Source organism: Sarcophilus harrisii, chromosome 2 (assembly GCF_902635505.1).
Source record: "Sarcophilus harrisii chromosome 2, mSarHar1.11, whole genome shotgun sequence".
Taxonomy (NCBI): Eukaryota; Metazoa; Chordata; class Mammalia; order Dasyuromorphia; family Dasyuridae; genus Sarcophilus; species Sarcophilus harrisii.
This window is the reverse complement of record NC_045427.1, coordinates 45,615,841-45,687,929: the sequence shown is the minus strand read 5'-3', so window position 1 is coordinate 45,687,929 and position 72,089 is coordinate 45,615,841. Positions and strand designations below refer to the sequence as shown.

At 41.2% G+C, this 72,089-nt stretch overlaps 1 protein-coding gene across 1 annotated transcript; it reads left to right on the top strand.

Moving 5' to 3' along the window:
- The first annotated feature begins 29,116 nt into the window (after nucleotides 1-29,116).
- Nucleotides 29,117-66,558, top strand: CPNE7 (copine 7). Its single transcript, XM_031950118.1, has 15 exons — nucleotides 29,117-30,364; nucleotides 40,700-40,882; nucleotides 41,862-41,936; nucleotides 44,407-44,481; nucleotides 44,789-44,872; nucleotides 48,478-48,567; nucleotides 49,057-49,155; nucleotides 50,740-50,826; nucleotides 52,399-52,458; nucleotides 54,329-54,462; nucleotides 54,709-54,763; nucleotides 55,847-55,898; nucleotides 56,415-56,548; nucleotides 64,434-64,670; nucleotides 65,451-66,558. Exons 1-15 carry the CDS (start codon nucleotides 30,191-30,193, stop codon nucleotides 65,586-65,588), a joined length of 1,677 nt encoding a protein of 558 aa, XP_031805978.1. The 5' UTR covers nucleotides 29,117-30,190; the 3' UTR covers nucleotides 65,589-66,558.
- The last annotated feature ends 5,531 nt before the right edge of the window (nucleotides 66,559-72,089 follow it).

Sequence of the window (72,089 nt, the reverse complement as noted above, 5' to 3'; positions counted from 1 at the left end):
AATTGAGACCATCAGAGATCAATGGGGTCAAGATTCCTCCCTCTTTCTTTTGTGTCCTAGATGATTGCTTTGGCAGTCTAATGAACCTCTTCTCAGAATTACATTTTTAAGTGCAGAAAGTAAAATATATAGGGTTATAAAGGAAATAACATGATATTGAAATTATTAAGACATTAAAAATATCGAGATCTTAAACATTACTAATACATGAAAGATACTAAAATCATGATGATATTAAACATTACAAGATACTAAAATCATTGAGATATTAAAGATTATAAGATATTAAAATATTAAAGATACTAAAATCATGATGATTTTAAAGATTACAAGATACTAAAATCATTGAGATATTAAAGATATCAGATATTAATGATTATAAAATATTAAAGATACTAAAATCATGATGATTTTAAAGATTACAAGATACTAAAATCATTGAGATATTAAAGATATCAGATATTAAAGATTATAAGATATTAAAATATTAAAGATACTAAAATCATGATGATTTTAAAGATTACAAGATACTAAAATCATTGAGATATTAAAGATATCAGATATTAAAGATGATAAAATATTAAAATTAAGATATTTTTTAAAAATCCAAAAAACAGTTTACAAGTTAAGAACCACGATTTGAAGATGAGAATGTTGAGGACCAGAAAGGGAAGACCTGCCCAAGACTGCAGATGTAGGAAGACTGCACAGCTGGAATTTGAAGGAAGGTCTTGGAGATTTGAGATCTAGTTTTTAAAATTAGCTTTTATTAAGAATCTGCTATTTGCAAAGATGGTCACTAGGTGGAGCCATAGTGCACAGAGCTCCAAGCCTGGAATCGGGACTTACTGATTCTTTTTCTTCTTTTACTGACTGTGATCTTGAGCAAGTCACTTCACCCTGTCTGCCTCAGTTTTCTCATCTGTAAAATGGACTGGAGAAGGAAATAATGGCAAACCACTGCAGTATCTTTGTAAAAATAATCTCAAATAGGGCCATAAAGGGTTAGATGTGACTGAAAAAGACTGGATGAGAACAATAATTTGTAAGGTCCTCCCAGGACCCCGGCTTAAGAGGTAAGGGAAAGATCCTTCAGGCAAAAAAGAGACAGAGGTCTTCTGGGAGAAGAGTCTGGGTCTGGGTCTGGTTCAGATTTAAAAGTGAGGCCGATGATTTGGTTTAAAGTCTTGTGAATGATGGAGTGGGAATATTTGGAGTCAAGAAGACTCTAATCTGGGCCCTGTCATTAACATCAAAGAAAAAATATTAATACTCTTGTCTGCAGCTTCTGGCTCATGTCTGACAGATGCAGTTTTGTTCGATTTCATAGGAATCTAATAATAGCTAACCCTTCTATAGCACTACACTATGTGCCAGGCACTGTGCTGCACGCTTCACAATTATTATTAACTCTCTAGTCCTTACAACAACCATGGGAGGTGGATGCTGTTATTGTCCCCATTTTACAGATGGGGAAACTAAGGCAGACGGGTCAATGACTCAAGATCGCACGGTTAGTGTCTAATTTTGAACTCAGATTTTCCTGACTCCAGACCTGGTGCTCTATCCACTGTGCCAACAATACCCACACATTTCTAGCACGGTCTCCCGTGACCTCTGACGTGGTTCTCTACCCTAAGATGAATTGAGCAGCCAAGTAGCCTGGATTGCTCCAAGGAGTAAACAAGTGGACCTTCTCCCTTTATCAGTATCTTAATTTTTTTTCTCGGTGGAAAGGGGGACCAATAAGTCAGTCACTTCCTAGGTGGGGAAGGCAATGATGTAAATGATACAGGACTGCTCTCTGTTAAGAGCTTAGGTGTCAACCTTAAGTGCCCTGCTCCATGGGATAATGAAGAGAGTGCCAGGTTTGTAGTCAAGAAGACCTGAGCTCAAATTCAACCTCAGATATGTAATATCTGTATGACCCTGGGCCAGTCACTTTACCCTGATTTTCTGGTTCTTCATTTGTAAACGGCAAACTACTCCAGTATCTTTATAAAGGGAACCTCAAATGGGGCCACAAAGAGTAGGATGTGCCTGAAGAGCAACCACCCTAACCTAAGAAAAATCTTTCTGTCTGTGATCTATCATCACTATTCTAAGAGGCTTTCACAGGGATTTGGGGAAGGGTCTTTAGCCTAGAAAAAAATCTGGAGGTGGACATGGAACCAGAGCATGTGGGTGAGCAGATGCAAGGATGTGCCTTTATGTTGTGAGTCGTTCTCATTGACTTTTCTGATGAGGGCAGAACTCTTCTGAACTCTCCTTGTGCCCATGGAAGGTGGGCTGGCCCAGGGAGAGCTTGCAACATGTTCCAAATCCTGCCAGCAGTATTTCTCCTCTTCTTTCTTCCGTGGCCCACAGACCGTGATGCCCAAAGCCCCTTGCTACATCCCCAAGTGCATCCACACATGTTCATCCCTGCCCAGTGTGAGAAAGTTGATAGCCTGCTAGTTCTGCCTCCAATCAATGCCCTACAAGGGTGTATGTGTGTTTGTGTGTGTAGCAATCCATCCCTTCCATTTGTTTCTACTACCTTGAAAATGTCCGGTTAAGTCATGTGGACTTCCTTTCTGGGCTTTCCTGCAAACATGCTAAATAAAAGGGCCTTCTGCGTTCACATGATCCTAGGTTTACATTTGGAAAGGCCCTTTAAAGGTGCTGAGTGTAATCCTTTTACTTTACTTTCACCCAGAATAGTAAAATGATTTGCCCAGACTTATGGGGAAAATAAGTGTCTGAGATGGAGCTGGAGCCGGGCCCCTCCAGGCCACAGATACCTAACTCATTGGTTTATCTAATTATCCTGAGAAGTCCCTCCAGTGCCAGCGAGAATGTTGACAGTAATCTCAGTGAAGTTCTCTCTGGCCCAGAGTTTTCTCTTTAGTAACATGACTCTAGCTGCTCAGTCCCCAAGAGTTTTAACTCTCATCTTTATGCAGATGATTCCCACACCCAGCCCTAGTTTCTCCCCTGAGCTGCAGCCCTTCCTCCGCCATTGCCTGTTGGACATCTCACATTCCACATGTACAAAACCTTTCCCCTCTTACGAGTTTCCCTGTTACTGTTCAGGACGCGCCCATTCTCTCGGACACCCAGGCTCATCATTGTCATATTTGACTCCTCGCTCACATCCTATCGGTTGCTACATTTTTTCATTTCTCTTCCTTTATTACAATTCTCACGTTTGGCAGCTAGATGACATGATGGACAGAGCGCAAAATTTAGTGGAAGAAAGAGCTCAGTTCAGATCCTATCTTACACACTTACTAGCTATTTGATCCTAGCTAAGTCACTTGGTCTAATTTTCCTCCTCTGTAAAATGGAGATAATAATAGCACCTGCCTCACAGAGTCGTTATGAGGACCCCATAACATCCTAATATATGTAAAATATTTTGCAAAATTCATGCTAGCTATTTTTAGTTATCATTATTATCATTAATTATTATCATTATATTATCATTATTCCACCCCCTCTTTCCATGTCCATGACCAACCACCCCAGTTGAAACCCTCATCCTCTCTTATCTTAAGATAGCTTTCTATTTAGTCTCTCTGTCTCAATCTTCCCCCACTCTGGTCAAAATCCCCCCAGGTACTGAAGTAATCAAAGTCTGAACACCGTGACCTAATAATCAATAAACTCCAGAGGCTTACTATTTCTTCCGGAATAAAATAGCAACTGCTCTTTGGGGCATTTAAAGCTCTTTTTTAAACCGATCTCTTCTTATTTTTTCAGTCTTCTTGTATTTTAATCTCTTGTAGGCCTGTTAAATGGCACAGTGGCTAGAGTGCCTAGCCTGGAATCAGGAAGTCCCAAGTTCAAAATCTGACCTGAGACATTTACTAGCTCTATGTCCTTGGTAAAATCAATTAATTCTTGTTGTTTGCTTACATTTTGTTTTTTTTTCTCATTTTTTTCCTTTTTGATCTGATTTTTCTTCTGCAGCAGGATAATTGTATAAATATGTACACATATATTGGATTTTACATCTATTTTAACATGTTTAACATATATTGGATTACTTGCCATTTAAGGGAGGGGGGTGGATGGAAGGAGGGGAAAATTTGGAACACAAGGTCTTGCAAGGGTCAATGTTGAAAAATTATCCATGCATAGGTTTTGAAAATAAAAAGCTTTAATAAAAAAAAAAAAAAACCAATTAACTGTGTTTACCTCAGTTTCCTCATCTGTCAAATGAACTGGAGAAGGAAATGGACAGTTACTCCAGGATCTTCCTCCAGAAAACCCTCAATGGAGTCACAAGGAATCAACTAATTGACTAATAAACAATAACACACATTGCATGATCCAGCTTCACTGTCCAACTTGCTTTTCTTGAAAAGGGCGTCCATCTCCCCATCTAGATTTTTCCTGACTGTTCCCCATGCCCGGAATGCTTCACCTTTGCCTCCTGTTTTCTCTAGCTTCTTTCAGCCTAAATCCTTCCTTCTACTGGGGGTCTTTCCCTCTCTTCCCCTGCCTCCAGCTCCTAGTATCTGAAAGAATTTGCTCTCTACTCTGTATATTTCTTGTATATATACCCTTTGTTTCCATGTTAAATTCTTCTTGAGAATATGGGCTCTTTGAGGGCAAAGACTGTGCTTTTGCCTTTCTTTGTACCTCCTGAGCTTAGCACAGGGCCTGGCATATAGTATGTGCTTAATAAATGGGGATTTGTTGATTGATCTAGGCCACTTTCAGCTCTAGACCCTGAGTCTATGATTCATCGCACAAAGCTGCCTCCCAGCCCTTTACACGCTATGGGGGACTCCGAGGTCTCAGAAGCCGTACCTTACCCTTTGAGCTTTCCTTCTAGTCAGGTAGACAATCTGGACACCCATAACATCATTAGAGAACAGTAAGAGACAACATATGATTCAGCTTTTGATGGTTCTACTAAGATAATAAATACTGTAGGAGTTCTGAGAAGAGGATGAGAGGGAAAGTGGGTTGAGGGGGAGGAATCTGTGTGGGCTGGAGTTATCCTGAAAGACTCCAAGTAGCAGACAAGGCTGCTGGCTGAGAAATGGGAGCCTGAGATGGCTTGGTTTTTGTCTGTAGTTAGAAAGGCAGAGCATTTCATGCCCCTCAAGCTCCATCATTCTTCTGAAAAATGGCTTTGGAGAAGATGAAGGGTGGGGTTTCAGGAGAGAAAGGGAAAAGGCTGAGGTATTGATCCATGTGGCCAAACAGTGTAGGAAAATATCAACATTGCTTGTACCATCAATCACTAAAAAAATATCTGCACGGGCCCCATACTTTCCAAATAACATAACTAGGATGGGTTAATCAAGTAAGACATGGCAGCCGGGGCCCGGAGCCCAGATGCCCATTACAACTTATTTATCTGCCTGAAATGACTCACTCACCGTTCTTAACCTGTTTTTCCATCTGTTTCTGATGCTGATACTAATTCACCCCCTTCTGCACCCCCAAGATGTCCCCAATTCCCACCAACTCCAGGATGTTAAGATTCTCAGAGAATAGACTTGGATTGGATTTTTTTTTTCAGTGCCCTAAATTTAAGCAGCTAGAATTTTCTTTTAAGTAGGATAGCATCCTATTCAACCTTTTGAATTGAAGGATTTGCCCTTTAATGAAAAATGTGCATTTTGTCACAAGTAAGGAACAGAATATCCTCTACTTGGATGGCCTCCAGAAAAGCAAGGTTCCTTTTTGGTACTTTGTGCTTAGCATGAAGCTAAGGCAGAAACTGCAACATATAACAGATGGATGTGACCAGCTGGAGGCACCAAGAGACGGTCTTCAGCCTGTTGGGTAGATTTAAGGGAAAACATGGAGGACAAGAATGTGCACTAGTGTTTTAGCACAGCTATCGGCACATAGGAGGTACTTAATAAATGCCTGTTGACTGGACTCCATCAGTGGTGCAAATAGGGGATGAGGGGAAAGGGAATAAGCATTTATTAAGCACCTACTATGTTCTAGGCACTTTGTAAGGGCTTCACAAATATCACTTGATTTGACCCTTACAGTAATCCTATAAAGTGGGTGCCGTTATGATCCCCATTTTACAGTTGAAAAAATTGAGGCAGACTTAGCTTATTATGTCTAAGAAGTAGCTGAAGTCAGATTTGAGTCTTTCCATTTATCTCTAAGTTGCCTTAGTTGCCTCAAGGATAAAATCAAAGGCTCCTGTGACAGGTTAAACCATATAGTAGGAGAACCAGAGGAATCTGAATGTTGGAAACTGTGCTCCTCCCTTTAATGAAATTTTAGTTTCTAGTTACTAAAAGTTTGAACAAAAAAGGCCAGAAAGCAGATAATTCCCGAGTTATTGTAAGGTGTTTAATAAAACTTATTCTGTGATGGAATACTATTGTGCTAGAAGAAATAATGAGCTGGTTGGTTTTAGAAAAACATGGAAAGATTTGCATGAAGCAGTGAAAAGTGAAATGAACAGAACCAACAGAGTATCGTATTCAGCAATATTGTTGGAAGAACAACTGTGAAGGACCAAGTTATTCTGAGTATTATAAATACTCAACAAGACTACAAAGGACCTTCAGAGAAAGAACTGATGAATAGAAGTACTCATGTATGGTTTTACATATATATACATATACTTGTATATGTATATGTATATATATACACATACAAGTATTTGTATATATATATATATTTGTGTCAAATGTTGCCTTCTTTGGGAGGAGTGGGAAGGGAGGAAGGGAGACAGTTTGAACTTTAAATGTAGCCAAAAAATAAATTTAATTTGATTTTAAAATAGGAACAGATGGAAGGAAAATAATAATAATTTTTTAACACAGAAGGCATGTTCTCTAGTACTTAGTAATCGATTGATTCTGTGGGGAAAAGAAAGCAAAAGCTGAAAATGTATATTTAATGAATAACCATGTACCATTAAAAATGCTTATTTCCTTCCTCCCCTTCTCCTACCTGCACCACTGATCAAGTAACATCAAGAGGCATTTATTAACTGCCTCCTAAGTTGCACTATATCTCTTTCCTTTTGGAAAAAAGGTGGGGGACTAGTACAGTAAAAAGTTGTATATTTTGTCTGATGGGATCCATGGATCAGATTTTTTTCCCTAAAGTTTGTCTTTTAGTTGAGAAGTGGTATAATTAACTTCTTCACAGTCAGAAGTCCATCACAATAACCCCTTCATGGCTCACAAAGTGTTTTTTATACACATTTCTGTTGGACTTTCACAACAATCCTCTGAGAAAGGCAGTATGTTAATATAATTATCCCTATTTTACATATAAAGAAAGTGACTCAAAGAGCATTGTGAAATGACCAGATTACTAATGGCAGTCATCTAATTCCAAATCCAGTGTTCCTCTTCCTTTTCCTTTGAGAAATTCACCAGAGGTAACACAGAAACGGGTAGCTAGGTGGTGCGTTGGAGAGAGAGAGGGCTGATCCTGGAGTCACACATTTTTGAGTTCAAATCTGGCCTCAGATACTTTCTACTTCCTCAGACAAAAACCCTGTTTACCTCTGCTCTGAGTTGGAGAAGGAAATGACAAACCCCTCCATTGTCTCTGCCAAGAAAACCCAAATGGGATCACAAAGAGTTGGACACAACTGAGCCAAAGAGCAAAGAATTGGAAACAAAGTGGACACCTATTGATTGGCGAATGAAGGAAGAGACTGGCATGTGAATTGAATAGAATATTGCTGTACAATACAAAGGTTTGAATACGAGGAATCTAGAGAAACCTGGAAGATTTGTCTGAACTGATGCAGAGGGAAAGAAGCAGAACCAGTACAATACACACAAAGACTGCAACAATGTTAATGAAAAGATGACAGATTCTTTCTTATTTCTTTTGCATTGTTTCTCCTCCACCTTCTGCTGCTCTCCTCCTTGCCTAAACTCTACCACAAAAGTGATTTGCTTTCCACCCCCCCCCCCCCCAGTCTAATTCACTGTGATTTACTAGCACTACTCAAAACAATAAATACTCCTGGGGTGGGGGAAGTGGGGAAGATAATGAAATATTCTCCTCTTGGTAGACAGGTGGGGGACTAAGAGAAGATTGTAAACATTGTTTCCCATGAATTGTAATTCCCAGGAGAGATTCAATTGTAGTAGCTAGTGGAAGAGAAAGGATTGTTCTTTTTTTTTTTTTATTTTAAATTATAGCTTTTTATTTACAAGTTATATGCATGGATAATTTTATAGCATTGACAATTACAAGACCTTTTGTTCCAACTTTTTCCCTCCTTCCCTCCATCCCTTCCCCCAGATGGCAGGTTGACCAATATATGTTAAATATGTTAAAGTATTTATAAGTTAAATACAATATATCTATACATGTCCAAACAGTTATTTTGCTGTACAAAAAGAATCAGACTTTGAAATAGTGTACAATTAACCTGTGAAGGAAATAAAAAATGCAGGCTGACAAAAATAGAGAGATTGGGAATTCTATGTAGTGGTTCATGTCATCTCCCAGAGTTCTTTTGCTGAGTGTAGCTGGTTCAATTCATTACTGCTCTATTGGAGCTGATTTGGTTCATCTTATTGCTGGAGATGGCCACGTCCATTAGAATTGATCATCATATAGTATTGTTGTTGAAGTATATAATGATCTCCTGGTCCTGCTTGTTTCATTCAGCATCAGTTCATATAAGTCTCTCCAGGTCTTTCTGAAATCATCCTGCTGGTCATTTCTTACAGAACAATAATATTGAAAGGATTGTCCTAATGATGATATTAAGGTAGTAAACAAATGATATATATCTTTTTTAAAAATAAAAATTTAGAAGGTAATATGGGTTTAGGTCTTGAGGAGGAAGCAAGTCATCAAAGAATTTTAAAAAGATAATTTTGACTAAAGGCAGGGTGTTATTGAGAATTCTTCCTTATGCTAGAAAAGTTAAAGTATATCTCTGTTCATTCAATGAAAATGTGTTGGAAACCACCCGGGAAATGGGAGAAGGTGAGGTCCTTATTGTCAAAGAAAATATTCCAGTTGAGGAGACGCATGAGGGTGATTTTAGGTACAAAGAACATAAAATAATCAATGTGCATAAATGTTTTGCCATTAACTAATATTTCTGTGACTTTAGGGAAGTTATTTAACTTTTCTTGACCTCAGCTTTCCCCTCTTCAAAACCAGTATATTGAGTTAAATGAACTCTTAAGACTTTTCCAGATTTAATAACCGGTCAGATTCTGGAATAATCAGTAGCTTGAGGATCATTAGACATTGAGAAAACAAGGTGGGTCTTGGAGTCAGACATCTACTGGCTGTAGGGGATGTTTAGGAAAGACTAGCATCTCTTGTGTAGGAGCTTGCCAAGCCCTTTTTGGGGCTGCTCATCCACCTTTGGTGTCTACCTTTACACAGCTCTCACCTGTGGCTCTTAGAAATGGTAGTATTTGCAGAAACTCCACTCTGGCACACTGTCATGGTAGATGAGCTAAACCAGGTTAAGGGAAACCCATTGGTGAGTTAGGCAGGGTGCCAATCCCAGACACGTGAAGACTTCCTCCAGTAAAATGGGCAGATGGGATTTATTCCCACAGTCATGAAGGCATCTGAAACAGTTGCTGTAAAGTGCTTAAAGCTTGGTTAGACATTGAAGATGCCAGAGTCATCCCTGAATCCCAGTCTAAAGGACTTTTGTCCTGCCACTGGACTATGATGACCTTGGAAGAGAGAATAAGACTGATGATTTTGTTGAACTCTATCCCAAATCCAATTCCTCACATCTGTGATGTCACTGGTCCTCTTGGAAGATGAGGACTGAACAGTGGCTGTGTGAACCTAGGCAAATCACTTAATATTTTTTTTCAGGTACTTTCACCATAAATGGGGATAATAATAGCACCCACCACACAAGGTTATGAGGATCAAATGAGATAATATGCCAGAAAAAAAAGATTCTTAGCACTTTGCCTTATATATGGTAGAAAGTTTGTTGAGTAGGAGCCATTGTGAAATTCACAGGATAGGGATATGTGGATGATAAGGGGAATTTTAGGTGATGGAACAGAGCAAACCCAAGCTATTCTTGGGTTTCCTAAGTCACACGCAGAGGATAGCCAGGAGAGAGATCCACAATGTGGGACACAAGATGGATCAATGGTGGAAAGCAATGAGAGAGGAGGCTGGAAAAGCATGGGCCAGGGAGCTGTTGGTGCTATAGTAGAGACACCGAAGCCACACAGAGAAGAGTGTGCTGGGTGCCTTGATTCCCAAGCTATTGGTGGATCTTTGTTATTGACAGTATCTTCCCATAGTTTAATGAAGATGCCATTTAGGGATGGTGACAAAGCGAGCACATTTCCAATTCAGATTGATACGACTCAAGACATTGGCATAAATGGTGTTTGTTTAATAATACTGTGATTTATCACAGAGTCTGGGAGAGTTTGCTTGATTTCTAGAGTAAACTGAACATCAAGAACTAGAGAGAGAAAAAAAAAATGTTCCAGACAGGTTGCAGATGTTCTCAGATAAAATATTTCTTTGGGGGTAAGAAAAAAAAAAGTGTAAGTTTGCATCCAGGGTAAAAAAAAACAAAGAAGTGTCTAGCCAGATTTATTTGTGGTGCTATTCCCATTTTAAAAGTTCTGTTTATAATCTTCTCTTTACAACTTAGCATTTTTTAATATGATGGCTCTTTTATTATCACAACCCTCCTGGGAGGCAGGTGTGGGCAGGGATGATTATCTCTATTTTACAGATGAGGAAACTGAGTCTCAGAAAGTTAAATAGTTTGCCCGAGGGCAAGGGTAGAGAAGAAAAGGGGATATATATTTATTATGTATATATATTTATTATATCTTACTATGTGCCAGACACTGTACTAAGTTCTTTATAAATATTATACCATTCAAAGCAGCTAGGTGATATGGTAGATAGAGCACCAGCCCTGAAGTCAGGAGGACCTGGGTTCAAATGTGACCTCAGACATTTATCTCCTAGCTGTGTGACCCTGGGCAAGTCACTTAATCCCAATTGCTCAATTGAAAAAAACTATACCATTTGATCATCAGAAAAACCCTGAGAGTTAGGTCCTGGATTATTCCCCACTTTATAGCTGAGGTAACTGAGGCAAATGGAAGTTAAGTGACTTGCCCAGAATCACACAGCTTATAAGAGTCTGAGGCTGATTTGAACTCAAGTCATCCTTATTCCAGGCCTGATGCTCTTAGCTGGTCACTTAGTGGCTTTAAGGTTGCAATTTAGTTAGAGATCAATCTGGGACCTGAACTAAGGTCTTCTGACTTTGAATGGATCAATTGAAAAAAGTCTTTTTATGTCTTTTTTGAAATCATCCATTTCTTCATTTCTTACAGCATAATAATGTCCCCTCACATTCATATGCTCTGACATCCAATTGTTGGAAATCTTTTTAGTTTCCAGTTTTTAACCACCACAAAAAAGAACAGCTATAAATATTTTTGCACATAAAGGATCTTTTCCTCTTTCTTTGATTGCTTTTGGGAAGAGGAATAGCAGTGGTTTAGGTGGGTCAAGAGTACAAACTGTTTGTTATTTTTTTGTGTGTATAATTACAAATTTCTTTCCAGGATGGTTATATTGATTTACATGTCCACCAAGAATGGATATCATTTAAATCTTTCTTTTACCTAATTTAAAAAAGTAAATAAAAATCTACTCTCTCTCCCTTCCATCTTTTCCATCCCCCTTGAAAAAGAAAACAAAACCAATCTTCTTAATGAAGACATGTTCAAGCAAAGTAAATCATACATTCCCATTTAAAAAAATTTGTACCTTAAAGTTCATCATAATGGGACTCCATTCCTCCCCCCCCCAATAATATTCTTCATTTTTTCAATTATATGTAAAGATAATTTTCAAAATTCATTTTTGTAAGATTTTGAGTTCCAATTTTTTCCTCCCTCCTTTAACTCCTTTCCCCAAGAGAGCAAGCAACCTGATGTAGATTATATATCTATAATCGTTTTAATCACATTTCTATATTTGTCACGTTGAGAAAGCAAAAGAAAAAAAAAAAAAAGTGAAAATAGTACGGTTCAATCCACATTCAGTCTCCATAGTTTTCCCTCTGGTAGTGAATGGAATTTTCCATATGGAACTCCATTTTTAAAAGACAATGTGGAATAATAGAGTGATGAATTAGGAACAAAGTTTATCCAGGGCAGAAGACTGTTTTTGATTTTCTTTGTATCTCCCTAGGATCCCTGATGCCTGGCAGATAGTAAACACTTAAGTACTTCTGGACTAACTGACTGATTGACTCATTAATTTGGACTATAGTTGCCTCCATCATGGATTCACTTTTCAGGTTTATTCTCTAATAATTAGAATTTTAGAAATGGGATAAATTAAAATAATAAATTAACTTATGATAAATTAAAACAATTCAAGATTGCTTTTGACTTTCATCAAATGACAAAGATAGTAAAAGACAATAAAGTTCAATGTTAGTGTGACTGGTAAGATAGACCCCATATTAAGAACATGTGACATAGTGAAGAAAATACTAGCTCAAGAGCCAGGGGATCTGGGTTCAAAACATATCTCAAACACATTACTCATGTGACCTTAGGATAAGTCAGTCATCTTCCCTAGGTTTCGTTTATTCATCTGGAAAAGGAGATGGTTAACCTAGATGGTCCCTTCCAACACTAGAACTATGATTATGTGATCAAATTCGGGCTCTGCTACTGAATTCAGATAAGTCACTTTTAACCTCCCTGGGTCTCAGTTTTCCCATCTGTAAAAAGATATTAGTCTCCCATCTGTAAAAAGATGGTTTCTGAGATGCTTTCCAGTAGTAGGACTATAAATATGTGATCCAAGGAGCAGGTTGGAAGAATATGCAGGGGCTCATTAGCAATAGAACGACTCCTTGCCCATGAATTCTGGTCCTGACAAACCTTATCAGTAATGGGGCCAATGACAGGACTGGGGGCAGAGTTTACTAGGGGTCACTCGGCTTTGAGTCTGTCTATAAATATCAGCTATTGATACTCAAAAAGTGAGTTCTCTCTCCAGAGACTAATGAGCAGACACATACCATTGGAGGAACCATCTGATACCAATGTGGACATTTCTCATAAATGAAACCAAGAGAACATAAAGTTATGGTCTAATGGAAAGATGATTTGTTGAATCTGTTTTTTAAAATATGTGGATAACTGAATTTCACTATAATTAGTTTCCTTTGTAATCACACATATTTTATTTTATGAATTAAAAATATGATTCTGAGAAGTGGGAAGAGAATAAGCATTTTTTAAAGAACCTAATATATACTAGGTGGGGAAAGTAGGTGGTACAGTAGATAGGAGGTTGGGTTGAGTGTCAGGAAGATTGATCTTCCTGAGTTCAAACCTGTGATCCTGGGCAAAAAACTTAACCTTATTTGCCTCGGTTTCCTCATCTGTAAAAGAAGGAAATGACAAATCATTTTAGTATTTTTGCCAAGAAAATCCCAAGGAGGGTCATAAAGAACTGATCATGACTGAAAAAAAAAAAAGAATGAACAACAATATACCAAGCACTGTACTGAGTACTTTAAAAAAAAAATCACCTCATTTGGTAGGAAAGTTCTACAGACTACTCCAGAAGTCCATGATACTAAAAATGCTAAGAACCCCTAGCTTACAAGTTCTCCTTAGAGAAGCAAATATTATGCATTCAATTCCAATGGGAAACATCATTTCACAAGATATTAGGCCATCTTGTATTGCAATATTTGTAATAACCTTCTGTAAAAACACCACTGGGAAGATAATTGTAGCTTAGTTACCAACTTCCATTACAGAGAAGAAGGTAAGGGAATTCTATAATCATCTACAGTCTTCAAATTAAATCATTGCATATTTTAAATCTCACTGTAAAGTTAAACATAGAGAAAAATGGTGAGGTTGGAAAACATAGTTTATGAGTAAAAGACAAAGGAAATCAAAGATGTATAGGCTGTACAGAAGCCTCAAGCTCACCTATCAGGATTGAGATAATACTTGTAAAAACTTCTGCAAACCTTAAAGTGCTATAGTTATTAGTATTTTTTTGTTAAAGCTTTTTATTTTTCAAAACATTCGCATGGACAATTCTTCAACATTAGCCCTTGCAAAACCCTGTATTCCAATTTCCCCTTCCTTCCCCCATGCCCTGCCTAAAAATATATATTAAATCCAATATATGTATACATATTTATACCATTATTGTGCTGCAAATGGAAAAAAGAGAAGCAAAGTAAAATGCAAACAAACAACAACAAAAAGAGTGAAAATGCTATGTTGTGAACCACACTGAGTTTCCACAGTCCTTTCCATGGGTGTAAATGGCTCTCTTCATCATTGAACAGTGGGAACTGGTTTGAATCATCTCACTGTTGAAGAGGGCCACTTCCATCAGAATTGATCATCATAAAGTATTATTGTTGAAGTATATAATGATCTCCTGGTTCTGCTCATTTCACTCAGCATCAGTTCATGTAAGTCTCTCCAGGTCTTTCTGAAATCATCCTGTTGGTCGTTTCTTACCAAACAATAATATTCCATAACATTCATATATCACAATTTATTCAGCCATTCTCCAGCTGATGGGCACTCACTCAGTTTCCAGTTTCTGGTCACTACAAAGAGGGCTGCCACAAACATACAGGACCCTTTCCCTTCTTTAAGATCTCTTTGGGATATAAGCCCAGTAATAATACTGCTGGGTCAAAGGGTATGCACAGTTTGATAACTTTTTGAGTATAGTTCCAAATCGCTCTCCAGAATAGATGGATCCATTCACATTCCACCAACAATGAATCAATGTCCCAGTTTTCCCACATCCCCTCCAACATTTGTCATTACCTTTTCCTGTCATCTTGGCTAATCGGAGAGGTGTGTAGTGGTACCTCAGAGTTGTCTTAATTTGCATTTCTCTGATCAATAGTGATTTAGAGAAGTGCTACAGTTATTAAACTGAATTCTCTACCAGTGGTGGTGGAGTCACCATTTTTTAATCCTAACATCACTGTTATCTCCAATGTGCTACATGGGGAAATGGAAATGGCATCAGAAAATAACAGTGTTGGTAAGAGCAGCCCAAGGAAGCTCCTACGTTCATGAAATCACAGATCCAAGGAAGAATTCATTCAAATATCAAATTTGTAGAAAGGAACCATAAGTTAGGGAGTGGTTGGTTAGGGAGGGACATCTAAGAACTTGTTACAATCTAAGATTCAACTTGCCCTTCTTGTGCTGTTTTCTTATCGGTCATTTGGAATGCTTTATATCTCCCATCTTATCTTTTGAGTGATAATGAGTATCAAATGAGATTTTAGAAAACAAAAACACTCCAGGGATTGTTATTTGAAAGAGAATAATTTCCAAGAACTTTCATACAGTAAAGACGTCGAAGGAACCAGAGGTTCCAATCTTGACTGTCAAATCCTGGATTTGTTCACTATTACCTGTGTCATCTTCATTAAATCACTTTGGGCCTTAGTTTCCTTATTTGTAAAATAAAATGCAAATGGTCTCTAAGGTCTCTTTCAGCTCTAAAACTACAGTCTTTTCCAGATTGAATATCTTCTCTTTTGGGGGTTTTGAATGAAGTTGTTTAGAGTCCAAGCTTCAGTGACGTCTCTTTTCTGTAACTGAGAGGCCCTTGGGCAGACTGGCTTTCTCAGAGAAACTCATCAGTGCCCACATGTGGCTTCCTTTTCTGCCCCTTTCCCATACAACTACTGGTCTCCAACATACCAAAATACAGTTTCTAGGTGAGCAGAATTGTTTTTGTCTTGGTGCCAAATGGGAGAATTGAGGCCACGGGATTAAGTAGTTCAAGGGGAGGGGAAGGGTTCTTAGAAGTTGCTTTGAGTGCAAAAATACTCCCTTCTTATCTGGGCTAGTACAGAAATGGTAGGAGATCATGTGCTATAATCAAGGGTTTGAATTCTGGGTAGAGAAAACCCTTTTGGCCATTTCTGCCCCCTCTCAATCCTCCATTGTCACTGCATCCTTGATCACTATTCTTCTTCAAGGGGAGCTCTCTCCACCTCCAAACAGCTATTTTTACTGACTTTAGGTGATTTTCTTTACTAAGTGGAGGAGAAAAAAAGAGGGACAGAGGATATATTTTTTTAAAATAACTTTTTATTGACAGAACATATGCCTGGGTGATTTTTTACAACATTGTCCCTTACACTCACTTCTGTTCCAACTTTCCCCTTCCCTCCTTCCACCCCCTCCCCTAGATGGCAGGCAATCTTATACATGTTAGATATGTTATAGTATATCCTAGATACAATATATGTGTGCAAAACCTAACAGTTCTCTTGTTACACAGGAAGAAATGGATTCAGAAGGTAAAAATAACCTGGGAAGAAAAACAAAAATGCAAACAGTTCACACTCATTTCCCAGTGTTCCTTCTCTGGGTGCAGCTGATTCTGTCAGAGGACATATTTTTAAATCATCAAATGGAAGAAAACTCAGAGAGAATGTAATCTGATCCTTTTGTTTTATGAAGGAAGGAGGAGATAAAGGAAGAGAGAAAGAAAGGAAGGAAGAAAATAAATTAAGGAAAAGAGGACTGAAAGAAGGAAAGGAGGGAGGGAGGATAAAAGAAGAAAGAAAAGAAAGGAAGGAAGGGAAAGAAGGAAAGAGGAAAAAGGGGAAGGAAGGAGCAAAAAGGGGAAGAAAGGGAGAAGGGAAAGAAGGGAAGAAGGGATCTTATAAAACAGTAAGATATTATTGTTTAATGATCATTAATAGCCACCCCTTAAATAATTGGCCACTTTGTTCTTTTCAAAGTACTTTTTGGTGTATATGTATATGTATGTATGAATGTATGCATGTGTGTATATATATATATATGGAAAGAGAGAAAGACAGCTGGACTTGGAGACAGGAAAACTTGAGTTCAAATATAGGCTCCAGCACTGGCCATCTGTGTGAACATGGCCAAGTTTCTTCACTATTGTCTACCTCATAAAATGGAGATGACAGCACTCATCTCCCAGAGTTATTGTGAGAATCAAGGGATACAGTATTTGTAAAGCATCTTGTAAACCTTAAGGAATCATAAAATGCTAGTTCTTGCTAACATTATAATTTTTATATCCTTACCAAGGGAGAATATTATATATTTTGTGCTTCAATCCTGGGCAATTCAATTAAATTCACCAACTATTAAACGCTTGTTCTGTGTTAGGACTTGGCGCCAGACACTAGAGATACAGAACAAAAAATGAAACAATTCTTCTCTTCAACAACATTGTATTCTCATAAGAGGAAACAACAGTCTGTTGATGAGGAAATACAAAATGTGGGCAAGATAATTTTTTAGGTGGAGACTGGGGGAAAATTAAACCCGGGGGGGGGGGGGAATCAAGGGAAACCTCTTGACAGGGTTTCACAAGACAGATGAGAGGGCGTACCAGAGACTGGTCTAGGTAAGGGTACAGAGACAGATTATCTCCATCTTATTTTCACCAGGAAACAGAAAGTTAGGGAGTGGCCAAATCCATTTGGTCATTTAGCTTTTCTGCCTATCTGACTGTCCAGCTGTTTCTGACCCTCCCAAGCCACTTCACTAAATCAAATTTCTTCTTTTGTCAGATGGGAAACGATACCTGCCCATGTCTGTTTCTCAGGCAGAGGATCATGTGAGATAATGAATATATATATAATGTGTGTATACATACATACACACATACACCAAAAGAATAAGGTGCTGGGATTATTTAAGGGGTGGCTATTAATGATCATTAAACAATAATATCTTACTGTTTTGTAAAGTTGAGGATAATAAGTTGTATTTAGACCTTATGTGTGTTCTTTGCTCTGGATGGAAAGATGGCAGAGGGTGACTTGACTTGGACGACAGCAGCTGACTGGGGGATGGGAGGAAGAGTATACTTGTTCTCGTAGACCTCAGAGGAGGCCATGGAGATGATTGCACAGATCTGAATGCCATTCCATCCTTATGTCCATGGGAAGAAGTACTTACTTATTCTCCTAGTTGGGGGCTTCCTAAGTAACCCTCCAGAACATACCCTATAATAAGTCAATTACTGCTCTTTCTGTCCTTTAAGTTGGCCCTGATGATCCATTATCACCATATACCTACCAGGCAATGCATGAATGAAACTACCATTCATTATACCTTTTTAGGGACATCTGGTTAGACAGAGTGTTAAGTCTGGAGACAGGAAGACCTGAATTCAAATCTTACCCCAGATGGCCACTACCTGTGTGATTCTGGGCAAGTCATATCCTCTGCCTCAATTTTCTCAACTGAATTTATTCATAACATTAATTTTGTTTAAATTTTGAGTTTCTGATGCTAATTGAAATGAATAGAACCAAGGAAACGTTGTAGACAACAACATTATGTGATGATCACCTGTGATGGACACAGTTCTTTTCAACAATGAAGTGATTCAGGCCAGTTCTAATAGTCTTGTGATGGAGAGAGAGAGAGCCATCTGAATCTAGAAAGAGGAGAGAGGAACAGAGTGTGGATCACAACATAGGATTTTTTTTTCCTTTGGCTGAAGCAATTGGAATTAAGTGACTTGTCCAAAGTCACATAGCTAGGGACTATTAAGTGTCTGAGGCCAGATTTGAACTGACTTCAGGGCTGGAACAACATAGTACTTTCACGTTTTTTGTTATCTGCTTGCTTCCCCCCCCCCTTATTTCCTCCCCTTTTTGATCTGATTTTTTTTGCACAGCATGATAAATGTGAAAATATGGATAGAAAAACTGTACATGTTTAACATATATTGGATTACTTGCTATTCAGGGGAGGGGATAGGAGAAGAGAGGGAGAAATTTTAACACAAAGTTTTGCACAGGTGAATGCTGAAAACTATCTTTGTGCATATATATATATATATATCTGTATTATATATACATATAATATTTGGCTAGTACTTCTATTTTTTATTAAAGCTTTTTATTTTCAAAACATATGCAAGGATAATTTTTCAACATTGACCCATGAAAAATCTTGTTTTCCAATTTCCCCCCTCTTCCCTCCACCCCCTCTCCTAGGTGGCAATTAATCTAATATATGTTAAATATGGTAAAATATATGTTAAATTCAATATATGATACATATTTACACAATTATCTTGCTGCACAAGAAAAATCAGATCAAAAAGGAAAATAAAATGCAAGCAAACAACAAAAAAAGTGAAATACTATGTTGGGTCTACATTCATTTCCCACAGTCCTCTCTCTGGGTAGCTCTCTTCATCACACATCATCACAGGATCACTGGAAGTGGCCTGAATCATCTCATTGTTGAGAAGATCCACGTCCATTAGAATTGGTCATCTTATAATCTTGCTATTGCCATATACAATGATCTCCTGGTCCTGCTCATTTCACTCAGCATCAATTTATCTAAATCTCTCCAGGGCTCTCTGAAATCCTCCTGCTGGTCATTTCTTACAGAACAATAATATTCCATAACATTCATATACTACAACTTATTCAACCATTCTCCAATTGATGGGCATCCACTCAGTTTCCAGTTTCTTGCCACTACAAAAAGGGCTGCCACAAACATTTTTGTGCATGTGAGTCCCTTTCCCTCCTTTAAGATCTCTTTGCGAGATAAGTCCAGTAGAAACACTGCTGGGTCAAAGGGTATTTTGTATATATTTTGAAAATAAAAAACTATTATTTAAAAAGATTGGATTCCAAATCTTTCTCTTCTTCCATTCCCTTCCTTACCCATTGAGAAGGCAAGCAATAATATCCATTATATATGTGAAGTTATGCAAAGACATATTTCCATGTAAAATAGAGATAATAATAGCAGTTACCTCCCAGGATTATTGAGAAGACTAGACTTCCTCTTCTTCAGAGATGTTGTAATTACCTATCTATTTCTTATTTGTCCATAGCTGCTTGCATGCTGTCTTCCTTATTATTTTGTGAATTGCCTTCTTTTTATCTTTTTATTGGCACATTCTCTGCCCATCCTATGCCTCCATGCCAGCATCACTATTCAACAGCTGTTCTGCTATTAAGGAATTGATCCCTACCAAATCTAAATCTACAATTTTGTGATCTCGGTGGAAGATTTCACATCTTTCCCAATACTTTTCTTAGTCCTCAATAGCTTATCATTTCAGAATCTTTTCTTTATAGGAAGGAGAGAGAAGAGCAATGTGACACATTGAAAAGAGTGCTGAATTTGGAGTCAGAAGGCTTGGACTTAAATCTCACCTTTGCTCTTTCCCACCAGAAGGATCATGAGTAAGTCACGTCAAGTCAAGTCAAGTCAACTTGTCTTGTTATCTGCTTGTTTTTCCCCCCTCTCATTTCCTCCCCTTTTTGATCTGATTTTTCTTGTACAGCATGATAAATGTGAAGTCAAGAAGAACTTATTAAGAGCCCTGGAAGTGAGAAGCTGTGAGCTAACACTGGGTATTCAAGGAGAGGCAATCCCCATCTTCTCAAACAATCTTTGCTCTTGTCAAGGAATTCACAATCTAATGGAGGAGACAACAGACAGACAAACATGTATGTACAAACAAGATGGAGACAGGATAAACTGGAGAGAATCCCAGAATGAAGGCACTAATATGGAAGAGGATCAGAAAAGGCTTCTTGCAGAAGGTGGGATTTTGATTGAGATTTGCAGCAAACCAGAGAAGCTGGGAGGGATGAGATGATGAACAAGAGAGTTCCAGACATGAGGAACAGCCAGGAAAAATGCCCAATCAATCAGTCAACATATATTTATTAAGTCCCTTACATGGACTAGGCATTGGAAATACAAATACAAAGAATGAAAGAAAATCTCTAATCATGAACAACTTAACTTCTGTGCCTCAATTTCCCCACTTACAAAAATGAGAGGGTTAAAGGATCCTCAAATCTTTTTCATTCCTGAATTTATGATCTTATTCTATTGAGCTTGGAGTATAGATTGAAACCTATTTTTTCCTCTTTAAAAATTTTTTTTTGTTTGCAACATGGCTAATATGGACATATATTTTGCATGACCTCACATGTATAATTGATATTATGTTACTTGTCTTCTCAGTGGGTTGGAGAGGGAATGGTGGAAAAGAGAGAAATTGGACTATAAAAATCTAAAAAATGAATGTAAAAAGATATAAGCTCATTTTGAATCTTACTCAAGTTCTCTGGATTGCAGTTTTAATTCTATCCTCAGGAGGATGGACGACTATCAATTACTACCTTCCAATCTGATCAAAAACTTGGGTCTTATAAGCCTTTCAACCCCAGTTACTTACATCAGTGCTCCAGCCCTTAGAGTCCTGTCTTGAATCTCCCCCAAAGAGTGAGTGCTAGGATTCCAAACTGGCTTAGAAAAAGGGATCATGGTTCCACCCCCAGCAAGCTGTCCATCTCATGGTGCCAGAGAGCATCGCTGGACCTCCTCCCCAAAGCCTTTAGTGGCCACCTCAGCTCTGAAAGCCTGGAGAACTATCAGGTACCCCCTCCCCTTCTGGGGACATGTACCACAGGCTTCTTGTAATTCTGGTGGACCTCCTCGTGGGGTCCTTGAGGGTGGTGTCCACAGCTCTTTCTTTATTGTGTGCTCCCTAAATACCCTTGTATAATATTAGGGTTCAGGAAATGTTTGATTGATTATTAGCAGTATCTACTTCTAAAACAGGAACTGAGGAAGAAAAGGTAGCCACTTTTATTCTAAGGTTTTCTTCCCAAGGGAAGGGAATAATCTCTTTCCCCTAATTCCCAATAGAAACAGGATAGGTTTTTGTAGTCACTGTTATAAGAGTGGTAAAAATTCTGCAGACTTCAGATGCTACCTCCTGATGCTACAATGCTGTAGAGAAGGGTGGGCCCCCACGTGCTCTCTCATAAGAGCATGAGATGGATGAAAAATGCCATCCACCTCCAGAGAAAGAACCGAGGAAGTCTGAATGATGATCAAAGCGTACAATTTTTCACTTTCTGTATTTTTTTCATGCGTGTGTGCTTTTTTCCCTTTGGATCTGAATCTTCTTTCACAACATGACTAATAAGGTAATATGTTTTGCATGATTGAACATTGTGACATATCAAGTTACTTACTGTCTCAGGGAAGAGACAGAAGAGGGAGAATTTGGAACTCAAAATTTAAAAAAATGAATGTTAAAAATTGTCTTTACATGTAATTGGGGAAAATAAAATATTATTTTAACAAATAGAAGCATGAGATTAGAGGTAGAGAATTGGAATGGAATAGAGAGATGTATTGTCAGGATCAGGGATTTGTAAAAAAAATAATTTTGATAATTGTAATTTTCTTAATAATCTTACATATTTACTTGATACCGATAAAAATATAATTCTGAGAAGGAGTTCCTGGGCTTCCCTGTACCGTCTAAAGGATACAAAAAGTGTTGTGATATTGGTGTAGTCCGATCTCTTCATTTGTACAGGTAAGGAAACTGAAATATGCAGAAGTTAAATGAGTAGCCCAAGATCACACAATTAGTTCCTGGCTAGTCCAGGACTTGAACCAAAGCCATTTGCCTAGTGTTTTCTCCAATATTCCATTCTGCCTATCAATTATTAAAAAACAAAAACGTAACCCTCCAAACTTGGAATGGGTTGAGGGTACAAGAGGATCTGTGTTGAACTCATTTTCATTGTGCTTAGAATGTAGTAAGAGTAACAACAGCAAGCATTTAAGTAACATTTTATGGTTTGCAAAGTGCTTTATTTATTTTTATTTTATATTTTCTTTTTGCAAGGCAATTGGGGTTAAGTGACTTGCTCAGGATCATACAGCTAGCATTAAGTGCCTGAGCTCAGATTTGAGCTCAGGTTCTCCTGGTTTAGAGGCCCTGCTCTATCCATTCTGCCATCTAGCTGCCCCCCCCATGCCATCTAGCTGTGCCATGCAAAGTGCTTTATGATTTGATTCTCACAATTCTGGGAGGTAAATATTATTATTCCCATTTTACAGATAAGGAAACTGAGGCAGACTTATACACAGTCTCATAGCTAATAAGTGTATGAGACCAGATTTGAATTTGGGGCATCCTGAGTCCAGGAATCTATCCACCACAGCACCCAGCCATCAGTCTCTTTTATGCTAGTGATCAGAGAAGTAAAATACTATGCTCAGACAGGAAACAGGAATTTAGTGAATGACCTGATTCAATTCTACAGGTATGTTTGAAGGGTCTGTGGTGCTACATACAAGGGACTAAAGAAATGAAGACAAATAAAAAAGTTCCTGCCTTCCCAGAGTCTCTGTTCCACTGGGAGGATACAGTGTGTACCCAAGTAAGGAGATAAAAAGTACTGCAAATACAAATTTACACAGTCATTGCAAGATGGAGAAAGTGATATTAGCTAGGGAGCTCAGGAGAAAGCTTGTGTAAGATGTGGCATCTGAATTACACTTTGGAGGAAGCTGGGGATTCTATGAGGCACAGGCAAGAAGGGAGTAGATACTAGGGTGTGTGTGTGTAAAGATTAGGAAAAAGGGAAATTCAAAAGTGCCTATTATGTGCCAGGCACTGCCCTAAGCACTTTAAAATATTATTTCTTTTGATTCTTAAAACATTTCTGGGAGATAGCTACTGTAGTTATCTTATTTTGACAGCTGAGGAAACTGAGGCAAATAGGTAAAAGTGTCTTGCTTAAAAATCACAGAGCTAGTAAGTATCTGAAATTAGACTTTAATTCAGGTTTTCCTGACCCCAAGCCCAACACTTTATCCACAATTCTGCTCTCCTTTGAGTGACAGCTAGTAACTGAATGGAGAATGCATGATGGGGGAATAATAGGAAATGAGATTGGAAAGGTAGGTGAGGACTGATAGCAGGGGTTTTTTAATAAAGGCCAGACTAAGAAATTCATATTTTTCTCCAAGAGACAACAGGGAACCAGTGAAGACTTTTGAGTAGGAGGATAACATAATATGGGCATTAGGAAGATCAATTTGATAGCCATATGCTTGTTGTTTGTCATTTGTTCTTGAAAGAGGACTGGTGAAATAAAGAGGGGTTGCCATGACATGAAAGTGAACTGGATTTAAGTGAGGGAGGGCTGGGCAAAGGCGCCACTCTCACTTTCTCTTCCAGAGCCATCTGGGTCCAGTGGCCAGATATAGGTCAGAATGACTGGAAATGTTCTGGCTGCAATGAGAAATCGTGGCCTTTCTTATGGAGGATGGATTAGAAAGAAGAAAGACTATGATAGAAAGACCAACTAGGAAGCAATTGCAATAATTCATGCGATGAAAAATGAGAATAGAAGTTGTGTGAGTGGAGAGGACATTTTCAAAGGAAGTTGTGGACACAGGCTAAACAAGACTTGGCAACTGATGGGTTTGAGGTGGTGTGAGGGAAAAAGAGTCAAGGATGTCTGAGATTATGCATTTGGGTGATTACAATGAGGAAGTCAAAAAGAGAGATGAGAAAGTCTGGAAGATGTCTAGATGGTTTGGAGAAAGAATTAAAAGAACTCCATTTTTAAAATGTTGAGTTTGAGATGTCTATGACATATGCAGACAGAGCTGTCCAGCAAGAGGACTGAAGTCCAGAAAGTGGTAAATGTCATCATCTGTAGAGAAATAATAATTGAACCCATGGGAGCTGCTGGGGTCACCAAGTCAGAGGGTGTAGAAAGATGGAACCTTGGAGGATGCCCATATTTTGTGAACAGAAGAAGGAGGATGATCCAGCAAAAAAAAAAAAAAAAAGAAGTGGTTTTTTTTCTGGTTTTGACTATAGAAAGGAGTTGGTCTTTTGTGGTTTTATAGTGTATTTGTCATGTTGTGCAAGAAAAATTGGTCCAAAATGGGGAAAAGCCTTGAGAAAGAAAAAGCAAACAAAGGTGAAAATCTATGCTTCGATTACATTCAGTTTCCATAGTTCTTTCATTTAAATGTAGGTACTGTGCTAAGTTATGGAAACACAAAAAAAGCAAAAAAATCCCTGCTCCCAAGTCCAATGGCAAAGACAACATATAACCAACCGTGTGCCCTGCCCAAAATTATATTTGAATCGGATAAATTGGAGATCCTGGACCCCTTTGACAGTTTGCTGAAATCTAAAGATCCCTTCTCAGAATATGCATAAATCATAAAAAAACCAGTTATATTTAAATATAGTTACCAAAATATCAATATATTTATATCTTTGCATTTATACATATGAATATATGTACACACATGTACACTTGTATACATGTACAATCACACACACATATATACAAACACATACATAGATAGATATAAATATAGACCCTCTCTTTACTGTGCCCTTATAACAGAATTTAAAAGATCTGGGATTTCTCTTAAAAGTGGAAGCAGTCAAATAGAATAAAGCTCACATTTCTATAGTGTTTTTAAGTTTAAAAAAGGTTATCTTCAGAGTAGCTTAATGAACTAAACTGAATGGGGCCAGGGTGACTGAGACTGGGCCTTTAAGGGGCCTGGAGCTATTAAAGCCTCTAGGAGAGATTTTTTTTTTCAGGGAGTCTAGGAGGTCAAAACTATTTTCACAATAATGTTAAGATGTTATTTACCTATTAAAATATTTCTCGTTTTTTCAACTAAGTACCTGTGTCAGACTGGAATTTCTTCCTATATTTCAGCTAAAACAATATATTGCAACAGAGTGAGCAGAAAGGAGAATCTGGATTTCTACTTTTAAACTGAAATTTTTTTTTAATTGAAGTTTTTATTTTCAAAACATATGCAAGGATAATTTTTTTCAACAGTGACCCTTGAAAAACCTTGTGTTCCAATTTTCCTCCCCTTTCTCCCAACTCCTCCCCCAATGGCATGTAATCCAATATATGTTAAACATGATAAAAATATGTTAAATCCAAAATAGGTACACATATTTATACAATTACCTTGCTGCACAAGAAAAATCAGATCAAAATGTAAAAAAAAAAGGAGAAAGTAAATAAAATTCAAGCAAACCACAACAAAAATAATGAAATGCTATGTTGTAACCTACTCTCAGTTCCCACAGTCCTCTCTCTGGCTGTAGATGGCTCTCAGCATCACAAGATCATTGGAACTGACCTGAATCATCTTATTGAAGAGAGTCATGTCCATCAGAATTGATCATCATATAGTCTTGTTGCTATGTATAATGATCTCCTGGTTCTGTACATTTCCATCAGTTCATGTAAGTCTCTCCAGGCCTTTCTGAAATCATCTTGCTGGTCATTTCTTACACAACAATAATATTCCTATACCACAGTTTATTCAGTTATTCTCCAATTGATGGGCATCCACTCAGTTTCCAGTTCCTTGCCACTACAAAAAGGATTGCCACAAACATTTTTGCCCACGTGAGTCCCTTTCTCTCCTTTAAGATCTCTTTGGGATATAAGCCCAGTAGAGACACTGCTGGATCAAAGGGTATGCACAGTTTGATAACCCTTTGGGCATAGTGCAAATTGCTCTCCAGAATGGTTGGATCAGTTCACAATTTCACCAATAAGGTATTAGTATCCCAGTTTTCCCACTTCCCCTCCAATATTTGTTATCTTTTTCTGTCATCTTAGCCAATCTGAGAGGTGTGTAGTAATTCAGATTTAATTTGCATTTCTCTGATCAATAGTGATTTAGAGCACCTTTTCAGATGATTAGAAATGGTTTGTTTCTTCATCTGAAAATTATCTATTTATATCCTTTGACCATTTATGAATTGGAGAATGGCTTGAATTCATATAAATTTGAGTCAGTTCTCTATATATTTTAGAAATGAGGCCTTTATCAGAACCTTTGAATGTAAAAATGTTTTCCCAGTTTATTGTATTAAGCTGAACATTGAAAAGATTTGTAAAAACATATAAAACAGTGCTCTTCTTGCCACCATTTTTTTGTTTCAGGAAAATATGGTTATTTTTAATTAAAATATGTTATTTGTTAGAAATACCCTAGTATCTTTCCCCCCACCAAATCAAACATGGGCATTTATTTGGCGCATTTACTTGGGATAAAGGACGATGCACTCTCTTTGAGAGAGAGGGGCAACGTAGCAGAGTGAGGCAAGAAATGCCAAATGAATTAATATTTTTAAAATGTGCTTCAACTTCTAATAAGATAAATATGAATAATACAACTCATAAATAGAAACTCTTTGGAGTCTTCAATAATTTTAAATAGTATAATAATGTAAAAGGACAACACAAAGTTTGAGAACCATTGGTCTAGAGCCTAGAGGAAGGCAGCTTTGTGACCCTCAGGGGTCCATGAACCAGAGCAGGATTCCAAGATGACTATAAAGTCTGGGCCCAGAGCGGCAGGTATTCAGAATAGGAAGTTAAGGATCGCACCAGCCTTGGAAATAATTCTTCCTGAAGCTAAAATATACCTGCTCCATACTGGAATAGGACATGGAAATACAGAAGGCAAAAACATGAGATCAACTTTGGCTGTCGGTCATTTCCACTTCTCACTTATTTAGCATCTAGGTTTCAAGGTCCAAGTTTCTTTGCTTTTCCTCCCACCTCCAAATTCAGTTCAAAAAATGTGGTTGCATTTTAAGTGTCAAGCCTCTGCGATGAAAGCATGTGACCACTTGAGGGCTCTTGCCTTTCCTTATTTCCTGCAATTTAGAACTAGCATCCTTTGGGTCAGGTTTGGGGAATATCAAAAATTGGATGGAATAATTAAGAGTTCTCTGTAGGAGGCATATCTGTTCTCAAGAGACAAGGACACTAGATATGACAGCCTTGCAAACTTTTGTCTATGATTTCCTTTACTTTGCTACATTGTTACAGGGGTAGGAATCATCTTAGTCTCCCAAGTCCACTTTGGCCACAGACTCTTCTTCCAGGGGCCCAATAAACAACTGCTGAGTCACTAAGATGTCCCTGACTTTCCCCCTTTCTTTCTTTCCTTCTCTCCTGTCTCAACCCACAAACGCACCCCAGTTTGCCCTTGGCTCCTGCTTCAGGTTTTCCCTTATTTTCCTCCCTTCCTGGGGTGACATGGCTCCTGCCCAGGTCTATGTTCTATTTTTAGTTAAAATAATCAAGGAAAAATGAACCGGGAGGTGATTTCCCGCCTCCTCCTCCTTGCTCCTTTTGATGCCTCTGTTGGGATGGTGTGAAACTACTCTGTGCTCAGAGAATTACCTTCCCCAGGGAAAGATGGCCACCTCTCCCGTGGCAACAAAATCAGATTCCGCTTCTTCCAGGCTGCAGGGGAGGGGATATGGAGGACATTAAAGGCTCTGGCTGGGAAGTAGATCTTAGGCAGACTCCTGTGGTCTTCCGACTCAAATGCTTCAGGAGTTCCCGAGTTCTCAGCCTGTGCTTCTTTCTTTTGAGAATGAGCCGGAGCCAAGCTGAATGCATCCAGAATACAGGGGGAAACAGGAGGCTGAGCCAGAGGAAGGAGGCTCAGCCTCTTCACACACATACCTCCACACCTTCAGCCTTTAAGAACTTCAGAAACATGACTTCTCTCTCTAGGATGGATCTAAGCACCTAGGGGGTGTAGGGAAGGACAAGGCCGCTCTTTCTTCATATTAAAAGTCATCCCAAAGCACTTGATTTTGAGGTTCTCGTTAGACACAGACTGTTTTGCTTTCCTCCTGGATCAGAGGCAGGTAGTGAGAGAAAGGAGTCCTGGTACCTCCCAGTCCCTCTCTATGCCTTTGCAGACCGGGACAGGGCGCTGCCGCCAGTTTACTTGGGTAGCTGTCCCTGCTGAAGAACTGGTGCCTCAGAGGGAGGGATATGGGCCTTCCCCGGGCTGGCACTAGCTCCCGGTGGACCTACTTCAGACAGGCCCCGCTACAGGGAAGCCGTGGAGACAATAGGCGCTCTCTCCGAGGACATCTGGAAAGGAGGCTGCCTTTTCCTCCATCCTTGACACCCCCTCCCACCCTTTGCGGGGTTCCTAGGACTAAGCCGGTCCGGGAGGCACCAAGATTGGCACACAAGCTACCTGTGGGAATGTCAGTCTTGTTACGACCCAGCAGAACGATGTCTGCGCCCTGGGCCAAAAGAGTCCTTGCCATCTAAACTGGGCGCGGGGGAGGTGGGGTGGGGCTGTTTTTCTGGTCCTCGGAGTCGGGGGCGCGGGTCGTTCCCTGAGCGGAACGAGGCTGACCAACCAGGCGGAGGCTGCAGCGACCTCTTTCCCGCAATCCCGGCGGCAGCGGCGGTACCGGCGGAGGGGGAGGGAGAAGAGGAAGAGACAGGGAGAGACGAGAGAGGGAAAGAGGGAGAGGAGGGGCCCTGCCCGCCAGCCAATGCGCCGGGCGCTGCTGCCCGTCGAGCCACGTGTGCCCGCCGCCCCGGGTGGGTATGAATGGGAAGCCGGGGCCGCGCCTAGGGACTGGCCACCATTTCCCCTGGCGCAGAGGCAGAGAGAAGGGGGAGCAGCTCCGAGTCCCTCATCCCTCCCTCAGTTCCTCCGGAGAATTGTTCTCCCAATCCTCCACCGTCCTACTCCCACCCCTTCGCCCTGCCTTCCGCCAGCCCCGGCCGCTTCGAGCCCCCTCGGTCCAGCTGCGCCCCGCCGGCTGGGAGCAGGCGCCTCCCTCGGTGGCGCGTCCGGGGAGCTGCGGGGCCAGCGGCAGCGGGCTGGCTAGCGGCTTGCCCTCCATCCCACCTGCCCGGAGCTAGCCCGGGCACTGCGTGGTGCTGCTCCCGCTGCCAACTTCGCGCCCGATCGGGGCCCCAAACCGGCGAGGAGGTTCGGATTCTCCGGCAGCTTTCTCTCCCACTTTGAAGATCCGCTCTCTGGGGCGGGGGTGTCTTCTTTTAGCCCCTACTCCGAGCCCCTAGCAGCTGGGGCGCCGGCTCCGCGCCTCTAGGGAGGGGACAGAGAGGACTCAAAGCAGAGCCAACCAGAGAAGCCGACTCTGGACTACCCAGGGCACTGCTTCATTTCCCAATGAATCATCTTCCCTAGACCCTCTCTTTTTCCCAGGGGAAATTTAGTACCTACCATCCCACCCCCTGCCTGGGGCTTCAGAGAACGGCCCTGTCCCAGCCCCCAGCCGCGGAGTTGGAAGGGTCCTGGGGGGCGGGATATACGGAAAGGACAAAGAGGTGGCAAGCTTTTTTTAGGGAGAGCGATACCCAGCCTGAACCTGCAGGACCCAGGGAAGCCGTCGAAATCTCCAATTTCTCCAAACGCTCCTTGCTTGAGCCTCCCTCCCACCCCCCCCCACCCCCATTCCGTGCCCCCTCATTTCCTTTAAGCCAATCTACTTGCGAACTCCCAGGGAGAGCCAGGTGCCGGCCAGAGCGAAGATGAACCCAGGCTCCGAGCAGGGAGCCCCGGCCGCCCTGGGGGTGGTCACCGCCACCTGCGTCTCCAAGGTGGAGCTCCGACTCAGCTGCCGGCATCTGCTGGACCGCGACCCGCTCAACAAGTCAGACCCCAGCGTGGTGTTGCTAATGCAGTCCCAGGGCCAGTGGGTGGAGGTAGGAGGCGGCGGTGGCGGCGGCTGCGGGGAGAGAGACAGATTGGGAGGAGGAGAGGGAGCGGTGCGCTAGGCGGAGGACTCGGGGTGGGCTCGGGCTGGGAGTGGGAAACGTGGCCCAGCTCAGGACGAACCTGGGAGTGGGCAGCGGCGGGCACGGGGAGTTAAGGGGCGCTCAGCGGTCCCCTCGAATGCAGAGGTCAAGGCTCTTATAGGGGGACGACTGAAGAGCCCTTCCCCGGAGGGGTCAGGTCCACTCCATTCGCCGCGAGGAGGCCAGCGGAGGAATCCCTGCACACTCCCCCCTTCTGTGCCCCTTGGCTCGGGAACAGTAACAGGTTGCTTGCTAGGGGACTGTTTGGTTCCCTCTAGGTACCCTAGTGGAAACGCTGCGCCCCTCCTCCCCATCCTGCCAATGATGCTGCACCCAGCTTAGAAGCTAGAGGAGGGACTAAAATCCGAGTGTTTTGTTTGTTTGTTTGTTTGTTTGTTTTTGGGGGGTGAAGAAGAATGAAGGGACACACCTCCATTCTTGTTTACGGCGCCGGGAGGTGGCAGAGTACCGCCTGGGGCCCTGGGCCCGCTCTATTGGAGAATTAATTATTGATGTGGGGGTGGAGAGAAAAGGTGCCTAGGAGTCGGTGCGCCTTAGGCAGGCTGGTCTGGTGGTCTGGGGATGAGGGTGTGTGTGTGTGTGGGGGGGGGGCGGGGAGTCTGCCCGGGATGGAGGAGGGTGGTCAGCTTTTCCTGCTTAGAGAGAAGGGCTTAGAGCCACCTTCCTCCTTTCACTCCCAGTCTTCTCAGAGCTCTGGTGACTTTTTCAGTTTCCCAGTTGCTCGATTTTCCACCAGCTCGGGGCTGCTGGTTAGGAGCGGATGAGCACAGCCACGAGCCCTTTCCAGCCCTTGCACCCATCCAGGGTGTGGCCAATCTTCAAGTCCTCCTCCTGCTGGACATTGTGTCCGCACTGCCCAAGGAGGCTCCTGGTTCGGGTTCCAAGCAGTGTAGCCACGGCCGTGGCGCCAGTAATTGGTTTTGTGGCCAATGAAATGACCCCAGGACTGTTCAGATCGTTGGGACAGAACTGATCCTTGGCAGATGACAGCAATCGGGGTCCCTGTGCCCCACTGATCTCAGGACAATATTTTCTTGACCTTCCTGAGGCTAGGGGCACCACACTGAAACTAGACTGGTGGCTTTAGACCCTTGAAAATCCCTTTCCTGGAGGGTCAGGATGAAGGTTTATTTAATGAAATTTCGATTCTGATGCTTTAGAAATCCGGGCTCTGGGGAATATATATATATATATTTAAAGGATGGAATCAAACCTGCCTGAGACAAAGAGAGATGTGTTTGGGGCAGCCTGGCTTTGGGTATGAGAAATTCTTGGTGTGGTGGTCAAAAGTCTGTGTGGAAATCGCCATTCTCCGGGTCTCCTTGCTCTACCCTCCCTTTAGGCCACCAGGACGAAGAATCTCATTTCTTCTCAATGGAGGGGATGAGGGAAAAGGAGGGTGGCCAGCTTGGCTTTTTCACTGGGTGTTGAATGCAGTGAAAGAAGAGGAAGCAAGAGAAGTAAAGGCAGAGTTTAAATTGGGGTCTAGGAAAGAGGGCAAAGATCTTTTAGAATCAGCTCTGTTTAGGGCATGTGATGTTTCCTAAACTACCTGAATTAGCTATGACTTGACTGCCCCAACCACGGGAGAATTAACCTGCAGCCCTACAGTTATTTTCTGTTCCTGGCTGAGGGGGAAACAGGAGGCTGTGAGGTTGTAAGGTAAAGTGATCCTGTGGAAAGACCACCCCATGGTGGATTCCAAACTCAATTTGTCTATGTGTAATCTTGAGGAAATCTAAAGTTGCTTTTCCTCTTTAAGACTTTGGTTGCCTTGTAAATAAAAGGAGGGAATTCAATCTGATGACCTCTAACTTCCAGCTCTAACATTCTAAGTTTAGTTAATTACCCAGACTCCTCTGGGTTGGGCTAATCAGCACTGGCTCTGTTCAACTGCACTGTTTAGGAGACCCAAATTGTGCTGCTCTAGCTAGTGGGAACTAGTGTTGCAGTTGGGGTGGGGAGGAATGATGAAAGGACAGATGGGGGGAGAGACAGGCAGAACCAGGGAGAGCATGATGGAAGGCACCTACTGGGCCCTTCTTCCCTCTCCAGAGCCTGAATTCCCTGATTTGTTCTGGAAAGCCCAGATGTGCAAGTGCCTGAGGCACTCGATTTCCTTGACCTTCTCACTGTCCAGAAGTAAACGAGTGCCTTTGGGGCATCTGGCTCTTTCTCCTGAGCCCCTCCTTGGGCTGTGGGCTTGCACTGCAGGCTCTGTGGGCCTTGGGGATCTGCCCCCAGACGAGGGGTGCCTGAGCCAAAAGCCCAGGAGCCGCCAGTCAGGTCCGCTAATGGCTCGGCCACGCTAATGGGCTGCGGTTTGTTTAACTGTTCCTCTCCATCCATCCATCCATCCTCTGCCTCCTTCCTCATCCCCTCCTGTGACTGGATGGGGCGGGATCTCGAGGGCTGAGACAGAGTTGGGAAGAAGCTGCGGAGAAGAAAAGGACTGATTAGAAGAACCGCCTCCAAGCAGGAGAAAGGAAGCTTGGGCAGGAGAGTTGCTGGGGAGACACCGGCGCGCCTGAGAGCCCACTGCATCAGTACTAGGCATGGGCATGAATCTGGAAGGGATGGGGGACAGCCTAGGCCCAGCAGTCCTGAGGAAAGGCGCCTCGGTCTATTCCCAGGCCACTGTCTTGGGAGCCCCGACAGTGCCGGCTGTTTGTTCTGTGTAGCTTCGACAGCCCCTGGGAGTTGATTTCCGTGCATAGAGAAGGACCAAAAAGAAAACCCAGCAGAAACTTATTGAGGCAAAGGGGAGTGTAGGGAATGGGAAAGGGAAGCACAGAAATATGACTGAACTTCACCTCCCGATTAGCCCCCAGGAGCTCTCCAGAGTGACCAAAGTGCCCCAAAGGGAGGTTGTGCCTTTTAGGTCTTAGAAAATGAGAGGGGTCTCCAAAGGCTGTCGAGATTTTAGCTGATTGTAGCAAAGCTGGGGAAATAGCTGATTCTTCAGCAGAGTAGGGCAGGGATAGCTCCAGATGTTTGGAATCACTCCTGGCTCATGGAGTGAGGCTTCTTTCCTATTCTTATTCCTCATCATTAAGAAACAGTCTTCCTTCACTAATTGATCTGCACTTCTGTTTAGGTGAGAACTTTCCTGTGAATCGGAGAACTGGTGTTCCCCATCCTCTTTCTGAGCTTAGATGGAGTAAATTTAAGCCTTCCTCAAGGTGGAACTGGCCAAGAGAGTAGTAGGTCACCTTTTCAGAAGGATGTGCTGGCTCCAGGGAGGCCTTTCCCCACCAATATCTACCTGCCATACCCCTGCCTTTGATTTTCTTAATTAAAATGTGTGATGTACTGCTTTCACTACGAAGGGCTGCACCCAGTTTCTGATCTCAACTCTGCCATTAACTGACCTTAGTGAATCAGTATAAGTCTCAGAGACTAGTTTCCTCATCTGTAAAAGGGGAACTTTGAACTGTGTGTGTATATATACACACATGGATGTATGTATGTATGTATAGCTCTTTCCAGTATACGTACAGTTCTTTCCAGTTCTGTTTTCTATAATTCATCTCTTTGTTAAACATCACTCTCCCCTTAAAAAAAGTGAACCCCTTCTGAAGGTTGCCACATTCTGTCCAGATGGGCAGAGGATGATGGAGTTTATCAGTTATCTTGGCTCGAGGGGATCTGGCAATAGCAGAGCTTGCAAGCCTGAATGGCTGAGATGGGAACAAAGGGACCCAAGTAGGATGAACCTTGGTGGGGAGGTTTGGCAGCTGCTCTACTTTGCCTGGTTGGCTGGGAGCCTGTCATGGGAGAAAAGGGCTGATGTGGTGCAGCAGAAAGCTCACTTGTTCAATACTTTGGTTATCACAGAACCTGGGTTTGAATCCCAGTTCTATAGCTTTGGCAAGTCTGTTCCCTCTTGAGGCCTTAATTTATTCCTCTGAAAAAATGTCTAGGTTAGGCTAGATCAGGGATTCTTCATCTGGAATCCATATAACGCCAGCAGGTCTATTTGGACAGCTATCAGAAGGGTCTGTGAATTTGGATGGGAAAAAGGATGTCTTTATTTCAATATAATTATTTCCTTTGTAATCCTATGTATTTTATTTTATTCATTTGTTATCATAAGAAGGTATCAATAGGCTTCACTGAATGTCAAAAAGTCCAGGATGCCAAAAATAACCCCTATTCTTGAGTCAAGATTTATATTGGCAGTGGAGTAAAGGGAACTGAGCTGGGGTTCTTCCAAACTAAAGCCCTGGACCTTCAGGCACCCTTTACTCCACTTGGGTTCCCTGCCACTGGAAGTCAGCATCCTCACTTAGAGTGATTTATTTAGGATTGTAGATAATAGAACCGAAAAGGCCCCTAGAAATAATCAGGATCAATCCTTTCATCTTACAGGTGAAGAAACTGAGGCACAGAAGAAGGGGAAGGGTTTGGGGAAAACTCACTGCATTTGGAAGCAAGATAGTTGGATTAGAATCTTAGCTATCCATGTTTCTGGGTACACTATTCTTTCTTTCTGGATAGTTAAAAATACATCTTTATTTTCACTAATCTCAAATTGAAGTTTATCATTTTCTTCGATTATTTAAAAATTATATATATAAAGAGGAGGGAGAGAGACAGTGACAGAGACAAAGCAAAAGAGGGAGAGAGAGGGATAGAAGAAGGGAGAGAGAGAGATGGAAAGGAAGAGGAAAAGGAAGAGAGAGAGAAACAGATAGAGGGAAGGAAGGAAAGAGGGAGTTGGAGAAAGAGAGAGAGACACACACAGAGACAGAGACAAAGACAGAGATGCAGAGATAGACAAAGACAGAGAGACGGGGGCAGAGGAAGGAAGGAAAGGGAAGAGAGAAGGGGGCAGAAAGAGGGAGGGAAAGAGAGAGAGAAGAGACTATGACAGACAGACAAAAAATTAAGACCCTCCTGGATTAAGTCATCTTTAAGGTTCTGGCTGGTTCTATAGCCTATAATTTATCCATCATCCAAGGGAATTAGTGACATCTAGAGAACTAGATGTAGGTATCTTGTCCGTCAGTAGCCTTCCTGTAGCATCATGCTGCTTAAAGGAAAAATACCTGATATTCAGAGGAAAGATCTAAGACCCCCCTCTCCAGATCTCCCTACTTACGCACTCCAGCCTTTACTGCTCAGAGGAAAGCAAACCTATTGCTATCTCTATATTCTGTGTGGTGGAGAGGATTGTGATGTTGTTGTAGTTTAGTTGTTTCAGTTATTTCTGACTCTTTGTGATCCAATTTGGAGTTTTCTTGGCAAAGATAATGAAGTGATCTGCTGTTTCCTTCTCTAGCTCATTTGACAGATGAGGAAACTGAGGCAAATAAGGTGAAATGACTTGCCAGCATCACAGAGCTAGTGAGTATCTGAACCAGGATTTGAACATGAGTCTTCCCAATTCATAGCCAGGTACTCTTCACTGCAGTGATCATGATGCAATAACCTCAAACCTGCATCAGAAGAATTTGAATTGCCCTTAAAGTTACCAGTCACTTTTTTGCTGAGACTGATTCCTAGTACTTGAACCCTACTCTCACCTCTAGAGGTCAGGAACCCCTAAGCCTGGAATCACTTAGAGGAGGTATAAATTCCACTTTTCCGCTTTCCCTTGCCCAATTCCATCCATCTTGAATTTAAGCAAAGATAATGATCTTCAAGGACAAAAATTTAATTTCAGAAGTAATATACATGAGATTACAGTAATTAAAAATGGTACTAAAGAAATCTACCAGGATCTATTGCAAATTAACTTAGCTTCACATTTAGCTCCATGCAGTCCCTGCCCATATCCAGGCAGTCCAGATCTGCCATAGGCCTTAACTCTGAACTATCTACCTTAGTACAAGGCTGGCCACCTACCTGTCTCTCCCTTTCTATTTCTGTTCAGCTAGAAAATGGGGCAGGAAGGCTGGCTTCCACCCTCTGGGGAAGTGACAAGGAGCGGCCTTCTTTTCACCCTTACTTTTCAAGCTGTAGCACAATAGGTCTAAAGGTGTTTTCTGTATTTCAAGTTCTTGGGAATGCTTGGGGTAAAACCATTTATTCCAGAAGAATCCATTAAGATGAGTCTTCATCTTCCTTTCCTCCCTTTTCCTGTCTCTTTTTCTCTCTTTCCCTTCATCCTTTTCTCCTCCACCTCCTCCCTCTCTCTCTCTCTTTCTCTCATTCTCCCCTATCTCTAAGGAGGGCTTAATGCTCCTGATGCTGGATCTATTTACATCCATGAAAAGGGTTGGACTATAATACAATACAATACAATACAATCATTCTTAGAACTTGGGATAGTTCTCATGGTTAGCATTTCTTGGGACAATATAGGCGTTCTTGGGTCCTATGGGAACATCCGTTGTCTCAAGGTTTTTTTGGGGGGTTATGGCCGCCTGCAGGACACAGAACCAGAGGGGAACAGGCGGATAGTGCTTGTCAGTGCCTTGTGAACATGCAAAGGATAAAAGGACCTAAATTCCTCGGTGAATATCTGGTGCTGGTCCAAGCAATCCATTTTGCCTGAGGGTGATAAATCCTGAGCAAAAGATTATTGTTATACCAAGCTTAGGACACAGCCTGCTTGCTGGGTGTTAGCTTTAGGAAACAGGGTAACTTCAAAATGTTTTGATAATAAATGTATTTTCCACCCCCCTACACACACACACACACACACACACACACACTAAATTCCTTGAAGACAAGAATTGTTGGTTTTTATCTTTGAACTCCCAGGCTAGCAAAAGATGATCAAATGAGATCATAGATTAAATGAGATAATTTGTAAAGCACTTAACAGTGTCTGTCAGTCACACCGTGGGAACTTAATTATTTATGCCATACTGTTCTTAGAAGTGTTGCATAGGAGCAGGTAAGGGATGCAGTGGATAGAGCACCAGACCTGAAGTCAGGAGGACCTGAGTTCAAATTTGGACTCTGACACTTAACATTTCCTAGCCCTGTGAACCTGGGCAAATCACTTAACCCCAATTGTCTCAGCAAAAAAAAAAAAAGTGTTGAATAAATGTAGGACTGAACTGACAAGGGGGATTTAACATGAATTTGGTTTTAGGGATTTTTCTCTCAAGTTATAATTTGCATTATGAGATGCTGAGGCAGGAAGTGTGGACACATGCTTGTTGATTATTATACACACACACAAATATGCAGAATTTAAGGGCAAATATGATAAGGGGAATAAGAGAAATCTAGACAAAGTGCTCTAGGAAGAATTGAGAAAGAGAATCCTTTTTTAGTGATGGTGGAGCCAAAACAGCTTAGTGGTGAGAGTCTGTCTCAGAGATGAGCATATCTGAGGTCCAGTTCATCCCTCACACATATGGGCTGTATGACCCTGGTCAAATCACTGAAGTTTCCAATGTTCTAGTCAAGTCTTCAGAGGTATAAGTTACAGAGAAGATGCCAATTTACATTGGTGGAGGGATCTTCTTAATTTAGGAATATCCTGTACTCGTGAAATCAGGGGTCCAGGACTTAGGTAGGATCGGAATTGGATCTTGAAGAAACCGAAGGGGAGCCAAGAGGCAGAAAGGAGGAGTATGATTCAGCTGGAGATAGAGAATAAGTAATGATCTGTTTGGCTGAAATAGAGATATGCAGGACAGGAATAATGTGAAACAAGGCTGGAGAGGCGAATGGAGACGGAGTTTCTGCACCAGCTTTCTCTTGAAATGTAGGATAAAGACTTTCTATTTATCCTACAAGCAAGAGAGAGCCAGTGAAGGCTGTTGAGCAAGGGAGCAAAATGATTAGATCTTCACATTAGGAGATGTATTTGTCAGTGGTTTAAGAAGTCTAGGGAAGGGAGACTAATACAGCAGTCCAGGACAGAGATGTTCTGGTCCTGTCTCAGCCAGGTTGGGACCCAGGAAGGACAGTCGCTCTTTGAGTGAATTTGGTGTCTTTAAGTCAATCCCTCTCAATTTAGGTTCCTTAGAGTGAACTGTTCAGTTGAAAAAGGCATTCTCTCTTTTTTCCTCTTCAGAATCTCCAGAGTGGATTCTCCTCTGCTTTTTCCTTCCTTTCTCATCTCTCGAACCCTGGATTCCATTTAGGAGCAAATTTATTGGACTTTTTCTTAGAGGCAAACTGTCCAGGGTGGAGATCCCAGGCTAGGGGTTTATCAGCAGTTTCTCCTTCCTGAAAACTATGAAGCTTTAGAGAGTTTTGCATCAGATTGCTTTTTTCCCATGTTTTCCAGAAGGAGCCAAATGAAAGTTGGATGATTTGGGGCCATATCCAGTGCCAAGCTCTAGTGGCTGCTCTGCTAGTGTCTGGAGGTGGGGGTAGAGTTGCTTCCCTTGTAGATACTGCTAGAAATGGCTGCAGCTGAAAGATTTTGGAGCTGAAAGGTCCCTTGAAGGTCAAGGTTAGTACCTTCAGGTGCTAGAGGTTGGCTTGGGTCCAGTCTGTGGTCCTTAAAAGCTTTTGCTTCAGGATCATCCCTACAATGATGTGGTAGAAGAGTCTCTGCTAAGTTCTCTTGCCGACCACTCTGCCTCCAATGGTTTCATCCCACTGGCATTTCTTAAGCCCTGGCCAAGTGCCTGATTGTGTTAGGCTCTAAAAATACAAAGTAAAACAAACAAGTCTCCCACTCTCCTCAAAACTAACCAAACCACAAACAAATCAAAACCCTGAAACAGTCCTTGCCCTCTAAGAGTTTATATTCTAATTCTACCTTATTCTGAGCACGGAAGCTTAGTGCTAGGGCATCATTAGGGAAGGAAGTAGCAGGAAGAGATGAGTGAGAGGTCCCAATTTAATTCCCAGGGCTTGTGCTGAGCTGGGAGCTACCAGAACTGGGAAAGTCTTTCATCTTCTCAGAGAGAGCAGGAGAAGGAAGGATACTGGCCCAGAGGTGGGGGCTGCCGATGGAGAGTTTAATCCTGACTTCTGTTGACTCTAGAGGCTGGGGCTTGGGAGGTGCAGGTTTGGGGAACTCAGAAGTGGGGAGGGAAGGAGGGAAAAAGAGGGATGGGAGCTTTGTTTTACTCCTCACCTATGGAAAGCATTCTCAAATAGAATGACTTCATTTTATCTTCTTAACATCCCTGTGAAATAAACCCAAACCAGCTTAATATTGGGACAAGTTGGGGGGAATTAAAGAATGTTGAGTCTAGTCTGAGTCTTCATGACCTTATTTAGGGTTCCTCTGGCAAAGATACTGTAGTGATTTGCCATTTCCTTCTCTAGCTTATTTTAAAGATGAGAAAACTAAGGCCCATGGGGTTAAGTGACTTGCCCAAGGTCACACAGCTTTTAAGTATCTGAGACCATATTTGAATTCAGGCCCTTCTTACACCAGGGCCAGTGTTGTCTTTACTGAGCTCCGAAGCTGCCCTTTAAATATGTTAGCCAAGCGCAGCTAATACCTACAATAGGTAGTTTTTCTATTACACTTTAAGGTTTGTAAGTCGCTTTAAATGTTTTATCTCATTTGGTCTTCACAGCATTAGAAGTAGGTGGTATGATTATTCTTATTTTACATGTGAAGAAACTGAGGCTGGGAGAGGTTAAATGATTTATACATTTATAATTATGTATAATTATATACAATGTAATACATTATAATTATGCTACATTATTATTATTAATATACAATATTATTATTATTACATTGCAATACATTATAATATAACTATATATAATATAATATATATACATTAAAATATACATTTATATGCCCAGCTTTATACACCGAAAAAGGTGTCCAAGAACTCATGTTCTTCAGACTCCAAAGTTCAACATTCTTCTCATTGTCTAGCTAGTAAATTAAGTATCAGAGTTAGGCTGTGAGAAGCAGAGTATTGTAAAGGGAAAGCCCTTGATTTGGCCAGATTTCTTGGGTTCATCTGGATTCTGGGCCCTGTGACCTTCGATGAGCTCTTTTCTTTGGGTCTTGATTTGTCCATCTGTAAAATGTGTAAAATCTCTAAGGTTCCTTCCCGTTCCAAATCCTATGAGCCATTATTCTTATGAGCCCAGGTATAGTAACTTCTCTCTTCTCTTTATGAGTAGCCCCTGTTGATACTTCTCTTTCCTCCAAATTAGAAGACACTGAATCTGCTCATGTTCCTGCAGAAAAGAAATGAGTGTCAAGGAAGAAAAAAACCTGGTCCAGCCATCAGGAGACCCCTTTGGGGGACTGCCTGCCATTGGAGGAGGGCCTGGGGACTTGCAGGAAAAGGCTGGCCCTGCTCCAATGTGTTCTGCTCCTTCTAGGTGGACAGGACGGAGGTTATCAAGAGCAGCCTGCATCCAGTGTTCTCCAAGGTTTTCACCCTGGACTACTACTTTGAGGAAGTGCAGAAGCTTCGCTTTGAGGCCTACGACATTCATGGACATTGCAGCATTGGGTCCCAGGATGATGACTTCCTGGGAGGCATGGAATGCACTTTGGGACAGGTAGCCACCTCCTGTCCCTAGATTCTGGGAGCAGACTAAGGGTGAAACGGGGTAAGGGGCCACCAGAATCACCAAAGGGATGAGGGGAATATCCCGGCTCCAGCCAAAGGGCAGAGGGATGCTCAAGAGGCAGAAGAGAGCTCCTGTGGAGAGCCAAGTCTCATTACTGTTACCCCAGACATAAAAGTTGTATCTTGTTTTGCCTGGGATGTTGTGGGCGACATGACTGGATTTGAGGGACTCCTTAACTCTTCTTGGCTTGGAAGCCATATCCCCAAGGTTTATGCCTTGACAGCATCTGCAATCTCTGCTTGAAATTTTTCCTTGGGGTTATTAGGCTAGGAAGTGCTTGGGGAAATGTAAAATTCCTGTTTTGGAGAGAGAACTCCTTGAGGTGCTTTATCACCTCTCCACCCCCCATCCTTGAGGGTAAAGCTACAAGTGTGGATGGATCAGCCCTGGGGGTGGTGGATGAAATCAGCCTAAAACAAAGTCTCTACTCAAGAGGCACTTAGAGCCTAATTGGAGAGAGAAGTACAACAGTAAACCCAATAGAATTAGATTCACATGACAGCTGTTTCCAAGAATTTAAAGGACTCTCCTATGGAAGGGGGATTTGATTTGTGCTGCTTTGCTCCAGAAGGGAGCAATGGGAGAGCGGAAATTGTGCAAGGAAGATTTCAGCTGGATTGGTTGGCTTCTTAACCATTGGAGCTGTCCAAAAGCCTATGAGCAGTTTGAGATGGGTTCCCCATCACAAGAGTCTTAGGCAGAGGCCAGATGCTTAGTTGCTTCTCTGGGGGATTCTGTAAGGGGATGTGCATTGGATGACATGACCCAGAAGGCTCTATCCATCTCTGAGATTCTGTGGGATCCTGATATTATAAAATTGTAAGTTATAGAGATAAGAGAATTAGGCAGTAGAGCAGGGTAACCTGGTTTCTCTCCACCAATGGGACTCTTCCTCTTCTCTCTGTAGATTGTGGCCCAAAAGAAGATGACCAGAGCCCTGCTCCTTAAAAATGGCAAGCATGCTGGCAAATCCACTATCACGGTATGGGGACCCTATTCTCTCTTGTCCTTTTTTGCATTTTATTCCTCTACCCCTCACCATCTGCTTCTCCACAAAGGTCCCGAGGTTGAAGCATCCTCTCTGGGAGCTGCCAACTCCATCTATCACCCATCTTTCCTTGAGACCTTCGTTTGGAGACCCAGGAGATTGTACCCAATAGAAACATGACCTTATTTATTATTATTACTATTATTAATTATGCTACTTCAGGAGATGCATTGTGCATAATGGATAGAGCCTCCTCTCAGTTGAGAACTTTGCCTCATTTTTTCCCAGAACAAATTGAAGCCATTCACCGATGATCCCTCTTCTCTCCTCTTTCTCATCTCCCAACACTCAAATGTTTTCTGCCACCTTTTCTTTCATCCTTGTCTCACATAATGGAGTGCTCACCCTTCTTACCAAGGCTAACCCCTCTACTTGTTCAAGAAATCCCATTCCATCCCATCTCCTCCAATACACTGTCCCTTCTGTTATCCTCATTCTGTCACTTACTTTCAATCTATCTCTACTGGCTCATTTCCCATTGCCTATAAACATGCCCAAGTCTCTGCCATCTTGGAAAAACCGACCCTTCTCTACTCAATCAGTTTATTATTTAATTAGTATTCTATATCTCTCCTGCCTTTTGTGGCTGAAGTCCTTGAAAAGGCTGACTACAATAGATAACTATTTTTTTTCCTAAGGGTTTTCAGGACACTACTCTCTCATTGTCTTCTATCTCACTGCTGCTTCTCATTCTCTTTTGCTAGATCCTCATCCAGGTAATGTCCACTAAATGGTGGGTGTCCTACAAGGTTCTGTCTTGATCTCTCCTATATACTCTTCTCTCTCCATATTACTTCTCTTAGTGATCTCACCAGCTTTAATTATTGTCTCTAGGCTGCCAATTCTCATATCTACCTTTTCTGCTCGTTTCTCTGCTGATCTATACAGCTTTGACTGCCTTTCAGATATTTTGAAAAGGATGTCTGGTACACAGCTTAAACAACATCTAGAACCAAATTTAGTTTTTTTTTAAAGCTTTTTATTTTCAAAACATATGCAAGGATAATTTTTCTACATTGACTCTTGCAAAACCTTGTGCTGCAAATTTTCCTCCCTTTCCCCTCACCCTCTCCTCTAGATGGCAAGAAATATATCATACATGTTAAAATATATGTTGAATCCAATATGTATAAACATATTTATGCAATTCTCTTGCTGCACAAGAAAAATCAGATCAAAAATGAAAGAAAATGAGTAAGAAAACAAAATGCTAGCAAACAACAAGAGTGAGAATGTTATGTTGTGATCCACACTTAGTAGAAACAAATTTGTAATCTTTCCCTTTAAACTTTCCCCTTTCCCCCCACCTTCCCTATTACTGTAGAAGGCAACACCATCTTCCCAGACCTTCCTGCTCATAATCTGGATGTCTTCTTTGATTCCTCAATATTTTTCACCTTGCCCCCCATCCCATTCAGTTTGTTGCCAAGCACTCTACAACATCCCTCTTCTCCATAACTCTAATGCACACCTTTATCCCCTCATTTCTAGACTATTTCAATTGCCTTTTGGTGAATCTAATTGTCTGCTTCAAGTCTCTTTCCACTCCAATCCATCCTATATTCAGCCACCAAAGTGATTTTTCCTAAGTTAAGGTCCAACTATGTCACCCTGGTGATAGACATTCAGCTTAGTGAGATGTACCCAAAGCCTTTGAGACAGCAGATCATCTTCATTCTGAGATGAGGCAACTGAATAAGATCTAACATCATTGGAATGTGATTCATTAATAATTAATAACCATCATGAGGACAACCCCTTGCATTAATAATAATCACATTTATATAAAGCTTTAAGGATTACAAAGCACTTTAAATACATTACCTCATTTGATCCTCACAACCACTGAGCTAGGTGCCACAGTGAAAAAAATGGGAGTTTAGAATTGCTTGACTTTCCCATGATCACATGGCTCAAAAATGTTAAAGGGGAATCTCCAAATCCAGGCTCTCTCCACTTGTTCTTGATGCATATTTGCATAGTTAATTATACTCTACAATGCATTTTTAAAGAAACATTCTCATTTGACTCTTACAATATTCTTCAAATTAAACAGAGTAGGCATTGTGATCTCCATTTTACATATGATAAAAATAGGGTCAGAGAGGTGAAGAAAATTCCCTATAATCATATAGCTACTTATTAACAGAGCTGGTCTGACTCCCAGTGAACAGTATTCCCTCTACCACCCTAGCCAGTGTCTGGAGGCTTCTCCCAATAATGTACCATTTACTTGCTTTTTTATGATTGTGGGACCCAGTTGGCTTGGCTGAGCTTTGTGGAAAATCTACCCCTATAGTTCTCTAAAGGCAAATCCATAAAAATAGGGAAAATCAATAAGAAGATCTGGAATTTCTCTTTTAGCACAGAGCCTTATGATCTAGAACATTCTCATCCTCCCCAGGTGATAGCAGAGGAAATCTCTGGGAATAATGGTTATGTGGAACTCTCCTTCCGGGCCAAGAAACTTGATGACAAGGTAAGTGAAAAGGAGCAGAAATTCCTTCAGGGCTGGCTCTCAAGGAGCTCCTGAAGCACTAAGAGTTCAGTCATAGGTCCCTATCAAAAGTTAACTGCTTTAAATTTTTTTTCCCTAAGCTGCTGCTTTTTAATTTAATTTTCTTTTAAGCTACCAGTTTTAAAAACAGAGAACCTAGTGTTATTCTTTTCAGTTTTTCTAAATTGAAGCCCATAAAGATTAAATGAATTGTCTCCTGAATATTTCCACTGCAACATCTCCTCCCAAAACTGGGGAATTAACTGTATCTTTCTTTTGCTATTATCAGGATCTCTTTAGTAAATCAGATCCTTTCCTGGAGATCTACCGGATCAATGATGATCAGAGTGAGCAGCTGGTATACAGGACAGAGGTGAGCTGTATGGAATCATTGTCTATAATAATGATGATGAAATATTTGGGGGACACTTGGGGTAGAGGAAATATATGGCCACAGATACCAGATACATGTAATTTTATTTCCCTGGATTATGAACATGTCAACTCATGGATGAGGGATGCAAATATCAATGAAGCTTGTAAAGGTGGTTGGGGTCTAAATATTTATAAGGTGCCTACTAAGTGTCAAATACTATGATAAGTACTTTTAACAAATATTACTCATTTAATCACCACAATCCTTTGAAGTAGGAGCTATTATTTGGCAGTTGAGGAAACTGAGGCAAACAGATTTGCCCAAGTTCATACAGCTAGTATCTAAGGGCCAGTGCTGGGTCACTGGTTGCCTCTTGGGGAATGAGGATTGAAAAGAGGGCTGGAGTAGCTGCCAATAATTTTTTTTTTTTGTGAGAAGAAAACACTCTGAGCTTACCAGAAGAAACAATAGTCCATAATTATATTGTTCATTGCATATACAGAGCATAAAGGTTTACAAAGGCATTGTTTCCTTCCAACAATCTTGCTGAGATAGGATCAGTGCAAATAGCATTATTTTCTACTTTATAGAGCAGCTGCAGAGAGGCTAGGTGATTGGTCATCTAGAATCTCCATGGTCATCCATTCAAATGTCCAACTAAAACAGGAATTTCTTCAAGCAGAAATATTGGCTTACAAGTGGCCAAATTGCTTCTGTGGAGAGACTTCCAGTGATGAGGAATTCATTTCATCATGAGGCAGCCCATTGGACTGTTCTAATTGTTGGGAAGTTTTCTTAACATCACATTTAAACATAAGGTTTTTAGTTCTACTGGAAAGTGTAGCCATGAGGTAGTAGATGGTACCAGAAAGACTTGGATTCAAGTTTCCCTTCTGACACACATTGGATATGATAGTCTGGGCAAGTCACTTAACCTCTAAGCATTCTTGGTACTTCTTTAAAGCTATATATTGCCAAGCAAGTGCTGATCTGTATTGGTAAGAAGGCTCCTGATCTAGGAATTCCTTGGATCAGTGAAATCACAAGCTCATTCCCCAAATAATTCCCCTCTAATTGTGTTATATGTAGTACCAGAAAATAGGAAATAATCTAGAAAAGTGGGGAATGGCCACGAATGGTACCCAGATGCAGTGCAATCCCTTAAGGAGAGTGGATTTTAAGGCTGGAAGGCATCAAAGAGACAATCCAGTTCAACCTCCTTAGGGTACGAAGGAGGAAACTGGCACCCAGTTTCAACAAAAAGAATACAAATCATATATAGAGTAATGCAAAGCAAAGTAGGAAAACTTTATACACACTGACTAAAACTATGTTGTCTATTGTATGTGTGCATATGGGTCCTCCATTCACATGAAAGCACAATTCTAATTGTTGAGAATTTTTTTTTTTTACATCACATTTAAACATAATGTTTATAATTCTACTGGAGAATGCAACCATGAGATAGTAGATGGTACCAGAAAGACTTGGATTGGTGTCCCAAAAATCTTAGGGCAGTTTTAAGCTTGAATAACTTAAAAATAACAAGTAGCTCAAGTTAATTAAGATTTTGGGGATAACATGTGTTTATATGTATGTGTGTGTGTGTGTGTGTGTGTGTGTGTGTGTTCAGGGCCGGCTAATAGCACAGTATATAGAGTCAGAAAGATTCATCTTCCTGAGTTTGAGCGTGGCCTCAGACACTTTTAAACTGTATGAAAGTGAGCATATCATTTACCTTGTTTGCCTCAGTTTCCTCATCTGTCAAATGAGCTGGAGAAGGAAATGTCAAACCATCCAGTATCTTTGCCAAAGAAAACTCCAAAGAGCTGGATGTTACTGAAATAATGGAACAAAAAAATGCATCTGTACGCATATGAATATGCAAGTCTACACACAGTACTTAGTACTTAGCATAGTTTCAGGCACATAGTAGGTGCTTAACAAATGTTTCTTGACTTGACATCCACATTCACACAATTTGAACCTGCACATTATAGTAATTATGGCACAGGATGGTACTATATAATGCAAAAAGAGATTCTTAGTGTTAATGATTGATAAGATGAAATTGATATAAGTATATATTTTTATTATAAATTGATTATATATACACACAAAAGGAAATGATGATATACTCACTCTATTAGATTATAAAATGAAGCAACAATTTTTTTTAAAAGTAATATGGGTTTTATTTATTTATTTATTTTTTAAGTTTCCAGGATGCCTTTTATTTTTACAAATTTTCCCTTCATGTAACCTCTGCCCATTGAACCAGACTTTGTGACCAAAAAAAACCCCAAAAAACAAACAAAAAAAAAACCTTTAAGCAACATTGATAGTCACTGTATCTGACATAGACTTCATATCTGTGGTCCCTCACTTCCCTGAGGGGAGGACCATATATTTCATCTTCTATTCTCTTGGATTAAGATTGATCATTATAATTAGTTTGGATCCAATTGCCTTTTTATGCTGTTTTGGTTTATGTTATTTCTAGTATGTGTATTGTTCTCCTGATTCTATTTGCTAAACTCTAAGAGTTAAATTGATAAGACATAGATTTAGTGTCAATGAAGTGAAATGGTTTGTACTGCTTTAATTCACAGTGTCACTCACAGGAAATCACTTCCTTTTTTTGCCCAGGCATTTGCTTGGGTTTGGGATCAGAATTTATCCCTTAACCACAGGTGGGATGAAAGAAAAGTCCAGAGAAAGGCAAAGAGGTAGGTCTAGGAGCAAGGTCAAGGTCTGGGAGCCAAGAGAGGAGGAGGGGCCAATCTTAGTACGGGACACTGAGGACTTGGTGCTCAGATAGCAGAACCTGTATTTTATCCTCCATCCTTTGGACTTGAAATCCAGAACTGAAAAGTGATCTTCTAGCACTCACTGAAAATCTCCAGTAATGTGGGGCCTGATCCAACTCCTTGTATCAGCTGTTATTGTCAAGAAGATCTTTGTTTTTGTTATTGTTGAGAAAATTCATTTCCCTGCCCCCTTTTTTGCAGAAGTGTACCTAGGGGTATTCTGGGATTGAAACATAGTTTATGCCGAGACACGTGATGTGTTCATTGTTTTTGTTTTTTACTAATTTCTTTCTCTTTAAAAAGAGACGGGGGATGGCTTGATGTGTAGGGTAGGGATATGTTTGGAAATGAAGGTGATATGAAAACAAAAGCTATCAAAAATATTAACATTTCCCCCTTCTCTTCCTTTTCCTTTTGTCAAGGTTGGGATTAATATCCTGGTTCTGGTACATATTAGTTCTATGATCTTAGACAAGTAACTTCCCTCTCTGGGTCTCTTTTTGTTCTTCTGCCAAAAAGATTAGAGTAGATAATCTAGGAAGCCCTGTAGTACTCTGAGTACAAGATGAAGCTGAAGCCTTAGGACTCAACTCTAGTGGAAAGACTAGGGTTATTCCCAGAAGAGATTCCTCTCCTCTGTTGGATACAGATGTTATGTTCCAGGGATGGGGGTAGGAACCTTGATGAGGTCAAAGAGAAAAGTAATTCAGTAACTGGTCTTACCTGAAGATGAATGTGTCAGTACCATTGATCAGGCTCTGCAAACTTTGATTATCTGTTTGGTTTCCACAGGTTGTGAAGAATAACCTGAATCCCGTGTGGGAGACATTCAAAGTTTCTCTGAACTCACTTTGTAGCTGTGAAGAGAAGAGGCCTCTTAAGGTACTAAGGCTTGGGATCTGAGGAATGGGGCTGGTAAAGAGTCCCTCTTCCCTCTTGGGAAGGGATCTGGGAGAAGGAATTCATCTCCCCTCTTGCCCCAGCCTCTATTGAGTTTGGGGATTGGAATTTAGCCCTTAACCACAGGTAGGATGGGAGAAAAATCCCAAGTGGTGAAGGGAGAAGATCTTGGTCTAGGAGCAAGGTTATGGCCAAGAGTGGGATAGGGGTCGGGTTTGGGGGTTTGGGGGTGTGGACCAGGGAATGATAATAGGAATTATATACCTTCAAACCTTGTGAGGTAGGTAGCACAGAATGAATAGTTCTGGCTCTGGTTAAGGGATAGGTTGGGATCAGCGAGAACTTGATGTTAAGAAGAAAGATGAAAAGGGAGGAAATGGATGGGCAGGCCACATAGTGCAAGAACTGATTTGGTTCTCCTAGGATGCCCTTGGGCAGGCTGGGCTAAAGTTTGCTTTTGTTTTGTGCCAGTGTCTGGTTTGGGACTACGATTCTAGAGGGAAACATGACTTCATTGGCGAGTTCTCCACCACTTTTGAGGAAATGCAGAAGGCGCTTGAAGAGGATAAGGTACATGGGATGAGGTGGACCTAGAGCAAGAAGTCTATGGTTAAGAGCTGAAGGGCTGGCCCATGAGTGTACTGGCATCGGGACAACTGTCATCAGGAGTGAGCCAGATGGAACAGGGCTGGCCCCTCTTCCCTTTGTCATCTCCACATATGGGCAACACCAGGGAGCAAGGGAATGTGCTGTCTTCTCTCTCCATCCCCAAACTATATAGTTGGAGTACTTGGGTTCAAAGTGAAACAGGATTTTGCTATGTTCCATGGTTCTTCACACTTCTCCTTGATCAGTTTGTATTTAGGTAGTGAAGATAGTCATGAATGTAGGGGAGAGAGAAGGGAAAACTATGAGTGAGGGGTTGCAATAGGGTTGGAAGTTGGAGAGTTTGGACTGATGATAGAATAATGGATGGTTCCCCAAAAGGGGTCACAAAGAGTTGCACATGACTGAAAAATAACTTAGAGAGACAAAAAAGATGTGAGCAATTGGAAAAGAAATGTTCCACACGCTATAATTCCCCCCCCCCCCCAATCTCCAGGTGTTTCCTAGTTTAAGCTAATTTATAAAAATAATAGCATAGAAGATAGAGGAGGTGGGATGCTCAGCTGGGCAGTAAGGACACCTGAGTTTTATTGCTAGCTCACCATCTGATGCCATTGGGAATCTGTCTTTGCTATTCCTTTACATAAGGGAGAATCAAAGAGCGATCCAAGGTATCCTATTGGGGAAAGACCTCAAAAATGGTGGGATCTAAAAAAATCCAAGACTGTGCTGTTGTTTCCATACCTGACTGCATGAGAGTTCAATGCACTGTGTCTAAAGGAGGAGGTTTACATGAGAATTAGGATTCTTGGTGCATGTGGGTGGCCATGGCAAAGCTTCCAAATTGCACGGGCACCATCCCCCTGAGAAAGTGTATCTTATCTTAGAGAGTCCAGGAAAGCCATATGCATGGGATAGAAACATTGTGTGCAAGGGATACACTGTATTTGTTAGTGAGAGCTAAGATTCTCTGCATGGAACTTGTTAAATAAGTAATTTTGTTTCCACTTTACAGAAATCCAAATAGTTGCAAAACCAGATTTATACCAAAAGATAAATTAGGGGGTCATATTTACTTTACAAGATTATCATTACTTTTACAGGGAAATTATCCTTTATATCTTCTCTGATATGTGAGTGATTTATTTTGTAATAATTTGATTTCAAACTTTTTCCAGGTCACATTGTATAAAGAGAGACACGTGCATATTTGCATATTGTAGAAAGTGCTTCCTCCTTATTATGTCCTCCATTCATTCAATAGGCCTTTATTAAACACCTACTTTGTACCAGAGGATAGTTAGGCAAAGATAAAAATGAAATACTCCCTTCCCTCAAGGAGCTCATACTCTAAGATGAAAAATAAACCTACCTCATTAGGTTTCCCACATGAAATACTCTAATAGTTTGTACCCTTAATACAGTTTATTATTATATGTGTATGGATTAGAAAGTGTATGATTTATATTGTCTGGGTAATCTAGGGTCTGTTGCACAGGTATCTGTATTATAGACACCAGATCTTTGTCCTGTGTTCCTTACCCTTAGGTTCAATGGGACTGTGTGAACCCCAAGTACAAAGCAAAGAAACGGAACTATAAGAACTCAGGGGTGGTCATCCTGTCAGATCTGAAGGTGAGGCTAGAAGAGATCCACAATTCTGTTTTTCTTTTTTAAAATATCACTTGTTATTTTTTTAAACATTCATTTATTAAAAAAATTTGAGTTCCAAATTTTCTTCCTATCTCCATTCCTTCCCTTATCCATCGAGAAGGTAAACAACATAATATTAATTACACACATGAAGTCATACAAGACATATTTCCATAAAATTTGCAAAAAAGCAAGAAAAATGAAGAAAATGAGAAAATTATTCTTCAGTTTACCCTCAGAGTTCATCAGTTTCCTCATTAGAAGTAAATAACATTTTCATCTTAAGTATGTTGGACTTATCTTAAATCATTTTATTAATCAGAGAAGCTAAGTCTTTCACAGCTGATCATTGTTGCAATATTGTTACTGTGTACAGTGTTTCTTCTAGTTCAGCTTACTTCACTTTGTATTAGTTCATATAAATCTTCCTAGTTTTTTCTGAAACCATCCTGCTCATCATTTCTTTCTAGCTAAATAGTATTTCATTACAATATACCACATTTATTTAGCCATTCTTCAATTGGATGGGCATCCCCCTCAATTTTCCCTTCTTTGCCAACACACACACACACACACACACACACACACACACACACACACACACAGCTGTTATAAATATTTTTTGTTTATATAGACTCTTTTTCTTTTCTTTTTATTTCTTTGAGATAGACCTAGTAGTAGTATTTGCTGTGTCAAAGAGCATATACAGTTTTCTAGCCCTTTGGACAGAGTTCCAACTTGTTCTCTAGAATGTTTGGACCAGTTTACAGGTCCAATAGTGTATTAGTATCCCTATTTTTCTATATTCCCTCTAGCATGTCACTTTCCTTTTCTGTCATGTTAGTCAATCTGATAGGTCTAAAGTGGTACCCCAGAGTTGTTTTAACACTTGTGTTTTTCTGAGGTCAGGAACTGAGGCATCCTGTATGTGACCTTCTCTTCTTTTATATGAATTGGCTGCTCAACACCCTCTATGGGGGGAAGTGGATAATAACCCTCCGGTTACTCCCTTCCTTTTTCTTGAATCTTGGTAGTTTTAATGGAGGAGAGGAAGACATGTCCTACTCCATCTTCAGACGTCAGGCTCTGCCTGAATTTTGCTGAGATGGGCTAGGATAGGTCCAATGTCAGAAAGTCTTCCCAGTTTTAGAATCATTGATCCTCTGAACTCCTCACCAGCTTATTCATGAATCATGGAGTGGCAGTGGACACCCTAGGGGCAAGAGATGGGAGGACTGTGGATTTATAGGGAATTTGGGAGTGAGGGTTGCAGATGCACAGGTATTTAGATGGATTGATGGTTAGATATGGGCAAATGAAAGAAGAGAAATTCTGTCTTTTCCCCATTTTCTGGTTGTTTGCCAGCCTGAAACATTTCATTTTTTCCTTTTTGATTTATGTATCCCCTTTCCTTTTGGCCACTTCTCTCCTCCCTGTGTCTCAGAGGTCCCCCTCTGGAGTCCGAGGTCTGGTGGTTGGAGGAGGGAGGTGAGTGCAAGGGGAAGTGCCCAGTAAAGCCATCAATGAGCCCCATTAATGCTGTTTGTTTGGAAGATTCACAGGGTCTACTCCTTCCTGGATTACATTATGGGTGGATGCCAGATTCACTTCACTGTAAGTAACACTTTCTTTGTCACCTCCTCGGTGATGCTGGGAATGCTGCCAAGAGCAGAGCCGCCTACTATATTGTGCTGGAAACAGCTTGAAAGGGAATCTCAGGGCTAGGCTGAGGGAGGCAGGCACTTCCTGGGCAGGACCTTGGGGGTCAGCAGGGGCAGTGAGAACCTCTGTGCTGGCTCTCCATTTGGGAAGTAAACTCCTTTGTAAATGATCTCTGGCCAGGATAATTTCCTACCATCATCCAGCAGATTTCTGGGCTTCTTCCCTCCTCTGCCCAGAGGGTGTACTCAGGGAAGGTAAACTAATTTTAACATTAGTTCAAGCAAAACATAATGTGGAGATTAGCCCAAGTAAAACATAATGTGGAGATGAGTGTGCTGTGAAGGTCAAGCCATATATTAAGCTTGGGGGTATTCAAAAAATGATAGACTTTGGGATTATCCATAGCTAGGTGCACAACATTACCCAAAATAACAGAGGGGACTTTTAATGTTGTTTAATTGGGGGCATGGTCCTCTTGAGGCAGCAGGATGTAGTGTAATGCTTCTTAAATTGTGAGTCCCGATTCCATATGGGATTGTGTAACAGAATGGGGGGGGGTCGTGAAATGATGTAAAGTACATGTTTTATTTGTATACCTATATAACTGGAATTCTGTAAAAATATCTCGTGGAGGAGAGGAAAGAGGTCAGGAGTGGGAAAAGTTTAAGAAGCCCTGAACAGTAGATAGAGTGCGGGGCTCCAAGTCTGGGAGACAACAGTTCGAGTCCTGACTTTGACAATTGCTCCTTTAGGCACTGTTCTAAGTGCTTTATAATTAGTATGTTATTTGATAATTAATAGCCACATTTTGCAGATGAAAAAACTGAGCCTAATAGAAATGAAATCACTTTTCCGGTTCACACAATTGATGAATGAATGAGGCAAGATTTGAACTCAGATTTTTTTTCTTCTCTTCAAGTCCAGTGCTTTATTTCCCAAGCTACCTAGATGCACTAAAGATGTCCCAGAATGGGATCCCAAGGGTCTATGTGTTCTTATGGCTGCATAAGCTTCCTGTCAGCCTCCCTCCTCAGCCCCTTCAGGTTGCTTTGATGGTAGTGGAATGTGGGGGAAGGGCAGAATTTCTATGTTGGTTGTATCTGAGCCTCAGAGATGGATCAAAGAATCACAGAGTTGGGAAGGACCTCAGAGGTTGGAGAGCACAACCTGGATGTGAACAGGATCCCCTCTATTGACAACATCTCCACAAGGGCAGGCATCTGGCTTTTGCCTGAAGATTTCCAGGAAGGGGAACCCACCATCTCCTGAAAGAACCCATTCTACTTTTATCAGTTTTAGGAAACCTTGAATTACTTACTTCCAACTTACATCTGCCTCTCTGAAAGTTCCCCTGTTGCTTTTCGTCTTGCCCTCTAAGGGCAAACAAAGCAAATCCTATCCCCTTTTCACATGAAGATGGGAAGGAAACAATTTTTAATTACCTACTATGTGCCCAGCACATGGTAAATACTTTACAAATATTATCTCATTTGATCTTCATAAGAAACCAAGAGGTAACTCCTATTATTTCCCCAAAGGGGGTCATGAAGAATTGGACATGATTGAAACGATGAAATACCTATATATATACATACATACATACATATATATATACACATATATATATGTAAACTCTGAATTTAGTTTCTTTATCTGTCAAATGATAATAATAGGATAATACTTGCCCCTTAAAACTATTGTGAGGAGATAATAAGTAGGAAAGCTCTTAGAAGTCTATGAAACACTTCATGGGGGACTTGCCAGGTAGTTTTTAATATCATTTAGGTATATCCTGATTCAGTGTTGCTTTCCTGCTCCCCAGGTGGCCATTGACTTCACAGCTTCCAATGGAGACCCCCGCAACAGTTGCTCTCTGCATTATATCAACCCCTATCAACCCAATGAGTACCTGAAGGCACTCATTGCAGTAGGAGAAATCTGCCAGGACTATGACAGGTGAGACGTTCACCTTTCCCGCCACTTTTGTCCAGCCTTCCCCTATTCCAACCTTGTTTCACCTCCACCTCTCTCTTTCTCCCTCTGCCCTGGCTCTTCATCATCTGTTCCTTTTTCCTGAGAACTCTGTGGGAGGGGGAGTCACCAAGACAATATGGGAACATGGGAGTCAGCAAGACATGATGGGAGCCTGGGATTCAGCAAGGTAGGATGGGAGTGCTGAACCTGACATTTTCTTTCTTCCAGTGACAAGAAATTTTCCGCTTTGGGATTTGGTGCCCGGATTCCTCCCAAGTATGAGGTCAGAGCTTGTGAGCACATCTATAAAGCTGTGATCCCCAACCTTAGTTCTATAACACTCGCCTGAGATTTGTTTCCCTGATGTGACGTTCTTTGCCTCTTGTATTCTGGGACTGTCTTTTGGTAGTCTAGTGAAGCCTATGGATCCTTTTCAGAATAATTTTAATTTAATTTTATTTTTGCAAGGCAATTGGAGTTAAGTGACTTGTTCAGAGTCACACAGCTGGGACATGTTAAGTGTCTGAGGTTGAATTTGAATTGAGGTTCTCCTGATACCAGTACTGGTGCTCCATCCATTGTGCCATCTAGTTGCCCCCAAAATAATGTTTTTAAAGGCATAAAATAAAATCAAAGGATAGAAACCAATTATATTGGAATCTAATTATCAAAGTAGTTTAAAAAACCCAACATCCCAGAATCAAAAGTCAAGTTCCCAGACACCAGGTTAAGAACTCTTGATTTAATGGTTAGAACAATATTGATTCATTGTCCATTCCATATTCATTGTTTTCATTCTATTCATTCAATTAGCATTTACTAAGGATCCCCTATGGCCAGCTAGGTAGTGCAGTGGATAGGTGCTGAATCTGGAGTCTTGAGCCTATAGACACTTAATAGCTATGTGACTTTAAGCAAGTCACTCAACCCCATTTGCCTCAGTTTTCTTATCTGTAAAATAAGCTGTAGAAGGAAATAGTGAACTACTTCATTATCTCTATCAAGAAAATGCCAAATAAAGTCATGAAGAATTAATTATGATCAAAGCAACTAACCACGTGCCAAGTTTTGTGCATGTTGTTGATTCTAAGGAAGCAATTCCAATACTATTCCAAAGTGAGGTGGGCAACCATCTGGCAAATCCATAAATACCCATAATTCTAAGGGGGCTTCACTGGATGTCTTCTAGAATCTTCCAACTTCCTGAGCAAGGGCATTTTTTCCCCCTGGGTACTGAGGAGTGGGATGGCTGAACACACTAAACTGGGATTTGAGGGAATGGAGTAGTACAAACTTTAATCCCTTTCCCTCCTTGAAAAAAATTATTTCATTGGGAAACTACTCCTATTCTTATTTTTCATTTCAGGTCTCCCATGACTTTGCCATTAATTTCAACCCAGATGATGACGAGTGTGAAGGTAAGAGACAGGGGCCCTGGGGGTGGAGAGGAGCAGACTTATTGCTTGTACTAGGACATTGTCTTGAGTTGAGGGTTCCTTCTCTCACCTCAGAGGGGCGAAGGTTGTCTATTTCCAATACCTCTGGAGCCCTGCCATGTTACTATTTCATAAATTTAGAGCTGGAAAGTTATTTATTGAAATCCTCTCAATTTCTAGATGGAAGGACAGACCCAGAAAGTTTCATTATTTGCCCAGACCACACTGGCTGAGTTGGGTCCTCAGATTCCAAATGTAGATCTTTTCCTGCTGTGCGAAATTATCTTTAGGAGGAGAAGCCATTCTCCCAGACTCTAGGATGCTAGGAGCATGGTCTGGGCTCTGATGACAATCACCTGCCTTTTGTTGCATTGGGATCTTTGGGTATAGCTTAGGAAGGAACCCAACCTGAAGGGAGGGAGGTGGAAGGAAGATGGGCAGTGCCATCCACATGGGCATTAGATGCTTTCCCCCTCTACTCCCTCTCATTCCCAACAGGGATCCAGGGAGTGGTGGAATCGTACCAGAACTGCCTACCCAAGATCCAACTCTATGGCCCTACCAATGTGGCGCCCATCATTACCAAGGTGGCCAGGATGGCGGCAGCTGAGGAGAGAACTGGGGAGGCCTCTGTATGTACCCAGATTGTACCTGCTGTTCCAAGAAAAGGGCAACTTAGAGTGGTATATGGCTGATCTTGGGGACCTCACTTTTTCTTTCTTTCTTTCTTTTTTTTTTTTTTTGAGGCAGTTGGGATTAAGTGACTTATTCAAGTTCACATAGCTAATAAGTGTTAGGGCATTGCTTTCTTTAAAAAAAAAGTTTTATGGATGTCTGGTTTCTAGATCATAGTCATTTATGAAAATATTTGCCCTTTTCTCCCTTCTTCCTCTCTTCCTTCCCCTCTCCTTGCCCTTCAAATTGAACCCTTTAATATAACAAAGAAAAACAATTAAACAAAACACCCAATACCATCACTTGTCAGCAAATGTATCCAACCCTCTAAACTCATAAATTCTTCTCTGTTTAATGGAGGGAGGTTTGTTTTATTCTGTTCTCTGGTTTCATTATTAATTGCTCAATTACACAGCTTGATGTCTTCATTTACATTATTGTAGTCACTATGTATATTGTCTTTTCAGTTTTGCTGCTTTCATTCTGCATCAGTTCATATAAATCTCCCCATGTTTTTCTGCATTTCCCATATCTATCACTTTTTACTGCACCATGACAATTCTATTATACTCATATAAGAGTTTATTTGACTGTTCTCCAAATAATGTTTCTCCAAGGCTTTCCCAGAAGACCACTCACGGAGCCAGCCCTTTATCAAGCATAAAACATCAGACATATGTGAATTATGATGAAAACATCAAAATGATAATATCATATAATTGAATCTGAATTATATTATCTTCCTATTATATACGATTAAAATATGGCTGACTGGGAAGGAACTAGAAGGCAGCCCTGTGGCTGTCTGATAGATGGAGGGTAGAATCAGTTCTGCCCCTGGGGCTTGGCAAATTTTGCGATTTCAGACAACTGATTACAATTTGTCTAAAGGGAGCATCAGCGGCACTGCCCATTGCTGGAAATTTTGTGCCTAGATTTACTTGGAGACATAGTAATAATTGACATTTATATTGGGTTTTAAAATTTGTGTATGTTACCTTACTTGAACCTCACAATAACCTGAAGAGGTAATTGCTACAGGTATTTTTTTTTTTTACAGATGAGGAAACTGAGGCTCAGGGAGATTAAGGGACCTATCTGTGTCAGAGGTTGAATTGAAACCCAAGTCTTTTTGCCTATAAATAGCACTTGGTGATGGTGACTTTCCCTATTTGGAGGGAGCATTTCCCTCATGGGATTCAGAGGGAAGAGATGGGGAAGAGAGGAGTTTCTGCTTAAAGGCTCTTAGACTTAGAAACAGAAGGAACCTCAGAATACCAGTAAGTCCAACCTTCTCATCTTAAAGAAACAGAGGCCCAGAGAAGTAAGGGACCTACCCAAGGTCACATAGAATTTGAACATGGATCTTCCTGACTCTAGATTCATTGTTGGTATCTACTATACCCTGCTGCCTTTTAAAATTAGAGAGCTGGAAAAACTCTGATGCCCCTTTTAATTAGAGATAGCTAGTGGGTGCAGGTGCCAGGAAGTTCAAATTGGGCTTCATATACTTACTAGCTATGTGACTCTGGAAAAGTCTCTTAATCCCCTCTCTGCCTCAGTTTCCTCATCCGTAAAATAGGGATATTAATAGCATCCTTGAATTATGATGAGAGTCAAGTGAGATAAGATTTATAAAGAGCTTTGCAAATTTTAAAATATAAATGCTGGCTATTTTTCTAATTCTGAATTTCTGGGAAAGAACAGTTCTTTTTTGTCTGCTCCTCATCTACCATCCTCTAACTCTAGTCAACTCAGGTACAGTTGGACTTGATAAGGGTAGTGTGATTCACCTAGATAGCCAAAGGAAGTGGAAATGTTGACTACAAAGAAGACATCTGACAGCCATCTTCAAGTATTTGAAGGATTGTCCATGGAAAAAGATCAATTTGTTTTGCTTGGTCCCAGGAGACAGTGATGTCTCAGTAGGAGTGATGGTTGGAAGTAGCATGGACACAGATTTAGACTTGACATAAGGATAAACTTCTGACACTAAGAGTCATCCAGAAGTGGAATGGATGATGTTGGGGAGGTAGTGAGTTCTTCCCTGCTGGCTATCGACTATCAAAGGTTGGATGATCAACTCTTTTTTTTCCCCTTGGTTACATAGGTTTTATTTATACAAGAAATTTTAAATTTAAAATAATCAAAATTGTCCTTTTTATACTTCAACAATGCTTATAATTAGTTCAAATAATATATAATAATATGGTTTCTGCATTCCTTTTGTTCTTTTTTTAAATAGCTTTTTATTGACAAAACATATGCATGGGTAATTTTTCAACACTGACCCTTGCAAAACCTTCTGTTCCAACTTTTCCCCTCCTCCTTCCCTCCACCCCTTCCCCTAGATGGCAGGTAGTCCTATACATGTTGACTATGTTAAAGTATATGTTAAATAAATTTTCCTTTTTTCTCTCTCTTTCTCTCTCTCTCTTCTCTTATATATATATATATATATATATATTGTATAATATATATATATTAACACACACACACAAAACAAACATATCTCTTATAGGGAAAAGACAACTTTGTATACAGTTGTCTGAAAAATCAGATTTAGAAAGAAGGTAAAAAATAAAAAAAAAAAGGAAAGCAAACAATAACAGAAAGAGTGTAAATGTAAAACACTCATTTCCCAGTGTTCTTTCCTGGGTATGCTGGTTCTCTTTAACTGATCAATTGGAACTGATTTATCCTCCATTGTTGAAGATGGCCACCCATCAGAATTGACCTCATATATATTTTGTTGAAGTGTAATGATTCCTGGTTGCTCATTTATTCAGCATCCCATAAAAATTTCCAGGCCTTCTGTATTCATCCCTGGTCATTTCTAAAACAATAAATTTCCAAATATTATGCACCAGATTTATTCAGCTTTCCATTTGATGAGCATCCACCAGTTTCCAGTTTCCCAAACCAAAGAGGGCGCCACAAAAATCCTTCATACAGGCCTTTCCCTTTTAATATCTCTTTGGGATATAAGTGAGTAGAAACATTGTTAAAGGGAAATGCAAGTTTGACAACTTTTATATATTCCAAATTGCTCCAGAATGATTGCATCCGTTCATAAGTCCACCAACAATTCATCAGTGTAGATGACCAATTCTTTTCAACCAACAGTTATTAAACCTCTATAATGTACAAGGCATTATGCGAGACATTGGAGATGCAAACCAATAACAAAAATGGTCATGGTGTGGCAGGGGTTCTTGTGATTCTGAAACAACAGCTGAGACTACCTCAGAAAGCAAGCACAGCTTAGTGATTGGGATAACTTTAGCAATAACCCAAAATGTTGAGGGTCAAGGGAAGGAAGAGGTATAAAATGAGCTTGGATGATATTAGAAACCCAAGTGTCCTGGTTCTGGAATATTTGAGGATTGTATCTAAAGCGTAATTGAAAAATTATTGGACTTGTGGTCAAAAGGCTGGCATTCATGTGCTGCCTTTGCCACTTACTTGTTGTGTGACTTTGAGTAAGTTCTTTGTGCTTCAGCTCCCTTATTTGTACAATGGAGTTACAGCCTACCTTACCTCCCTCAGAGGTTAGCTATGAGCAGTCACCCTAGCACTTATTAACAGCTCTATGTGCCAGGCAATATGTTAAGTTCTGGGAATAGAAAGAAAGGCAAAAACATGGGTCCTCCTCTCTAGGGACCTAAAGTCAATGAGAGAGACAATAAGTAAATAACCTGATAAATACATGTTAAAGACAGAGGAGATGAAAGGTAAGCTCAAGTGGGAAGGCACTTGAAGCTAGGGAGACTAGGAAAAACCTGCATAGGATGATATGTATACACACATATTTAAAATAATAGTTTATTTTCCCCCAGGTAACATGTAAAGTCAATTTTTAATATTCATTTAAAAAACTTTTGAGTTCTAGATTCTCTCTCTCCTACCCTCTCTGGGATAATAAGCAATTTGTTATAGGTTATACATGTTCAGTCATGCAAAATATTATAAGGTGAGATAGATTATTGAAGGCAGTCTGAGAAGCCAGGAGGCAGAGAGTACAGAAGAGAGAGAACCTTTTAGATGTCTGGGACAGATAGTATAAAGGCAGGGAGATGGGAATTGGCATGATATTTTCAAGGAATAGCAAATAGACCCTTATTTCTGGCGTGTCAAGTAGATGGAGGGGAGTGAAGGATAAGAATTAATGTTTATTGATTGGTTGAAAAAGACTGGAGAGGTCAGAAGGGGCTAGGTTGTGAAGGCTTTGATTATCAGATTTTATATTCGATCCTGGGAATAACAGGGAGCCACTCGAGTTTATTGAGTAGGAGGGGTGACATGGTCAGGTTATTTGCTTTAGAAATTACCTTGGCAGCTGAGTGGAGAATGGATTGGAGTGGACAGAGACTTGGGGAAGAGACAAACTAGAAGGCTTGCAGCAGTAGCCTTGGCAAGAGTGCTTTCTTTGTAGGGATCACACTTAGCTTTTATATTTTGGAATTAGTATCACATGGCAAAGTACTTTACATAGTTCATATAAATGCAAATTGCTTAAACTTAAACTGGGAAAGCTTGGGAGGGAGAGCTTCTGAGGGAAAGTCTTCCTTCCTAGCGCCCAGTGGGATGGTCTAAACTGCAGGGGTCATCAAACTGTTTAAATAGGGGGCCAGTTCACTGTCCTTCAGACTGTGGGAGGGCCGGACTATAATAAAAACAAAAACTTTGTTTTGTGGGCCTTTAAATAAAGAAACTTCCTAGCCCTGGGTGAGGGGGATAATCATCCTCAACTGCAGGATCTGTCCTGCGGCCGTAGTTTAAGGATCCCTGAAAGGATGCTTTTTAAAAAATTCTCTGAGCATCCCCCCTTTACCCAACTTTCTCAAGGCCGAGGCAGAATGAAGGCTGGTGGTAAGTGGGGCATTGGGTGGGCCCTTAGGAGCACCCCCTCCAGACTTTGTGGAGAGGGCTTCCTGCTGCCGGCTCCCCAGTCTCTCTGCTGCCCTTTAGCAACATTTAAGCAGCTGCTAATCGCCACCAGGAACCTCTTCTGTTAATACATCACTCCTGCCAAGTCAACAGGCAGCAGCTGGTGAGATGTGATCGGTGAGAGGGGGAAGGAAAGGTCAGGAATTACCCAGGGGTTGGCAAGCATCTGTGTAATTCATATGCAGCATCACGGATTGACTTGGCAACCTCATTGCCATCCTTGTCCGGGGAGGAGCAGCAGAGCCTCCTTTAGCAAGAGATAGTCGATCTCATGTGGAGGGTCAATGATGACCAGTGGTGGTCAGCCTTGGAACGGGGGTCCAAAACTCATTTAGTTGGCAGTTTTTGTCTTTTTCTTGAAATGAATGCTCCTGATGTTTCGGGGATTCATTAGAATGGAAATAATGAAATTTCAAGGGGAGGAGCTGATTTAAGAAATATTGGAAAATCAGTCAGGTTCTCTACTTCCCCTTTCCCCTCCAGCTCCCTGTTTTCTATTCCATGCTGGCAATGGATAGCATCACCTTTCAGACTGATGGAAAATGGCCAAGGGTGACCTTTTCTTATATCTCCTAGGCTTCCCATTTTTCTGACTAATACTTTCCTTCGAGCTTAGAAAGAGAGAGAGAGAGAGAGAGAGAGAGAGAGAGAGAGAGAGAGAGAGAGAGAGAGAGAGAGAGAGAGAGATTTTGGTTTAAAGGGCTTTACTTTCAACCTTCTGCTGGATTCTAGCGTGTTGATAGAGGACTTAGTTAATCAGTCAGTCAGTCAGAAAAGCATATTAATTAAACACTTAATGTGTGCCAGGCACTTGTTAAGAGCTGGAGATACAAAGAGTTCCTGCTTACAAGGTGCTCATGTTCTAATGGGGTGGGGGGAGGAAGCATACATAAAACAGCCAGTATTTATAAAGCACTTACGATGTACTAGGCATTGTACCAAGTGCTTTATAATTATTATCTTATTTTATCTGCACAATAACCTTTCGAGGTAGGTGCAATTATTATTTCCATTTTACATATGGGGAAACTGAGGCAAACAGAAATTAAAGTGACTTGCCCAGGTCACACAGCCAATAACAGTCTGAGACCAGATTTGAACTTAAGGAGATAAACCTTCTTGATACTCTATTCACTATGGCACTACCTAGCTTCCCTTAGCAAACAACTATATACATACAGAATAAGGAAGCTGTGCAATTGAAGTTGGGAATCCCTTTCAGTGTAGGACATTCTGCTTATTATAGACATTCACATCCTGAGCTACCCCTTCTCCTTGCTTGGAGATCATCTTTTATTTCTGTTTAAAAGATGATGGAACTGTGGAAGAAGAGTCAGATTTCCCAAATCTCTGGAGATTGGAACCCAGAGTCTCTCCTGGGAAGAGAGAAGTGCTTACTATTCTCTCCAAGTTAGTGATCCAACAAGGATCAGAGAAACTGAGGATGTGACACAAGGATTATGAACCAAATTTCCCAGGGAGAACAAGCAAGAAATATAACTTCTTCCTCACAGCAGAGAGGCAGAATCCCATCATTGCCAAATGTCACTAAATTAATATTTATTTGTTTTTCTTTGTCATGAGGCACATTTCACTCTGGAGGGGTTGGAACAACTGTTATTTATAAGGAAAGAGTATCAGTAAAATATACTAAAAAAAAATCTCCCAGGGTTAGATGTGTTTCTTAGAGAAGCAGAGGATTATGGATTATTATAAGCTACATGACAAACTATATATAAATGGAGATGGGATTGAGGTCCATATGTTGATTCTTTTCTCTGAAATCAGATTTGTATGAGTGGAAGATAATCTCCATCATCCAGGTGAGGGCCAGCCTCAATCTATCACCTGAATAAAGGGTAATTATGAATAAAGAAGAGTTTTGGATATACCATTTTCCAACCAGACCTTTAAGAGTGATGGTGGTTCTGACCATAAGAACAAGATGCTCAAAGAGATTTAGGGGAGGCAGGAAAAGGAGAGCTAATATTTTGGGCTTTTGTGTCTACAGCTGAGCCTGGGACGGAAGGTAGAAGGACCAAGAGGAGATGAGCTCTGAGATCAAAGTTTCTAAACTCATGCAAAAGCTTGGATGGGGAAACAGACTTGCTCATCAAACTCATGCATGTTAGGATAAAGGGATCCTCTCAAAGTTAGAAGGCAGGAACTTAAGATGCTCCCCCCTAAAGGAACATTATACTGTTTCGCAAAGAAGAAACAGAACTTCCAGATTCAAGGCTGAAGATACAAGTTAGATAGTCACAGTGGGCCATGAAAGTGTAACATGTTGATGTTACAGATGGACCTGGAGACCTACCAGTACTAAAACTTTTTATATGGCTTCTCCACCCTAACAGTCCATAGGGACTGTTTCTGCTTTTTTCTAATAGCCCAAGGGCTCAGTACATGCCCACCTTGTTGCTTTCCTTTAATATGCCCTTTAGTCTCTTGGTAAGAACCAAAATGCCAGGCCAGGAGAACCACAGACTCTCTCCTTCATTGGGTCCTTTGCAGACGGAAGAATAAGGAGTGTCACGCAGGCAACATCAGGGTGAAGAGAGATTCTTAGTCACGTGGGGTCCAACAGTTAACTACAATGAATTAATTGACTTTGGGTTCAAACGGGTAAATGAGAGCAAAGTGAGAGCAAAATGGGATAATGGAAGCAGGGAAAGAGAAAGGGGAAAACTTTGGAAGGACCAGAAAACAAAGGTCTCTGCTTTGGAGATTTTTTGGGGGAGATCATAGGAAGGGAAAGGAGCAGTTGTAGCCTTTTCCTTCCCACAGAAAGGCGACTCTCGCCTCTTGGTTCTTCCCCTCTAATCCCTGGGGAGGTAGCAGGAAGGCCATCAGGCTTCTCTCCAGTGTCCTGCCTCTTTTCTCTCTCCCCAGCAATACTATATTCTCCTGATCCTGACCGATGGTGTGGTGACTGACATGGCGGACACGAGGGAGGCCATCGTCCGTGCCTCTTACCTGCCCATGTCCATCATCATAGTAGGTGTGGGCAATGCTGATTTCACAGACATGCAGATTCTGGATGGGGACGATGGGGTCCTGCGTTCCCCCAAGGGAGAGCCCGTCCTCCGGGACATCGTACAGTTTGTCCCCTTCCGAGAATTCAAGAATGTGAGTGCCTTGGGGTGAGGATCAGTTTGTTTAAGGACAATGAACACTGGATCTTACTGGTGGGGTAGACGGAGGGGATGTTGGCAGGTGGCGTTGGAATGGGATACGTGGGATCGAAATAAATGTTCTGGAAATAAATACCATGATATTTCTATTTGTAAAATAAGTTTGGTTTGCCAAGGGTCTATCAGTGGTCTCAAATCTCATCCAATAGTATTTAAATACTAAAGTGCACAGAGGATGTTGTTATAAATCTGTGTGTCTGAATGAATTACAAAGATTTCTAGGACTCGGGGATTGTATATCTTATATTTATATGATACTATGTACTTTTCAAATGTACTTTCATGTACATGAAATCATTTCATCCTTATAACAATGCCCTGAAGTAGAACTACTAGACATTGTTATGAGAATCAAACGAGTTAGTAGGGCAATTAGTATTGTCCCCATTTTATAGATGAGGAAATAGAGGCACTGAAAAAACGCAGGCTTTCTTTCCTTTTTTTTCCTCTGAGGCAATTGGGGTTATATGACTTGCCCAGAGTCACACATCCAGGAAGTGTTACGTGTCTGAGGTCAGATTTGAACTCAGGTCCTCCTGACTTCAGGGCCAGTGCTCTGTGCCATCTACCTGCCCCACAGGCTTTCATTTTGAGGTAGAAACATCTTGGTCTCTGGGCTAGGGCTCTACTCATGAGTTCAAGAACCCATTGGTTCTTGAAGAGGGTAGATTGGTCATAAGCATAAAATGCTTCTCTTTTTCCTTTTCTTCTCTAGGCTTCTGCAACAGCTCTGGCCAAGTGTGTCCTAGCTGAAGTGCCCAAGCAGGTGGTTGAATACTACAGTCACAAAGAGCTTCCTCCTCGCTGCCCTAATATGGACTCTCCGGATGCCAGCCCTGGTCCTCCCCAGTGAAGAGGTGCCATCAGCCTCCAGCCAGTCACTACCCTTCATATTTCTTTCCAATGCTGCGTCTGGAGATAGGAAGGGAGACAAAATGGGTCAGGGAGGTGGGAGAGGGGGAAGGTACTTGTTTCCTTTGCCTCTGTTTCAGACACCTCCCAGGGCCTCTCAGATCGCCCACCCCTTCCCCCAGTGTTCACATCAGACTTCCCCCCTTTCTCTTGGTCTCCCCCTACATCTTGTGTTTCCATGGTGACTTATTCCAGAGAGGTCTGGACTGGGGACCATGGCCTGTGTGTAATGAAAGGATAACAAGGAAGGGAAAATCCTGGCTTCTTCCGATCTAGTCCCAGTGAGAGTCAATGTCCAAGCAATAAAAGCTTGGCGTCCCGTCTCCTCAGCTCCAGAAAGACACAGAGTGTGGGAGTGGAGAGCAAGTGGGGAAGAAGGGGAATTTGGAGACCCAAAGAGCCGGCAGAGTGCGCCTCTCTTCCCTTTTCTACCTCCTAGCCCCAGGTTCCTATTTTGAATCCCTTTCCTTTGTGGTAATGGTGAGAGAGTGGATACCAAGTTCCAGTGTGACACTTCTTCCTCACAGCTTCCAGGGAGGTCAGACTGACCTGGTTGGCCTTCACCTGGCTAGCTCACCTGACTTGTTCTTCCCATCCCTCATCAGTGGGTTCGGGAATGGAGGAGGCTTGGGAGAAAAATTAATTTGTGGGTCTGGGGGATGATTCTAGCCTGAAGGAGTTAGATAAAGCAATGACTTTACACTCTGTCTAAAGACAGTTACCTTCCTGCTCCCATCCCCAAATAAATTCCCCCAAAGAGTGGGCATAAGGAAAGACTTTGGGATTTATCTTCCTTCCATTCCAAGAAGACAGGTCTCTCAGATGCCCAAGTGGCTTCTCTATTTCTGTGTCTGTCTTTCTCTGTTTCTTTCTCTCTGTGTCTCTGTCTGCCTCTCTCTTATTCTCCCTGTCTCTGTCTCCGTTGTCTCTCTATTTCTGTTTCTCTCTTTTTGTCTGTGTCTGTTTTTTTCTATTTCTGTCTGTCTCTCAATTTCTCTCTATCTTTCTATCTCTTTGTCTCCTTATCTCTGTCTCTGTTAGTCTCTGTCTCTGTTTTTCTCTATCTCTGTCTGACTTTCTGTCTCTGTCTCTCTTCTCTCCTCTGTCTCTGTCTCTGTCTCTCTCTCAAATCTGTAATTGGCAATTTTTTTTGCACCTGGGACAAGTGGCATAGGGTTATGGCCATGGGGAAGAGGAAGAACTCCCTGGGATGTCACAAGGTTTCCATATTGTCAAAAGAAGAAGAGACATTCCCTTGGAGGAGGATTGCTAGGGATGGATCACTCAGGTGAAGATTCCCTCCAGCTCTCCCTTCACCCCCTCCTCCACTTTGCAAAGCCCCTGACTGCTAAGGATGAGAAAGATGGACAGGAACTATTCTGGACTAGTGCTGGTGGCAATGGGAAGAGAGTTTGCCCTATAAAGGTGCAGTTAGCGCCATTTAAATTTCCTACCCTGGAGCAAAGCCTAATGGCCTCTCTCCTTAATTATGGCTCTCATCTCTGCTCTTTCTCTTTTCCTTGATCTTTCTGCCCATGGGATTGTTTCTCCAGCTACGGCTCCTTTCAAACCCCAAGGGTCTTAAAGTGAAAATAGTCACATGGAGTCAAATTGCCCCAGGGCCTACCTTCACTCCCTCCCTATTTTCCCTACTGGCTTCTACACAGTAAAGTCCCCTCCCCATCTAGGCACCTGCTGCTCTCTAGACCCTTGTCACTACTGATGGGTCCAAGGACCAGTTACAGGTGAAGGAGGGGGGGTGGAATGTAATGGGACAGAGCTAGTGCCTCAACTGGAGATGCAGCCCTATCCTGTCTCCCTGCCCACCCCCTCCAGTTCCCCAAACCCCTCGGGCTGTCAGGCCAATGGATAGGAAGTGAGGCTCAATAATCCCTCTCAGAAACATGCATGATGAAAAAATTCCCAGAAACTGGGAAATCCCCCCAGGCTTGTTGTCTGTTGATTTTTCAATCTAGTAAATCTAAATGTTCTTACAGCTCCCCTCTGCCTCCTCCGTGTGGTGTCTGCTTATGTCTGTTCTCAGCAGTGTCCTCTCCAGGGCTGTAGGAGGCAGAAACGGAGAGGATGCGGAGGGAGAGAGTAACCCAATAAATAGTTTTCTTTCCCTGCTACAGCCTGGTCCCTTTCCTTCTGCATCTTTTCTCTGCTACACTTAGTTCTATTTGTGGGGTTCTCTCAGTGAGAAGTCTGGAGCAGCATTATGAAGTCAGTGAAACCTGCCTTTTTTCTCCCTCTCAGTTCTTACACTGGGATGTTTTATTTGGAAAGTTTCATTTCTGCCTTTTCCTTTAAAAAAAAAAAAAAAAAAACCAAACACCATCCTCCCCTTATGCCTTCTCTTATAACAAAATAATAAAAAGCATCTGAAAATTTATTCAACATTCTACACCCATGGTTCTTCACTTCTCCAATACAAGGAGAGCATTTTATTTCTGCCTTTCTTCTTCAGGGTCAGTTTTCAGTTTTTTGTGGATTTTTTTTGGTGGATCTAGAACTATGAGTTTATCAAAGCAAAAAACTCCAACAGGAGTATTTGAAACCCAACCCAAAAGGGGTATTTGAAAAAGGGGATCATAATGGTAAAAAGTCCTAAGCGACTGAGAGCAGGGGTGGTTGGAAGCTGGAATTAAATCCCAGACATTGGAATTTCTGGGCTGAGTGTCTGATAGGGTACATCTTACTTTTTTTTTTTAAACTCTTTTATCTTGCCCATGCTAGAAGAGCAGCAGTTACCCACTGGCCAGTGCTACCCACTGCTGGTTGGAACGACAGATTTGACCTACTTTGTCTCTAACCTTCTTAGGCATCCTGGTAGCTCCTTCCCCCACCCTCCCTGGAGCTCATCATATTGGTACCACATTTAGAACAGACACTGGAGAGTCTTTAGCTTTATTGCCTCAGCCTCAGTAGCAAGGGGTTACAAGATTATACCCCTGTTTTTTACCTTTGAGCTAGCTTTTTTTTGTCCATTGGCAGTGGAGGGAAGGGGTGGGAATGGAGGATCAGAGTGCTCTGGAATAATGGAGAGATCCATTAAAAAAACCCATTAGCTTGGGCTGGAGGTGATTGGGGGCTCTGGCTTCAGACACTTAGTAATTCAGACTCTGAGCAGGTCTTAATCTCTGCTTGCTTCAGTTTCTTCAACTGTAAAATGTAAAAAAACTGTAAAATACTATCTCTCATCCAGTTAGATAGTGTAGTGTTTAAACCTGAATTCAAATCCAGTCCAGCTTTAGATACTAATTGTATGATCGTGCACAAATCACTTTGTCCTCTGTGCCTCAGTTTCCTCATCTGTGAAATGAGCTGAAGAAGAAAATGAGAAATTATTTCAATGTCTTTATCAAGAAAACCCCAAATAGGGTCACAAAGAATCTGACATGGCTAACTGACTAAAGAACAAGGCTGTAGTTGTTTGAGGACTGAATGAGATTAAGAAGCACAAAACACTCAGCACTATGTATGGTACATAGGTTCTTAGTAAATAAATAAACCAAAATAAATACATGTGCTCCCACTGGTAGGACCCTAATAGCACCAGACATTGAAATTTTGCTGGATTATAAACACAGAGGACCTGCATTGAAGCTTTTTTCATCACTTAATACCTGTGTGATTTTGGACTATGTGACTTTTTGGTTTTTCATCTTTCTAGACTGTGGTTTCCTCACCTACAAAATGATGTATTTGGACCTTCCAGCTCTATATCTCTGACCCTCTGGCCTGGGGTTTTGTCCCTTTTTTCCCTCTCTCTTTTTCTCTCTACCCTCTGCTGGGAGGGGAATCCAGGGCTAACATCTGGATGTTGCCTAAAGCAGCATCTTCAAGCACAGCTGCTCATCCCCCAGCCCCAAGCAGGGCAGCTGCTGGGGACTTCCTGATTGAAATCCCCCCTCATTAGCCTGACTGGGAAAAATAAATAGCCTCACCTCAGCCTCCAGACCTCCCCCATCAATCAACTTCAGGGATTATTTATAGTGTCTGATTCATCTCCTCTTAAGCAGGGATAATAGACATCACCATGGCAACATGGGTGCTGGGTGAATTCCTGATGGAAGTATTCCCTCTTTTTTGAGATGGTGTAGCCCCTCTCCTAAGGTCACCCTCAGGGGTTTAGGACTTCTTCTGGAAAACCTCAGACCCTAGAAGGGACAAAAGTTCTGGGGCCAGGAACTGGGGAGGTCTCAATTCAGATCCTGAACTCATTGCTAATTTGCTGTATGATCACGAAGAATCTTACTTGACCCCTCTTGTTCTAGCTGTGAAATGTGCCCTACAATCCCTGGGCCCTTTTCAAAAGCCAAAATAAAAAGCTTTAGAAGCTGAGGAAATGTATTCAAATCCTTCCTCTAACATCTACTAGCTATGACAAACTGGCCAAATCTTTTTTATTTCTTGGTGCCTCAGTTTCTTCCTCTGGAAGATGAAGGGGATAACTAAAAGAATTCTAATAATTCTAAGATACAGCTTCATGAAGGCACCTTGTAGAGAGGTCACGCTACGTGCTATCTACACTTCTGGTCAAACTCTGGAGCCTGGGGATTGTCAGGGAGAAGTGAGGGAGCTGAGCTGGACAGTCATTCTAAGCTAAGGCTGGTGGGTGTATAAATCAAGAGGTCTCACTATTCCCTATCAGAAATGATCCAAGGAACGGGACATTTGGACCTGGGGTGGAGAGGGAAAGGAGAGGTGGAAATTCATTAAATTTGACTGGTGTTCTTGTATTGTTACTAGATGCACTGCACTAAGGACTTAGGATATAATGACTTAAAAAAAAGGAGTTTCCATTCAGGAGGGTTCTGGGAGTGGTACTCACACTGTGATACTTTCTTGAAATAGTTGAGGGTTCCATGAGGAAGGGGGATGAGGGCAGTGAGTAGGAGTTGCAAAGAATCAGTTCTAGACTCAAGATAAAGAAATTAGAACCATCTAAAAGGAGAATTCATTGGCTTTGGAGGGAATGTGTTCTTTGGTAAGACTGGGATGGGTGACTTGTTACTATTCTGGGTCAATTAGGTGACTCAGTAAATAAAACACTGGTCCTAGAGGTCAAATGTGGCCTCAGACACTTACTAGCTGTGAGACCCTCAATAAGTCACTTAACCCTGATTGCTTCCAACCCCCCTCTTTCCCCAAACTGCCCCATTACTTCTTCTGGACAGGCAGATGAGCTCTGAGATGACTTCCAATTTCTGATTCTGTGACTTACTCTGTATCTGGATAAAAAACCAACACTCATTTATTGTTATCTTCTGTTCTGATATCATCCACCCAGAAAACCATCCCTACTATCAAAGAAGAAAAGACAGTGGGAAAATGAGTTTAAAAAATTAACCAACATGTTAAGATAGAGCTGACAGTATATGCTATGCTCTACATCCACATCTGCCAAGAAGGACAGTACATTTTCTCATCTTTTCTTTGGGGCCATGATCATATATTACAGTTACACAGTTTCATATTTGTCATTGTTCTTTCTATTGACATTGTGGTGGTCATCTCATAGTTTTTTTGCATGGACTCAGCTCCATGGAACAAGATGCTCCACCCCAGGTTTCCCTTTGGGTCTGATCCTCCCTCCCAATTTTTCAACTTCTTTTGTGTATTGCCTTACCCCCTTAGATTGGAAGCTCCTTGAGAGCAGGTTCTGCCTTCTTAAAATTTTGTGCTTAGTTCAGTGCTTAGTTTCCAGTAAGTGTTTAATAAATATTTATTGAATTGAATGAAATAGATGTTTCCTTTAATAAGTGGGTTTGGAACAAAGCCTAAGGGACATAGTGACTAGACTTCAGTGTCTCTCTCCCCTTTTTTCTTTCTTTCCTCTCTCCCTTTATTTTTCTTCTTTTTCTTTCTTTCCTTTCTTTTTCTCCTCCTCCCTTCTCTCTTCCTCCTTCTCCTCTTCTTCCTTTTCTTCTTCTTCTTTTCTTTTCTCTCTCTTTTTTTCTCCCCTCCCTAGAGTAAAAAGCACCACACAGTGTAATAATATGAGATGAGACTGTAATATAGCAAGACAGATTTTAATAAGCACAACAAATTATATGTCCAGATAGATATAAAAATAGTTCTCTTGGGAAGGTATACACTTATTCCAGGAATGCTTCTGCTAATTGCTCAGATTATATTGGTAATTACTTTTGTGTAATATTCTTTTTGAGTTTCCCCAGTGGCAGCAAATTTTGGCCCTGAGATAGACTGATAGTGGAAATGGAAAGGAGATGGATAACACACAACTTAATGCTTGATTCCATACTCTGTTTTGTTTTAGTTATCTGTCACTTGGACTAGACTGTGAGCTCCCTGATCATAGGTTTTTTCCCTTATGTCTCTGTCGGGGTTTAGTACGGTGTGGGACACACAGTGAGTGCTTAGGAGAGATTTGTTGACTGGTTGAAATACCCTGTGACTTGCCCAGGATCACCAA

What these genes read in the sequence shown, in the direction of transcription:
- CPNE7 (XM_031950118.1), top strand. Translation starts at nt 30,191, where the DNA reads ATGAACCCAGGCTCCGAGCAGGGAGCCCCGGCCGCCCTGGGGGTGGTC. An exon ending in CCAAGAAACTTGATGACAAG is followed by an intron (nt 44,482 to 44,788) that starts GTAAGTGAAAAG and finishes TGCTATTATCAG; the next exon opens with GATCTCTTTAGTAAATCAGA. An exon ending in AGATGATGACGAGTGTGAAG is followed by an intron (nt 55,899 to 56,414) that starts GTAAGAGACAGG and finishes CATTCCCAACAG; the next exon opens with GGATCCAGGGAGTGGTGGAA.